General features: G+C 38.8%; 4 protein-coding genes across 4 annotated transcripts; 1 reads left to right on the plus strand and 3 right to left on the minus strand.

The window, feature by feature from the left end:
• Positions 1-1,500: 1,500 nt before the first annotated feature.
• LOC146478516 (uncharacterized) lies at positions 1,501-12,285 on the minus strand. Its single transcript, XM_085112153.1, has 8 exons — positions 10,861-12,285; positions 8,699-9,045; positions 7,796-8,076; positions 7,052-7,228; positions 6,207-6,377; positions 3,243-3,413; positions 2,613-2,661; positions 1,501-1,708 (listed from the first exon to the last, which is right to left on the minus strand). The coding sequence occupies exons 1-7, from the start codon at positions 10,897-10,899 to the stop codon at positions 2,639-2,641; spliced, it is 1,209 nt and encodes a 402-aa protein (XP_084968279.1). The 5' UTR covers positions 10,900-12,285; the 3' UTR covers positions 1,501-1,708; positions 2,613-2,638.
• Positions 12,286-14,939: 2,654 nt separating this feature from the next.
• LOC146478517 (methionine synthase-like) lies at positions 14,940-42,587 on the minus strand. Its single transcript, XM_085112099.1, has 35 exons — positions 42,424-42,587; positions 42,030-42,137; positions 40,556-40,647; positions 40,107-40,196; positions 38,822-38,891; positions 38,248-38,340; positions 37,825-37,931; positions 37,261-37,320; positions 36,499-36,593; positions 35,974-36,074; positions 34,077-34,138; positions 33,727-33,794; positions 33,379-33,458; positions 33,127-33,239; positions 31,781-31,921; positions 30,872-31,057; positions 29,835-30,014; positions 28,939-29,055; positions 28,112-28,252; positions 27,386-27,475; positions 26,783-26,881; positions 25,943-25,996; positions 24,581-24,697; positions 23,904-24,004; positions 23,206-23,394; positions 22,230-22,311; positions 22,000-22,098; positions 21,237-21,309; positions 20,612-20,767; positions 19,721-19,914; positions 18,909-19,042; positions 18,208-18,274; positions 17,326-17,427; positions 16,692-16,895; positions 14,940-15,742 (listed from the first exon to the last, which is right to left on the minus strand). The coding sequence occupies exons 1-35, from the start codon at positions 42,557-42,559 to the stop codon at positions 15,656-15,658; spliced, it is 3,888 nt and encodes a 1,295-aa protein (XP_084968225.1). The 5' UTR covers positions 42,560-42,587; the 3' UTR covers positions 14,940-15,655.
• A 2,959-nt stretch (positions 42,588-45,546) lies between these two features.
• Positions 45,547-49,947, plus strand: LOC146478518 (WASH complex subunit 1-like). Its single transcript, XM_085112111.1, has 3 exons — positions 45,547-46,400; positions 47,744-48,003; positions 48,767-49,947. The coding sequence occupies exons 1-3, from the start codon at positions 45,643-45,645 to the stop codon at positions 49,132-49,134; spliced, it is 1,386 nt and encodes a 461-aa protein (XP_084968237.1). The 5' UTR covers positions 45,547-45,642; the 3' UTR covers positions 49,135-49,947.
• Positions 49,948-58,372: 8,425 nt separating this feature from the next.
• LOC146478519 (uncharacterized) lies at positions 58,373-59,430 on the minus strand. The gene has a single exon (XM_085112134.1). The coding sequence runs from the start codon at positions 59,222-59,224 to the stop codon at positions 58,493-58,495; it is 732 nt and encodes a 243-aa protein (XP_084968260.1). The 5' UTR covers positions 59,225-59,430; the 3' UTR covers positions 58,373-58,492.
• Positions 59,431-61,380: the final 1,950 nt, after the last annotated feature.

The raw sequence follows: 61,380 nt of genomic DNA on the forward strand, positions 1-61,380 counted from the left end.
TGAACGTAATTTGACCATGTTGACCTGTCATTTGAGTAGAGCACTTCGAAAATCTCGCTAAAATTCGCTTGAAATTGAAACACACACTTATCTACCTCACAATATGCCAAGAAGGATGATGTGCAGTCCTTCCTGAGCAACTCATTCTCGGAGAAGTTCATTTATTGAGACACCGGCCTTCGTTGACTTGGAATTCAAATTGGGCGCCATTTTAATAATAAAATAAACCTAGGCTAAAATTTGCCTGACGGGGGAATCCACGTGAAACCTTTGGCTGGCAACAAACTGCACACACCCCTCCCGGGTAAGTGCACTTTTGTACCAGCCAGCTGTGCATGGTGAATGGTGATTACTAATTTTCGTATGGTGATTACTAAGTTTTGCATGGTGATTACTAATCTTCGCATGGTGATTTCCATGTCTCATATATGGATTACCTAATCTCACTTATCACTTACTGAAATCGGTAAATCCGTATAATAAATTTTATTTCTGCAATTTCTCATTCATGCCGAGTAGTTAATATAATTTTAATTTAGTATTTATGAGGTGTTGTAAATTCGTAATTAGTCTTAATTTGATGTGTATTTGTTTTCTTTTCTGCTAATGCAATTTATTAGCGGCGAAATAAATAAATAAACTCGGCAGGTAATTTTAAACTCAACCTTCTTTTGTCATGTTTGGCTCGTCACATGATTTTGTGAAGAAATGTATGAAAAGTTGGCCTGCACAGCGGTTGCGTCACCCGTGATACGTCATATAAACAGGCCTCAAAAGTGACCTATTAGAAAAAGAAATACAATTAAAGGACCCTAGTCAGCCTCCGCCATTTTCGATCCCATCGAAATTATTGATATTGCATGGTGAAGCGAAATCTTATTGCTTAACTGTAAGCTGTGTTCCTGAAAGTATCTTTCATTACCTTTAGTAGTTTCACAGTGATTTCGTTCATTTCGACATGCTCCGAATAAATGTAATAGCCAACTGCTCTCGCATATAAACAAAAACAAAGGTGTGGCTGACGAGGGCCCTATCTCTTGCGCTGTAATTCAGTGCACGTGATAATAGAACACTTACAGTTCTCCAGCTTTACTTGAAATGTTATTTTTCTGTAGGATTTTCACTTAGTAAATATTTTGTGCTACAACCAAGTTTTCAAATCGGGAAATGCCAGAGTCGGTTGCATGGTGAACCGCCAAATTCATTTTCGAACATTAATACTTTTGAGCAAAACATTACTTTCTTTAGTGGACATAAAGTAACTGTATGAAGAAGGCGAGGAAGCCTAAAACGTCAGTTCCTTGTTTATTGAACTGATTATTAAAACGCAGGACATTCATCGTGTTGGACGTTTTTGAAAGTGTTGGAAAAAAGTTCGTGAGTCGTGAGTCAGTCACTCAGTCAATCAACCTGTTTTAAGCACTTTGAACCAAGAAAAAAAAAAAACAAAGGAAAAACAAAGATTCGCCACAATAGCAATATGTTTTTACATTCTTTTATTCTTTCCAGCACCAAAAAGCAAATGATAAAATCGTGAACTTTTAGACTAGGCTTCCACATTTTATCTCTGTGACTAAAAATCCAGCAAGTTTAGATTTATCTTCCCTATTTTAGTTTTCAACTTTATATTGTCCCCAAACTTCGATCAAGCGGTAATACAAGCTAGCTGGTCCCCATTTGTCACCAGGCCCTTCTCAGTACTGCAGACCTGGAACGAAAATAAGTTTGGTTTTATATTAATATACTCCGTGTGAAACCCCTTTTTAGTGTATTAGTAAACGCCAATCGTTGGATTCAATATGTTTGGAAATTGAAAACTATAAACTTGTGGCTTTATTAGCCTAGCGTGGAGTGGCTGATAGCGTGTAAAGTCATGTGAAGTTACTTTCAATTTGAATCCTCTTTTCATCGGCGAAACCGTAAAGTCTGCAAGATAATAGCCGATTAGCTAAAGATCATTCCCCGAAGACCGAGAGCCTGTTACCTAATTGAAAATTTACGTCTTTGTTTGACCTAAAATAAATGAATCTCCCCAATAAATGTCGTTTTCATGTTGAAATTTAAGAAAAATTAGTGCGCCAGGACAAACACCAGGACTATTCTGAAATTTGCTAACTTCATGAAATATTAGTAACAATGTGTTGACATAATCATGTATTGGATCAGTGGTTTAAAAATATACAAGTGTTTAAAATAACATCGATAAAATCGAAGGAACGTCTTCGAATGTTGTCAGTGTTATAAATGTAAGTTTAATTTTAGTTTTAACCTGATGTACATCCTGGTAAGAGCATTCCAGCGGGGTGGGGTCCGTCCCGCCCCGACTAACTACCCCGGCGGTCTTCGAGAATGCCTGGTGCACAAATCCTTTAATTAATAGTCACCAGTCCCTCTGCACTCAGTAGCTGAAATATCTAACAGGTTTGCGCTCAACACCCGATGGTGTAGATTTTATCATTGACTTCTCAGGTCTTTTCAAGCTCGTAACGAACTAGACACAGTTTGACTATTAAATTCTATCTCTTTGTAAATGCAGCAACGTGTTCATACTTACAATGAAAGCTTCACACCAGTACGCTATGAACAAAGAAAAACGCTTATCGTATATTTACCTGATTTTCCCTTGACGTCAACCATTTTATCCTTTCTTTCCTTTCTTTCCTATAATAATAAAAATAAAAAATAATAAACTTGTGGCCCTACATGAATCTAGTTATCAAAATTATAAAAATATAATAGTATAAAAATGCAAAATAAGACTACAAGGATATCAACAAGCAAAACATATACACTGTATGCTAAATAAATCGTATAATATCCCAAACAAATAATTTAGAGAAGACATAGATGAATACTAGAAATGACTTAAACAAAACGTATGCTTCAAAAGTCTGCTTCTTTTGTTGTGCTGGAGAGACGTAAGTGTATGACAGTCACACAATCATCCAACCAACAGCAAAGCAATTCTTAGCAGTTAATGCATTTTATATGTAAGGAAATCGACGTAGGATGACCAGGCTTGGTCACAGCAAAACTTTTAAACTAAAGAACAGGACAAGTCAAAATTTGGAAAATTATACATAAATAGAAACGGTGGGTACCACTAAAAACATCAAGAACAATCACATGTACAATCAAACTGTTTTCAATTTTTGGCCTGAATTCTGCCAAAGTCACAAGTTTGGCGGCGTCATCACAACCGGATCTCTAGTGACAGGGATTACAATGTTTCGAATCCATACCTTTGCACGATTGAACTTTGCATTTCTTTTTCTGGGTGTATTTTCCCTTGCAGTTCATTCCTCCTCCTGAAGGCGGTGGGTTGGTGCATGAACGGGTTCGAAGTTTCTTTCCTTTGCCGCATGTCTTGTTGCACGCGCTGTATTCTGACCACTCACTAAACCCACCATCAACTGTAAAGGTATGAAAAGAAGACGGCAAATCAATGAAAGTGCGGTTCCTTGCTTATTGTTTGCTTTTAAAATAAAATGACTGAATCTGGGGGTGCGTGCCAGTTTTAAAGTCAATAATTTGAGGTCAATCTGGTACCCAGGGTCCTCAGGTCGAGACTCTGGGGAATTTGAAAAAAACTAATTTTCTGATTGGCTGCCTCGTAACGGGTTGGAGACCAACCGCTGGCCAAGGAGCCTGAGGACATGTGGGTACCAGATTGATTTAAGGAAAAAATTGAACGTAACAATTGTAAGGGAATGGTAGGAAATGATACCATCAAAGTTTGATTATGCATCAGTCAATTTCAGCAGTGCCTAACCCCGGGGTATCAGCAGGGCATATTCCAATATTGTCCGTACCCGGGGGTCGGGCATTAGCCTATCCCCGGGCATTTGACGGCCTGGTGATTTCCGCCTCACATTAGCTTCACATTATTGTCGTTTCGTTTCAATGATAAGTTCAATGATAATAATAATAATAATAATAATAATAATAATAATAATAATAATAATAATAATAATAATAATAATAATAATAATAATAAAAAATTTATACCGTGCAGTTTCTATAAAAATATTCAACTGCGCCTTACAATAAATTATATTAAATAAAAAAATAAAATAGAATTTCAAAATTACAATTCTAAAATGCCATAAATAAATAAAATAATTCATCAATAATGCAAATTAATTATAATAACTATAGTGACTAATTTTAAAATGCCCTATTAAATAAAAAAGTTTTAAGTCTAATTTTAAAAGTATCTAAGCTGGAAATAGATCTTATTGTGGTAGGAAGCAGATTCCAAAGTCTAGGGGCAGCACAACTAAACGACCTATCCGCCAGGGTCTTCTTGGTTCTTATTGTCGGGAAAGCTAATAAAGTTGCAGAGTCGTCGTTGCGCCTTAAATTAGGGAACTTAAGCACCAGACGTTTTCTACGGGCCGACGGCAACCGGAACTCAAATTTACTTCCGATTCACGTTTCCCGCCGACATGGTCAGCCGTCGCGACTCGGCGCCGACTTTGTATTGCTTATTTTGACGTCGCTTGTAAAACGTGAGTTTCGCCTTTATGATTTTCGTTCCTTTATATCATTTTGCCCTCAATTTTTTGTACTTATCGATGCTTAAAATATTATTCTATCGTTTTGGCGCTTGTACGGGCGCTTATCAAGTATTTGCAGTCATTTTTTGAACTTTTAAGCCTCTAGCGTGGAGATGGCTATCAAAAAAACAACCTGTAATGGAATCATATGACCACGACATTCTCCTGTTGCGTGAAATGATTGCTAGCGAATTGTTTCAGTTCAAGAAAGGCAGTCCAGACCGTGACAAATTCTGGGAGTCAACCCAGAGAAGATTGAACAGGCTCGATAATCGACTCTGAACTCTGCCAAAAATTCGGTTTCGTTGATGTCTTCAAGATCAAATCTTGCGTGCGAACTGTGCGGAAAATCTGGGTTCTTAGAACGGCAGCTCTTCCACAAGACCAAGAATTCTTCATCAGAAATTATTTTGCCATCATATGCTAGTAACAGCATCTCTCTTGGTTCACGAAAAGACATTTTTCACAGAAGTTTTCGCAAGCTTTCAAGGCAGTTTTCGAAAGGGTTGCCGTCGCAAAAACACCTCTTTGCTTAAGGTTGGATTTTGGCGGGAACGACGGCGCCCTCTTACCCAGGCTGGCTCGTTTGTAGACGTCGCCGTCGCCCCAAAAACGTCCGGTGCTTAAGTTCCCTATTATACCTAGACGGCGGCAAGACAGATATTAAATGACATAAGTAATCAGGCGCCATACCATGCAATGCCTTAAATGTAAGAAGAATTATTTTATATTCGATACGATAACAAACAGGCAGCCAATGTAACTCGTTCACTAAGTTCACCGTCAAAGACAATAAACTCTTTTTAAGTACGTCTGTGGAAAACATAAATTAGATGGTGGATCAGCACGGAACGATCGCTGTCACATTACTGAGAAATGGGCCTTATCCGAGACTTAGTTTGGCTTAAAGAAGCTTTCATGAGTATAAAGGTAAACCCACAAGTGAAGAAATCACGGTGTTTTTTTAAACTGCACCTTGGGGCTTCTGACCAGTTCGTTTATTTTCCCTTCTTTCTTTTTTTTTTTCTTTACCAAAACAATGCTAATTCCCCGGGGTCAGCCCTTGGGGGGAGGGGGGTGAGTAAGCACTCATGGAATTGACCGATGCATAACGACGTGTCTTTTCCGTAGCTGTTCTTCATGTCGATGAAATCTGACTGAAATAAAGACAATGCTTTTCAGGCACTGAAGGGAAATGATCCGCTAAACATTTGCGGGGCATGCAGACACCTTACGGTACTCAATGCTGAGCTTCGGACAGATAATTAATATAAGTTACATTAGGCGTAAAGGTCTCTGATAACCTCTTGCACCATTCATATGCTTGTTCAGTCGTTTCTTGTCTTACAAAACTGCTTCTAACTACTCGTCATTTTCCGCTCTAGTTACAAGAGGCAGTGCGCCTAAATTTTAATTCATAGGTTACCAGATAGTTTCCTCTGAAAAACAACTGTCAAGACACTTATATAAAACTCTCAAAGCTAACAGCTGTATAGTTGCGTTTGTTTGAAGAACAAAAAATTAGCTTTTCTTCGTAAAACTGCAGCCATGTTGTTACAAGCACGAAAAACATCTACCATGTTTAAATTTAAGATTAAAATTCTGCCTACTTTTATTTAAAATTCTGCAATTTTCTAGTTTACCGACCTTTGCACTCGCCAAGAACACATTCTTTGGTTTCCTTGGCGTTCCCAGAACACCCTGCGCCGCCATTTGCTGGAGGGGGATTGGTGCAGCTCCTTGATCGTTCCTGGATACCCTTTCCACAAGTTACACTACACGCGCCCCAGGCTCCAAAGTCACTCCATCCACCGTTTACTGTAATAAAAAAGGAACTACAACCGTTATTTCTAGAGAAGTAAAACTTGATGAAACTGGTACGTTAGTCTGTCAGTCACTCACTCTGCCGATCGCTTAATTGAAAGGTCTTTGTTCTGTCAGTGTCAGTTAGTCTATAAGTGATCGAGTGCGGGCGTCAGTCAGCACTCAGACACACAGCCAATCCAAATCAGTCCATCAGTCAGACTCAGACGGTCAGTCAGTCACTCAGTCAGTGAGTTGGTCATTAAGTGAGTCCGTTAGTCAGTCCGTTAGTCATTCATTCATTCACGTTCATTCATTCATTCATTCATTCATTCATTCATTCATTCATTCATTCATTCATTCATTCATTCATTCATTCATTCATTCATTCATTCAGTTAGTCAGTCAGTCAGTCAGTCAATCAGACGCGTCAGCCAATCAGTCATTCATCTGAGTCGATACGTCGTTCATTCAGTTAGTTAGCCAGTCAGTCATTTAGTCAGTCAGTCAGTCAGTTAGTCAGTCAGTCGGTTAGTCAGTTAATCAGTCAGTCAGTCAATTTGTTAGTCAGTTAGTCTCTCTGATTACTCAGACGGAGGAGAGCAAGTTGGAATGAAAGTAAATTGGTAAAAAACCAAGAAACCAGTTATTGGCTACTTCGGCGGGAAAGAGGAAAGTCTTTTACTGACCTGGACAAGGGCCTTTATTACACTGCTGTGTTTCTTTGTTGGATCCTGAACATTGTGCACCGCCATAAGCCGGAGGAGGATTGGTGCAAGTGCGCTTGCGCTCTTGAATACCAGGACCACAGGACGTGCTGCACTCTCCCCAGGCTCCATATGCACTCCATCCTCCATTTACGGCAGCTGAAGCAGAAGTGTGTCAGTGAACTGGTTACGTATTGTCCTTCCAATTAGACATTATTACATGTAATATAAATACTGAACTTCATTCAAGCCAGAATAAATTTCCAAGTTGTCAAAATAAAGTTATTTCAGAAACTCTCACCGGTTCACTTCAAAAGTTATAATAAGAGTTAAATCTAAGTTCAAGGCCCACCGAGTGCAGTCTCATTTACGAATTGTTTATTATTGTGAAAGAGCACCGTTCCTTTCTTATCCTTTTAACTGCCCTTTTTTACTTATTCACCAGGCTTAAAACACAACATTACATTTTTTTCACGTATACCACTCATCGACATTCCAATGCTAGTAGAAAGCAGGACGTTTGTGATATAAACCTAGTTCAATGGGCTTAGCTCCCACGAGTCTCCTGTAGCTCAGTGGTAGAGCATCCGAACTAGTAATCGTAAGACCACAGGTTCGAATTCAGTTGGGAGAACTCGAATTTTCAGGTTGTTGTTGTTATCTCTTGGAGCTCTCATTTTTTGTCTTTGTTTTTTTAGAAAGTGGGATTGGCGAGAAAATAATTACCGTTTTTCATGCTGCAACATTTGAACTTTTCAATGCAATAAATGAGGTCACAAGTACCCCTCCAAAATCCAGCCATATAATAACCAGCACGGTTGCACTGACTCCAGCCCTTTCTATCGAACGAACTCGTAACATCTTCGTCGTAACAATCCGCATAAGCGTCTGGGTGGTTATTCGGGCAGCAGCACTTTGCTTCTTCAATCTGATGTAAGTATTTCTCACCGCTTATTCTGATGCCGTTCAAGTAGTAGCCAGTCGGACAGAGTGCCCAGACGTTGTTTCTGAAAAAGAAAATTAAAATAAATCGTGCCTGCTACAAGAGTGTCAACGCTGAACTGGACAGTATCTTAGACGCACAGCAAAGCCCTCTCCTGATGTGCACCTATAAAAACAGATTAAATCGTACACACTTTTCTAAGCATTATAACAGAGTCCCCAGACATGCTGGCTTAAAACCAAAATTTAAGATAAACAGGAAACAACAAATTAATTTTTACGAGGCCTTTTTGAAATAGAATAATAAAATCATGCAACAAGGGTCTCAAAACTGAAAACAACCTGTCATAAACAAAGTAACAAACTTGACACAAACAAGTCAATGCTCAGAAATATATTGAAGTGATTAAAAGCTAAGAATATCGCACACTAATCTTTTGGTAAAGGGAAAGCCACTGACAATGTCCTCTCCTCGTGGTCAGGGAATATTTGCTAGACCTTAATTCCATGCCGTTTTGACTGTTTAGTAATGATAGCTTTTAATTAATGCAATACAATATAAAATCTATATAAAAACGATAATTATTTTATGTTGTTCCAAGGGTCATGTAAACATAGTTCATGTGTGTTTATGTTTTCTGTGTTCATGCAAACATGAACGTAGTTTAAGTTATCTGCTTTCCTTACGAATCTAAGGTAGTTCCCCAGTTGTGATTTAGGCAGGTTGACTGACTGGAATAACCGCCCGGTGCATCGCAGCAACTTGCTTCTTCAAGAAGATAGACCCCTTGAATCCCCGGAATCAGACCAAGAAAACCGGTGTTCTTCGCGGGATCGTTTCTCCAAAATCCCTTAATGTACGTGTTGCTTCTGGGGCATGTAGACCATCCAGGTTTGTCCAAACTGCTCCACCAGTTGGCAGTGTCACAGCTTAAGGTTGAGCTTATGTGAAGCGACACCAGCACGCTGATCATTAGTTGAATGGCGACGAAAATCCGCATCTTTAACCTCACAATCGGTGCCAAATTTGATGACTTAAAAATTAAAAAAATAAAATTATATTGTTAAACATTCACTAATAAAAAGTACGACAGGGAATGCAGTACTTTTCCATTAGTTCTAGAATTATTTGAGACCGATTAGAAACGCAGCTCTGCTAGTATTAGAATATTATTATTTGCAGAACTTGTGACATAATTCAGCCGTCCCAGGGGCTGTAAGTTTTAAGATGAGTAAACTATATATCTATCTGTTGCGTTTTCAATTTGAGATAAAAGGATAGGAATTTCTGTATCTACCGTCGATCTAGTTTTGATTATACTTATCTGATCACAGCCCACCAAATTAAGTATCAAAGGCGATAAAACCAGGTTTTACCCACTGAAGAAACTTTCATTGTGTTGAGTAAGGGTTTTAGTTTAGTTTCAGTATATATTTTTGCCATTATTCTTGCACATCGTTACATGATAAATATATATTAAAATATAAAAGATAAGTAAATAACACTAAAATAGAGAGAAACATATGGGGAGGATACCCATAGAGAAACCATTGGGGATTATACACGAGCTATGCGCTCCTCCAAAAAATTACAACTTTGAAATCAGGATTTCAAATCAGGGTTCGTCTAAGTGCGGTTCGACCTTTCAGGCCTGCTGATGAAATCCTAAACTGAGTACAATATGACAATTTAAAACAAAAAGTGCTTTCCTGCATGCTGCTTATTTTCGCTGCCGTTTGAGTCCGTGGCGCGAAGGACATTTTTAAACATGACCGTTCCATTTGATTCTTCAGCTTATTCAACTGAGCATGACCATCTATCTGAAACACCGCTTTGTATCATTGTATTTTATACTTTCTCCCCTCATGGGCGGCCAGTTTTTTTTTATTAGGGGATTTATCCGGCCTAGATTCAAGTCTTAATGGAGACTATGGAAGAACTAACAACTATAAACCAAATAAAATGAGCCTTCGGTTAAGTATGATGTCACTCGTAATTTAATGGAGACTGTTGCGTTTTTTAAGAGAGGTCCCGATAACTTAACGGGTCCAATGAGAATAGTTTTTTTACTCCGTTTTATTTTTATTGATTGGTGTTATTGTCAGTTCCAACTCTCAAATACATCGCGTAAAATTATAGAGATTTTAACATTTAGCTTTCCAATTCAATAAATACTCAATATCTGATATTTTTTTCCAGTTTTGCGAGCCCGGGAAGTCTTCGTAGGTTTCGCGGAATGTGCCGACCCTCACCATTAAAAGACTTTGGATGACCTGCCGATCTGTTTAACAGTTCATCTCATCACCCTTCAGTGAAGTGGCAAGAAAATTGGAAAATTGACCTGTCAAATAATAAGTTCCAGTGCTGGTAGCGTCGCTCTGGTTCCGAAAAACCGCGCCGAAATCAGAGTTTCATGTCTAAGCAGAAGGCCAATTTGTCAATGACTTTCGTGTCGGCACAAAAACTATCCGGCGTACTGTGAGAACAGCTAGCAAAAATGGTTATTGGATACTGTGGTGATTTTTTTCATGGCATTCTTACTTAGCATCAGACAACACAACAGCTATTGTCAATTATTATTATTATTTTTTTTTTGCCCTTGTTGTGAAACTTTAGATTAAATTCTCAACAGCTATCACCAATAATTTTGTTTTCCCTTGTAGTAAAACTCAGTTTAGATCAGCATTCTCCGTTGGGACAGATAAATTGTTTCTTTACCTTTCAAACGAAAAAAAAAACCCAAGTAGAATATGGCATTTATCGCAAATTTCCGAACAACCTTATTCAACTTTTAACGAAGATGACGATAATTCACATCTAGTAACAATAAGTTATCTACAAGACTTACCAACGCTTGACTCTTCCACTTTCGATTGCGTATGACCATGAACTTGAAAAATTACTTTGTATCATTGCATTTTACACCTTTTCCCCTCATGGGCGGCCAGTTTTTCAATTAGAGGATATTTCCGCCTTAGATGCAAGTTTTCTTGGAGACCATTGAAGAACCAAGAACAATAAACCAAATAAAATGCGTCTTCGGTTGAGTATGATGGACACAAGTAAAAAACACTATGTATTGTAAGTATTGTAATGTATTAGTAAGGTATTACAAACGAAGCATCGTATTTTAGGGGATTAATGTATTAACAGTTAGTATTGTATTGTAAGTGATGCTGGGTGTGTTTAAAAAAAATTGTAAGTTTAGTAGTGCATTGTAAGGTAAGAGTACATAGCGGTGTTTTTGCAAATAAAATCTGTTAAAACTGGGTTAGATCTTTTTTCATAGTTCTTTTTGGGATAATTTGAAGTTATCGGCGATGACAATGGTCTCCTTAAATGCATTCATTCATAATTGTATTTTTTTCTTTGTTTGTTTTCAGATAGTTTCCAAAGAGATTGGGAGTATACCACTAACTATGCACCTTAACTTGGTTCATTTTACTCAGCATATTTACAGGAAGTCGAAAACAGCCCAATGATACATACAAGTAAAGAAAAACTGTGCTCGGTCTATTTTCATAGTTTTTTTTTGGATAATTTGTTATCGGCGATGGCAATGGTCTCGTTAAATGCATTTATGAATAAATAGAAAATGTGGTAATTGCTTTTTTAGTTTGCTTCTACAGTTTCCAGAAACAAAGAGTAATTCACATGCAAGTTATGAAGCAAATCTATTTTGTAACTGACCAAAGTGGGTTATGAGGATCTTAGGGAGATGGCCACTTAAAATTTCAGGACGTGGAAACAAATAACCTGCACGATGTCATTGCGGTGAAAAGCGGTGGCACAACCACCACCCTTTTCTCGAAGGTCCCGATAACACCGCTTTGTTTCATTCTATTTGATAATTTTACCCCTCAAGGACGGCCAGTTTTTGGCATTCTTACTTAACACCAGACAAGACAAAAGCTATCGCCCATCATTTTGTTTTTCATTGTAGTAAAACCTTAATAGTTTACAATTCGCCGTCGGGACAGATCAATTGTTACTGTACCTTTCAAACGAAACAAAAGTCAAATAGAATAATTCATTTATCGCACCCTTTGAACAACCAAACTTAACTTGTAACAAAGATTACGATAACACACATCGAGTAAGAAGACGTTATCTACAGGACCTATCAAACTTTGGCCTTTCAACTTGTTCGACTGAGTATGACCCTGTACTTGAAACACCGCTTTGTATCATTCTACTCAGCTGATAACTTTACCTCTCATTAGTGGTCAGTGTTTTAATTAGGAGATATTTCCGCCCTACATTCAAGTTTTCCGTTGGAGACCATGCATCTGTCGGTTGAGTATGTTGCATACAAGTAAAGAAAAACTGTGCTAGCTCTTTTTTCAAAGTCTTCTGTTGAAATTTTGAAGTTATCGGCGATTACAATGGTCTCATTAAACTGCATTTATGCACAAGTAGAAAATGTGACAATTGCTTTTTTAGTTTCTTTTTACTGTTTTCCAAAGAGAGTGGGAGTATACCACTAACTATACGTACATTAACTAGGTTTATTTCACTCGGCACATCAACAAGAAGTCAAAAACGGCCGAATATTTAATGAAAATAAATATAATGAAAGCGACAAAACGCGGTATTAACCTGACTAGGTATCCACAATATTCTGACTGCCAGAGTTTGTGAAACGGTTTAGGAATACTGATTTGATTTATGTCTTGAAAAGTAGCCGACATGAGAAATTGTAATTTCAGACGTCCTCTAACGTTAACCTAAACATAACCTAAACCTTGTCCTGTTCCTAGCGCTAAACATGACGCTGTTGTTTGGTGATTCCGTATCATGGTGTTATCTAACCTCTCGTTTGATATTTTTTCGTTGTTCAACGCCGGCTCAAATGCGGATTTCACGGACTGTTCCTTAGCAAAACACCATTTGTGTCATTTGTAGACTGTCTGTAAGTCAAAAAAGCAACTTCTGAACTTGTTTGAATAGGCCATTTTACAGTTGTGTGCTAAGTGACCTGGCCTTGGATTGTAAGCGAGGCTGGGGGTGACTTTGTCTTGTTACAAACCTCACTGGTTTTCATATGGAGATCATGTTGTTCTTATGCTAACTAGTTGGCATTTACATAGGAAAAGCTGAGGTTTGTATCAAAACAAGGTCACCCCCAGCCTCGCTAACAATCCAAGGCCAGGTCACTCAACACACAACTGTAAAATGGCCTATTCAAACATACATTTTTCGAGCTGAATTTAGGCCCCGAGTACCGCAAAAAGCATCGTTACACACATGAGTCTTTCTTTCATTAAACTGATGCTAATGGAACGCAATTACAAATTTTTACTTATTACGGCTATCCGAAAATTAATAATTTTACAAATCAGTTACGATTATTCGTTACGGCTATGCAAAAATTGCAAAATTAACTGAATTTTTTTACCCTCTGTACGGCCGATTAGTGTTCGATTATCAGTTTCTCCTTCGCTGCCACACCGTTACAAAAAAACGCTTCGGTGCACTGTTTATATGCTGCAAGGAAAGGTACTAACTGATATATTTACTTCGATGCACCGTACATTGTAAAACAACAGGCCCCAGTTGTTCAAAAAGCGGATAACTTTATCCAGCAGATAAGTCATTATCCAGCGGATAAAATGTATTGGTTGGAGTACATTTTATCCGCTAGATTGCGATTTATCCACTGGATAAAGTTATCCGCTCTTTTAGTTAACCGAGGTTTTCATCTCGCTCGTTAAAATGATTTTAAAGGCTCATTTTAAGCTAATGGTAAAGAAAAGTCTAAGGCAAGACTTAGGGACAAAAATCTTTTGTACGAATCCTTATGGATTAGTAAATATACTCGAATCAAAGTTCACGTTAACCCAGGATTAGCTTAATCGGGCTTTAAGCAACTGGGCCCAGATGTATATCCTTCCGTTCTATAATCATGTCTGTATATAGTATCATAGTATCTTCTTTCCGCTTCTGAACTGCAATATAAACTGCGCGCTGGTTTGTCAGTTCAATTGAAAGTGACTTTATAGGTCACTATGCGGCAGATAAAATGTGTGCAAGATTTTCCCGATAGCCTTATAATTTGTGGATAGAATAGAAGCATGTCAAATTCGAGTATGGGATTGCGTGGAAAACTTGCCAAAAGCGTTGGGTTGAGTACATTTGCTCTGCTGGATAGCGACTTACCCATGCAGTTGATAAAGTTATCCGCTCTTGAACAACTGGGTGCTTGACGTCCTTGTTCTGCAACCCACTCCGCCACTCTGTGTAATGTTGAAACTGGTCCGGCGCCATAACTAGCGTACGTTCATAGTTATGCATGGATCTATCGCAATGTTGATGTGAAAGAAAAAGAACTGATAAATTTGCTTCGAAGCACTGCGTTTTGTGAGCCAATTGATGTACATTCCTTCGTTCTCCAATCATGTCTTTATGGTATCTTTCTTCTGCTTCTGAAGTGCTAGTTAAACTACGCGTCGATCGGTTGTGGTTTGTCGGTTAGTTTGCCCTTTATCAGCTTTATCGTGAATGTCATAAGACATAACCGTTATATTAAACTCTTTAGAAAGCCTATTGGACCAGGTTGCCCTAAGAGCGGATAACGTTATCCGGCCAGCGGAAAAGTGGCTATCCAGTGGATAAAATGGCTGCATAGCAAGTTGGATCAAAGTTATCTTTGAACAACTGGGGCAAGACTAGATCTGGACACCCCCCTTCTATTAAGGCGGGGGTACACCCGAATTTGAGTGAAATTTGTTCATTTGATTTATTTTGACAGGTTAACTCTTCACATCAATATTTTCCAGGGTCAAAGCGGTGCCTCAAAGTAAGAGATTCGTTTACTGCCCAGTTTGTAAATAAAATTCTACAAAATGCGGTGATGCGGTATACGCACGGTGTATGCAGGCAGCCGGAATAGTCGTGAAAAACTGAGCAAATGAAATGTAGTACGAATTGGTTTCATGATCTTTAATGGCATTTTGTTCTGTTTCGATGCTTAAGTGAAGTTTTTTTTCCAAATATTTTATTTGTATACCAGGAAAATTCTCGGGAAATTCTCGTCCCGCTTAAATAGATTCCTATACCATTCTAATCCGAGGTCGAATGAACGTTGGTCACTAACTGTAGCAACAACTGCACGATACCGTGTTCAATTCGTCACATTAAGATTGACAAGTTAGTCATCGCAGAAATCAGAGTTTACATTTTAAAAACGATTTTGTTTTACATATCAAAATGGATACATATAAATAAACTATATCTTCCTTCGTCTGTTTGTTGTCTTCCTTCCACGACATGTTTCACCATTCGATCAACCTCGAGTTCCATTTATAAATGTTGTGAACTTTTCCTGGTCATGTCCTGAAAATTGCGTTCAGTGTCACAGGGTGGGTTCTGCTATATGTAAAATATCATTTCTCAAGTCAACATGTAGTGATTTTAAAATGACGCGAGAACTGTACTTCATTTTCTGCACAATGTACATTTTACACAAATCCACATAGGCACGTGTACTGTTATGGTCACGTGCACTTGAAGAACAATCACGTGCAACCAAGAAACATCAGACGATTGTTAGGAATCGGTCGCGCGTATGCTTGAGAATCGAAAGCGATTTTGCGTAAGAGTAGAGCATAAAATATAATTAACAATATTTCCTCTTCATGTGTCTAGTCTCTGTCGTAGGATAGGATTGGCGACAGCCACCTCTCGGTTTCTTCAACTGACATTCCTTTCCGCTCAGCATAATCTTTAACCTGAATGAAAAGAGAAAAGGAAAAATTAACTTTTCAGTCAGGCCCTTAAAATCACAAAAAACGTTGTACAACAGTTCGCAACCGTCTTCAGTTGGAAAACTGTCAGCGAGAAAAAGATGCCACAGAACTACTACTACTACTGTTCTTGCCAACTTTCTCAACAGCCCAGCCTTGCTGAACGTGTGACGGCTGTTTGCCGTTTGCCGTAAACATAATTCTGAATCTCTCCGATGTTTCAGTAAGGACGTTGAAAACGATGCGAAAATCATAGTGTATACAATTTTAACCGGATTAGTGTGGACGGTGCCTGAGATTCTGTGGAAGTTTGTCGCATAAAAACAAGAGTTGGCGAAGTTCGCCGGGGGAAGGCGCCTTGACAAAGAAGAGCATCTTAATTGAAAAACTTCCATAGAACAATCGTAGACTTATAGTGGCGTGGCATCCATCATTCGCCGCAAATTATCGGACTTTTGTAATGGGCACCTTCGTCTTCCGTCAATTCCAGAACCTCCCCCCTTAAGAAACCGTCGTTTACCGAACAAACCTGACTCATACAAAAATAAGCACTTTCCTGTGGCCAAGTAACATAAAGGTGCGTCAGTAGTGTTCTTCTCTTCGTGACGTAACGCTTGTAGACTGTTCACAGTGCTCTATTTGTCCGTGGGATTTTCGAGACTTGTACGCTATCTTGATTTGTAAAGGCGAGCGCAACCTGGGGTGAGTGTTCAAACTATCGAGGACTGTCCTCAGGTTGCGCTCGCCTCTACAAACCAAGATGGCGAGAGTTCGATCAAGGCGTACGAGTCTGGAAAATCCCACGGAAAAATAGAACACTGTGAACAGTCTATAACGCTTGCGAAGAAGGCTATTTCACGCAATGCTGTCACGCAACGTTACCTTCCACTGGAAGAGGGAGTTGGATGACGACCTAAATAGCGTTATGTCATACCTGATCTTCACAGATTTTTCCGACAGAGAAGTAAACGGCTTTAGGATGAGCAAAGAAGATCGCTGACACGGAAGCGGCTGGATCCATGGCAAGAGACTCTGTTAACTTGATTCCGCTGAGTTTCTCGCAATCCATCAATTGCCACATGGTGAGTTTCTCCGTGTGATCGGGTTGACTTGGGTAGCCTGGGGCTGGTCGAATACCCTACAAAAAAAAGAAGAGATTCACTTTTAAAATCGGCCGATATTGAATCTGCGTGACTCAACCAGTTTGTAAAACCGCTTTCAAAAACCTCAAAACAACAAAGTACAACGTCCTGCGAATATCATCTACGGTTTTTGCTTGTTTAAACAGTTTAAAAGCCTTAGCATCGCTTTCACTAAGGCTTATTTGATAGCCGACACAGCCATTTTAAATGCATAGTCCACGACCCAAAAAAGTGGATGGTAGGCCTGTGGCCTGTGGGCGACTCATATGTGGTGAAATTTTCACAGGACTCCGATTTTGAGGATTGAATTTATTTTTTGGTCATTATTCCTGGGCTATCATTGATAGCACAGTGTTGTCTGGATTTTCAAATTTTTACTAAAAACACATGACATATTACCTTTAGTAACGAGATAACTTAAATCACCTGATATTTGATTCTGTGTAAATCTTTAGCGTCAAGTATCTCATCGCTGCAGTAGCCCCACAAGTCCTTGCGCACACGCTCGTGAAGCTGTTCAGCAAAAGCCTGCAACAAAGGAAGATGGCGATGATTTTAACGCTGCAATCCGATGTGCTAAACTACCGACACTTTTCTCGAGGGGTCAATGCAATAGCAATGAAAAAAGTATACAAAGCTTAAAGGGTTCCATCGGGACAATGGATAACTAAACTCTAAGAAGTGGGATTTAGACTCGATACCAAGTTACAAAATAAACACATTTTTCTTTAACTTCTATATTTTGTGGAAAACTGTGAGGAGGACAGCTGGAGTTTGTACGTGAACTTTCCGCGTACTTGCGTGAGAAGTAATTTTGTCCGGTATAGTTTAGCATTTCCAGAATTGTGCGACTGGTCCAAAAAAATCTGCAAAATACACGTACCAATCAGAGCAAACATTGCTGAATTTTCAGGCAATCTCACGCAAAACCTAACTGAAAGCCCATCGTGACTTTGCTTACGCGAGTTTTCCCGCGCTTGGCATTGTTTTACGACATCGTGGTCTGTTTTCCCGCGCTGGGCATCAGTGTACCACGAAGTCGATTTGTGTTTTCCCGCGCTTGGCATTGTTGTATGACACCGTCAATTGCATCGGTTGCAGGTTTTACGGTGCCCAGGACCGGTGTTTCAAGTTTCTCGCGCTTGCCGCCGGTTGCTCGTCTCTGAAAAGTTCCGATTGGCGCGTTGGTGTATTTACATTCGGCGATTGGCTAGATGTACAAACTTGAAAACCGCTACACCTTACAGAACAGAATGAGATAGCCGAGACGGTATCAAGTACAGTAAGAGAATGCCACTAAATACGAACCTCGGCCAAACGATCGGCAAGAGCCTTCACCATTATTACACTGTAGTCATCCATCTCGTCTTCGAATCTGTGAAAGGAAACAAAGCATTTTAAAAGATTTTTGTTTTTTTTTAACTTGCACATCCATCCAAGATTAGGACACTAACCATAACATCGGGCTCCAGTACAGGATGGTGAAAAAGTAAAGTTGAACTTATAAATTTTGAATGTTACAATTCCCACTACTTCCTTTGTTTTTTAAATATCAAGAAAATTTAATCTTTCGTGATCATTTCTTCCATCCTCTCGTTCTGAAGTGTACATTTGAGTAATATCATAAGAGGAAATTAGACGACTGTCGCTATTATTAACAACTAAATAATACATTTTAAACAGGGTTGCTAGAATTACACACGTCATTTTCTAGGCTATGAATTACCGATCGAATTGGAATTTGGAAATGTTGTTTTTTGAGGAGAGGGGAAAACCGGAGTACCCGGAGAAAAACCCCTCGGAGCAATGATTAGAACCAACAACAAACTCAACCCACATATGACGCCGGGTCCAGGAATCGAACCGGGCCACATTGGTGGGAGACTAGTACTATCATCACTTCGCCATCCCTGCTCGTCTATAGATTGGGCTTGAAAGGATTAATACTGCACCAGGACGGCTTTATATCATATTCTAAGACTGGTCATCAACTTTATTTTTGAACATACTTTTTTGCCATATCCTCGGCACCCATCACAGAAACAGCGAAGCCTCCAATGTAGTCTTGGACACCTGTGTCCAGCGGAGCTACAAAGTCTGACAGATTGTAGTAAGGGTCCTCCACACCATGCTCCTTTTCGGCCTGAAAATTTAAAAAAAGGACACAATGCTTTCAGTCAAACATCTCCTTGGGACACAAAGGGACCGGGAGTTCTGGAAAATAGCATTACATTTTACAGACAGGAATTACTATGGAGTAAACCCTAGCGAAGGAAAAATAGAATATTACAATGTATGCTTTTCACATTTTATTTCAGTTATAAAAGGTTGTTTCACTTTCACTTGTTTGCTTTCTTTGGACGCGTTGCATGCCTCCTTTTTTTTTCGCAGTTTTCCCAAGTTCACAATCTATCTCGTCCTCAGGGTCTTCGCGATATACAAAATGGCGGTACAGAGATGATTATGGAACACGCTACAAAAATACTCCACGAATCGCGGAGTACTTTGTCACGTGACTCATTTGATTTTTGTCTCTGCTACACTATTTCTGTAAAAAAAAGAAGTGGAAAACAGCCATATTTAATCCTGTAACAAGTTAGCGAAAGCAAAAAACAAATGTGTCGTCACAAAATACTGCACGATTCGTGGAGTTGTCTTCTCCGTACTGACACTTTGAATATTACGAAGACCGTGGCGAAGAGAGTACACCGATTTAACAAAGCCATAAAACAAAGCATTCTTTAATCGCCTTTAGAAACACATGAAAGTCAGCTCAAGTTTAACAGTTTGCACGTGCTGCGTCCCCACATTTCTTTCATACCTGTTGTCTCAAGCCATAAAACACGGCCTTCGGTGAACCTTTCCGTTCGTTGTCTTCTTCAAACACGTGAATATCGTCATCGACACTGTTGGCAGGAAAGAAAGCGACAACTCCAGTGGCCTGTAGAGATTTCGTCTCCATGATCTCCTTCAGCATGCTTTCAGCGTCACCAAACAATTTCTTAGCTTCGGCGCCTAAGACAAGTGGACGAGTTTACTGGACGTTAGTCCGCGCACTTTTGTACACAGCCAGGATTCACCAAACTACAGAAAGATGGTGGTCTCTGTTTGACTTGTTTAATTATTGTTTAGCTATCTCTTTCACATACCTACCGTACAAAATTTGCATCTCCTTTTCGCTGGATTTGTTCAAGATACTTCGACAGACCATTTTCCATACCTCAATGACAGTTTTCCAACCCTTTTCTATCCTTCAACTCATAAAATCCCTACCCTTTCATATACCTCCAGCCTAGAAAAGTTACCCCTTTTGAGCCTTCCCGTATAGCCCATTATAGGGAGTCCCCCCGGGATGGGGGGGGAGTTGGTCCCTCTGTATTGCTGTGTTTGTTTCCTTAGACAAGAAACTTACTTCAATTTGTCCAGTAGACCCGCACCTTTCAAAAGCTCTATTTTCACTGGACCCCTTATAATCTGCACGTGCGTTGTTTTTTTAGGGCTGGGAGCATTGTTCTGATGTGCGTTCTTTTGTCCTCTCGACCAACCATATGAGACGTTACAAACAGTACAGGTCGCGCCATATTTTCTCCCCTTCCCAAAATGTATCAATGCGTATCAGCAACAAAATGCAGGGGGTAACCCTAATGCATTAAAAATCCTACCCAGAAGAGAAGTAGAATACTACTAGCTGTAAGGGTCCGGTAGTACTCACCAACTGTTTGATCCTGAAAGATCTTAGGGTACCCCCTGTTAGGGTATTTTCCTCTGAGTTGCCACACGTCAAAGAAAGGCTTCCAGTCAATATAGGGAATGAGTTCACTGATTTCGCAGTCATCTATCACTTTAACACCCAAGAACGAAGGGCGAACTGAAAAACAAGACAATTATTTTATACAATGTTTAGTTTTAAGCGTTAACGAACAACCAATACCACAAGAAATTACTGTTCAGTAGCTTTTATTTGAATGGTCATACTTTAGGATTTCACCACAGACTCAAACGTTAGAAGCACCTTGTACAGCATAATAAACAGCACTACAGGAAAGCACTGCTCAGTAGCTTTCATTTGAATGGTCACACTTTAGGATTTCACCACAGACTCAAAAGGTTGAACCACTTTGAACAGCGTTATAAACAGCACCACAGGAAAGTACTGCTCAGTAGCTTTCATTTGAAAAGTCAAACTTTGAGATTTCATTCACAGACCCAATAGGTGGAACTACTTTGAACAGCATAATAAACAGCACCACAGGAAAGTAATACTCAGTAGCTTTCAATTGTGTGTAGCATCTTTGGACATAACAGTGAGACACGATAATAGCAAAACCAGTTCGTACCTGGTTTGAAGTCGACCCAGTCTAAATTCGCTTTCTTCAAACGAGCTTTCTCCAGCGATAGATATTTTCGATCCTATGATCAAACAGAAATACAATCAGAATAAATGTCCAAAACTGAAACTAAAATAATGGAAAAAAAAAAAAAAAGAAAAGAAAACAAACAAAAAGAAGGGGCATGTCAAAGAGTAGTTTTCGCTTCAGTGACAGCCGAAATCACGTTTTCCCTTGGTTTTTAACTGAGCTTTGTAATTAGACAATTAGTTCGACAAAAACAGCAACCACACCTACAACATGCTCTAACCAATCACAGCCTCGGCTCACGCACGTTTTCGCACACTTGGCATGGGTTGCACGTTTTTGCTTCCGAGTTCTAATTGGTTCATTGGGTTATTTGCAAACGCTCTGATTGGCTAGATGTGATAACTTTGATTTTGCTTTAAGCCGGCGACACACCTGGCGATTTTATACGCCGATCGCCGCGATCGGCGAAAAACGCCAGGTGTGTCCGCCTCAATCGGTGGCGACAATCGCTTGCGATTTTCGCTGGCAATCAAATTCGCCGCGATCGGCGTATAAAATCGCCAGGTGTATCGCCGGCTTTACATGCCTCTTTAGAAAGTCAATTTGATAACACCCTTACGAACTAAATTCTCAGCATAACGCGAAAATTTTCCCGAAACAAAGAAAATCGGACAATGGATAAGAAACATTAGAAAAGAATTCCATATTTCTACCAACAACATGAGAGTAGAAATCTCCTTACTTTCAGCGAATCGTAATGTTCATCTCGAATTTCTTCGTACTCTTCTTTTATTTCTTCTACAAAATCTTCCTTGGACGTTCCATCTATTAAGGCAGAGCACTGGAAGAAAACAACAACATATTACTGACAATTAAAGCCTCATTTATAGCCCACACTTCACATGTATCAATTTTTGACGGCACTTCGTGTAACACGACACCAAAAGTAATGGTACTGCTAGTATTTCTTACCACTACAACGCTCTTTGAGGCGTCTAGCACGTGTACAGTGGGTTCGGTGTAACGTGGAGCGATCTTCACAGCTGTGTGTGTCCTGTAATAAAATGCACGAGATTCTTTAAGAACGCAACAACGGATTTTCCTTTAGGCAAAAGACATCAACGTATTTAATGAGCAGACTTCATTTATCAGATTCACAAAACTAAACGATCTGTAAATTTCTAGTTTTGACCACTGCTGGTTTTTGTCAAGCACGATGCTTCCAACATCCTGTTTTCCTCGCTTTGGACATTACACAGATTTAGACTTACGTTTACGGCAAACGGCAAAAATGACCACGTGACCATGTTTATCCTACATTTGCCGCTCGCTGTTTTGAGTTTCCCAGTATAATTGAGTTGCTTTGCGTTAGCATCAAAGGCCACGGCCCAGTTGCTCGAAGCATGGTTAGCGCTAACCCGTTAAATACCATAACAACCTATAGGTTTTAATACCTCTTAACCAATGGTTAGCGCTAACCATGCTTCGAGCAACTAAGCCCAGAATTATACTTCAGTATTGTCATCTATGTACCAATTTTTCAAGAAAACATGTTTTTTCAAGAAAATTAAACGAATGTCACGTTTTCCGTAAACGCAATTCTAATCTCTCTACTGCAAACGCTATGAAAAAGATATTTTCGCTCTCTTCTTTGAGCGTAGTGTCTTAAGAGTTTCTCACGTGAAAATGAATCATCCGAAAAGCCATGACAACCGACACAAATGCCACGTGACAGATCTTCTGTAACTTAGGGAGGGGTGGGGTGGGGTAGACTTACCCACAGGCCAGACTCAGAAATTCCTTTTCCTCGTGGAGCGGACAAAAACAAACAAACAAACGAGAGGCGCGAAAAACCACGCGTTTCGGGCACGTGGATATCGGAAAAGGGGAGGAAAGGGCTTAGAGAAAGTCTGGAAGGTGGGGAGGGTAGGAGGGGGGTCATGCTTACCTTGAAGTTGTAGCACCTCCGATTAGCAGAGGGATTTTAAGGCCCTGTCTTTCCATTTCTCTGGCGACATGGATCATTTCATCCAGTGATGGTGTAATTAATCCTGATAACCCAATAATGTCGGCTCTTTCATTGATTGCTGTCTGGAGGATCTTCTCACATGGAGTCATTACACCAAGATCGATCACTCTACAAACAAATGACAAAGAGAAATTACGAGCTTGTAATAACCCTTGCACGTACCAGCGCCCTGCAAGGCTTACGTTTCAGAGGATTATCCACTCTTAAGCAAGATATGATTTCGGAAAATAAGGTCGTTTGTTTCCCTGGGAGCATAAAATGAAAAGGTTGGACAGCTTCTAAATAATTCACATCAAATATATCATCAGAATAGCCTCTAAATGTCCGTTTCTCGAGAGTTCGGATAATTTCTGGGAAGGGAAACTAAATTTTGTGCTCAAGTTCCTTAACAGAGGGCAACTGATGTTTAAAATCGACTCTTCGCACTATGTTTCCTGCAGATTCTAAATGTTAGAAAACCAACGTGCATGATTTTCTCTGTGCACTTTACTCTCGCTTTTTTTTTTTTTTAAGTTGAGGCGTCTGTCCAAAAGATTGCTTGGGTAGTAAAAGAATAAAAGAAATTTCGTGGAGTATGCATGTGCTGTGACAGCACAGCAGAGGAAAGAATTTTTTACCTGAAGTTATTACAGCCTAAAACAACTCCGACGATGTTTTTTCCGATGTCATGTACGTCTCCTTTGACGGTAGCCAATACTATCGTTCCATTGTAACGGCTCTAAAATGCAAGGTACAGTATATATTCAGTTACTGCAAAAAAAAAAAAATCCAAGGCTGATTTCACGTTAGGGAAATAAATTATTCCAATATTTCGAAAGGCACGGCCTTTCTTAATGTTTATTCCTTATATTGCGCAGTCTAACATGCTAGATATGATCGAATGCGCATTACAAAATCTTAATATACAGTAATGAATGGCTAATCTAAATAATAACAACAATAATAATTTACGATCTCCGGAAAAAAAAAAACAATAAAATTAAAATATGAGTTAATAAGAGAACTAATAAAAAGCTAATTTAAAAAGATGTGTCTTTAGTCAAACTTTAAAAGTATTCAATGATTGGCATTGTCTGATTTCCAAAGGGAGTCAGTTCCATACTTTGGGCGCGACATTTTCAAACGCCCTATCCCCTAGTGTCTTTTTTGTTCTATAGGTATTGTCCATTAGAAGTATGCCCCGGTGTGATCTCAACTGGTACCGCGAGCTATCATTGATTTTTATCAAGTCTAAAAGATACTGTGGTGCGACGCCATAGATACATTCTTCTTCAGAGTTTTAGAGTTGACTCACAGCAAGCGAATCTTCTACAGACTCGGGCATCTGGGCAAGTCTTTCTTCTCGTTCTTTCTCCATGAAAGGAATAAGATGTCCCACAGCCTTCTTCATCACACGAGCGGATTTAATGACCTGTTGGTGACAGTGATACGTTAGGGCGGTCGTTCAAAGTGAAAAAAATCCCACTTACAGGACAAGACAATGAAAACCGTAATGACCACAGAGGATTACACCTTCAGTCTTAGAAGTAAACACTGCCTTGTACAGCATAATAAACAACAGCACCACAGCACCACAGGAAAGTACTGCTCAGTAGCTTTCATTTAAATGGTCACACTTTGGGATTTCATCCACAGACTCAAAACTTAGACCCACCTTGTACAGCATAATAAACAGCACCACAGGAAAGTACTGCTCAGTAGCTTTCATTTGAATGGTCACACTTTAGGATTTCATCCATGGACTTAAAACTTAGACCCACCTTGTACAGCATAACAAACAGCATCACAACATACTTCAACTAGTCTCTGACTTGTATCTGGCATGTTAAAATGAAGGGCAGTCGTGACAAAACGCTTAAGGTGGCCGAACACAGTTTGCGCGCGCTTTACAGATTCTGTTTCTGATGCTATTGAGCGCGCGCTAGGGTTGTGGTAACCAAATACTATCGATCCCTCGGTTTTATACTAAATGGATCACAAAGGTGAGTTTTGCTCTTAAAATAACTCAGTTTTTATCTGCAAATCCTTCTTCATTTATCACCGAACAAAGAAAGTGAGTTCACGAAGAGCTAGGCCTTTTTACAGGCTTTTCTTCTTTGCTGAGAAAACTAATTTAAAGCCACGCATGCGCATTTGACCAAAAAATTGTGACTGGTTTTTTTAATGGAAAAAACCCTTTTTCTAAGGAACCGCTCGTTAGGATTTTGTAAAATTTGACACAACAGTAGTTCCCTAATAGTGTAATTCACCTACAAACAAAACACAAAATCTAACAGAGGGTATCTCCAAAAAACATTAAAGTGCAAAAGCAACATTTACAGGAGATCTCTCTGTTAAAATTACATGAAAGCAGCGTCACTATGTCAGTATTTTGTGAGTTTTTCTGGATACAAAAAATGAAAAAAATCTAATGAGTGCATTTTCTAAAAATTAAGGAAAACCATTATTTTTGGACGGTTAATAGCTTGCTGTGTTGCCATGGCAACGCCACCTTGCTCAACAAGAAGTATCAAAATTTATTCCTTCTTAGTTAATCTTGCACCAGGCTAATTTCGAGTACTCAGAACTACGTCGTTTTCAAATAATGTTTACCAACACCTGTATACTGGAAAACTGTGTTCGGCCACCTTAAACTAATCTGACAAATTAAAATTACCTGTGGCAAAAACATTTTTCCAGCACCAAACAGATCACCAACAATTCCCATACCCTGAGGAGAGACAAATTTTAAAAAACGTTTTCAAGTGTCAAAGAACGCTAATGATAAAATGTGATGTTACAAAACAATTGAAAATTTTAGATGTAAAAAGGAATGTTTGTTTATACTTTGAAACGCCCCCCCCCCCCCCCAAAAAAAAAAGAAGACAAATGGATCAGGCCAATACCAAAAACACATAATCTGGTTTTCATTTCCACTTCTTCATAAAATTTGGATGAATGGCCTTGTTTTGAAGTAATGCTCTACTGTGCTAATACCCAAGATCAAGCAGATTTAAGGACGGTGCTTACTAATAACGAAGTACTTTTGTGCGGTTTATGACTATGCAGGAAAGCAGATCTTAGGAAAGCCTATTGGAATCCAAAACGAAAATTGGGGGTAGCCTCGCATTTTTCAGAGATAACTAAGCTATAATATCTCTAAAAAGCGCCAAAATATGAAGTAATGTATGGGATTTTTTCCTAAATTGAAGCTTAATTATCTCTGAAAAATGCATGGTTACCCCCAATTTTCTTTTGAGATACCAAAAGCGTTTGCTAAGTTCTGCTTTCCCCGCATAGTTTTAAACCGCGCAAAAATATTCCTGTATTAGTAGGCACCACCCATAGGAAACCCGAGTATCTCGAGATGCGCAGAACGTATGCGCAGTAACAATAGTAGGCACGGTCCTTAAAGCCAAACAATAAACTGTAATTTATTGTCATTTTCAGGGAGTTGTGAGGGGGGCAATGCATTTAAAACTTAATAGCAAATCTACAGTACTGCATGAACACCAACCTTCATCAGTGGTCCTTCAATCACGTTCAATGGCCGAGGATATTTCTCTGAACATTGCCGTGCTTCCTCAGTATCTTCTACCACGTATTTGTCAATTCCCTGGACGATCCAACGTTAGAATCAATGATTAATGGTAAGTAAACATGAGCACTGTACAGTATGTTCAAACAGATCGAGTTTGTACTTTATTCTGCATCATAATAAAGCAACAGAATAAGTTACAGTACATTGAAAGAACATTTGGATTGTAAAGTAAAAAAATTGTTTCATTCATAACAAAGAAAGGTGTTTATTTGCAAGTGTCTTTTGGTTATTAAAATACCACACCACTAACTAACAAGTTAACTTAATTTAAAGTTGAAAACAATAGCCTTTAACACAGTTGACAATCACAATCATTGATCAAGTGCATTTGTTAGTTCACTTTATTTGGGTTTCCACCCAGTCATATTCTAGTTTAGCATTAATGTCATAAACCAGATTTATTCTTGAACAACATACATGTTATATCATGTCCAGAGGTTTTACTAGAAGGCAGAACAGAGGTACTAGTACCCATTTTCTCTGAACATTAAGAAAACCAACAAGTTATTCATAATTTACCTTGACCAAAGCATGCTCCAGTCTTTCTTGCACAGTTCCATTTCTCCATTCATCTGTAACAACTTGCTTCTTTGCACCTTTTCCCAGTCCCTTTGAAATTCACAAAAGAATACAATGTTCAGATGAATCACCCTTGTAAATGCAAGACAAAAGATCCTAATTTTCACTTAGCAAAACTTAGTTCACTGAGGAGAATTTGGACCGCAGACAGCTACCAACTTACAGTTACAGCAGCTTACTGTACATGTAAAGGAATTGCAAACTAAAATAGGCAATTTTTTTAATACATGTACTTTCACCAAAGCATTAAGGTGTTTATTCCAATTTAATAACCCTATAAACAACAGGCAACCAAAAACAAATTGAAAAAAAGGAAGCTCGTGCACTCTGTGGGAAAATGCTTAAAATCTGGTAAAAACAAACATACATGTAGGTAACGATGGTCCAAAATATACAGAGTTTACATCAACTGATCATGAGGATTACATTCATTTGATGCGATTCAAAAACTTGGAAGTCAAACTGCATCACTGCACAACTGCATCGTCGGCATTATATCCATCCTCTACCAAAATTATGACAATATCTGGCTTAGTGCCACTTCTTTTGCAGTTACTGGAGCGGGGGACTGTACTTTAACTCCCAATTTTTATATACCTCATTTGAAAAGGAGGATCAAGGATTGTGAAGTCACCAGAAAATGTCGCTGGTTTGAGTGCGGCATACCTGAGCGTACTGGAGTAGTTTCTCTGTGCAGTTGGGATCCCTGTTCCAGAGCAAATCTTCGCACAACTGAAGGAGTTTAGGTTCAATGTCATCATACACAGGAAGGTTCCCAGCATTTACTATGGCCATATCTAAACCAGCCTGAAAACAAAATAAGTGTTTATGTCAATTGGAATGCTCTAAATCTCTGAAAATAAAACATGTACATTCTGTAAAATGTTCAAAACAACAAGAAAAACAAGAACTCAAGATTTTGGTGACTATAAACTCTGTTAGTCCAAGCATACTGGAAAATGAATAACAGTTGACATTTCTGTAAATGCATTTGACGCAGAAAGAACGCACTCCTAATGCAGATTGGAGTCTGCTCAAGATTGTATGTATGTGATTGAATGAATGGATCCTAGGACACGTATCTGGCATCCCCCACAGATTTTGCAGGCGCGAATGACATTATCACCAACTTTGCAAAGGAGAGAGAGCCTGGTGACATCGAATGCACTCCCTAATCCCTAATGACATTGTATTACTAGTTATAGTACTTTTTGTGGTTTCCACTGGCATCCAGCAGCTGGAAAGGACAAGGCTGTTATTGAGAATAATTATTGAGCATATCAAAAATATGCATGTATAAAACATAATATTTTATATATGTTTATTTCCTGTACAGCTTTCTGTTCAAATGACTGAGAGGTACATGTTAGTTCACTCTTTGAACTAAGATATAATTTATTAATTTCTTGCCATTGCACAATAACAGCATGGAAGCTGAACACTCACAAAATTACATGACGTTTTATAACAAAACAAAAAGCAGCTGAATTTACCTTGATGGCATGGTAGAGGAAGACACTGTGCATCGCTTCTCTTATCGTGTCCATTCCCCTGAATGAGAACGAAAAGTTGGACAGACCACCACTGACCCGCGCACCGGGAAGAGTTTGCTAAAAACAACAACAGAGAAAACAATCAACATTATACACCAGTCATTCAGTGTATACATGTATTTCAGTTCACAACTGGTGCATAGAAGAGATCTAGAACAGACGAACCTCTTTATTACGGAAACCAAGAGGACAGGAATAAGTGTCTGTATTATAGGTGTCTGTTTTATGGAAGTAGGTTTTATATGGATTTTGGTCTTTCAGGGTCCAAGTAAACTGTCCGTAATAGAGACATGTCTGTAAAATAGAGGTGTCCGTAAGGAGAGGTTCCACTGCATTATGGACTCATTTTTTTTTTTTTCAGTTTGCAACTTTGTCAATGTCAAGGCACAACAACTTGTGACTAGTACTTGGCTTTACCCACTTTTTTAAAATTATATCACTGTTCCCCAGTTGGAGTACCCAATATTTTTACTCAGTTGTTATTATGCTTTTTCTCGAATCAATCAGTTACATCAAGTACATTCCTGAACAAAAGTTTTAATTGACAGTGCCAAAACGAAATATTTATTTATTGATAAAAATGTTCCTTGCAGAGTGGATGCTACACACAATGTAACAAATAGGACAAAAAATCACTTTTAATTTGTCCATAAGTTAGAGTTTTTAAAGAAGACACTCTCACTTAATCTGTAGAACAGCACATATACACTGTATGTGGTATGCCATAAATATGACAAAAAAGGGCTGCAAATCTTTACACTCTGATGATACTACAATCCAGATAGATCTGTGCTCCTGATCCATACAAGGTACTGTAAAACACTCATTATTCTAACCTTGATGGCTCGTGTTGCCTCAATGAAGTACTTTCCATAGTTGTTGTGCTCTTCCATTCCTGTGGCGACTGTGAGAATGTTTGGGTCGAATATGATATCGTTGGGGTTGAAATCTACCTTGGTTACCAGCAGATTGTATGAACGAGTGCAGATCTTTATCTTGTCCTCTAATTCTGCAGCCTAGAGGGAAATGACCACATTTAACCCTTTGTCAAATTAAGTCAACATTGAGAAACATGTTCAATGTTCTAACACTTTTTCAAACATCAAACAACGATCTTCATAACATTTAACATATATCTATGCAAAAATTTTGTTGTTTGCAAATGTGTGGTAAATTCAGACACTAGACCAGCAATGTTCAAGTTCCATGTTGTAAAACTTTCTTAAACATCAAACAAAGAACTTTGTAACCGATAATATTCATCTATCCATCAGCAAAAATTTGTTAGCAGTTTGCAAATGTGTGGTAAATTCAGATACCCGACCAGCTCTCGCATGGCAGGTGAAACAAAAGCCGCAAAAGGTGTGTGCACTCACAGGCTATCTCTTGACAGCCTCAAATGAGCAGTTTAATGTAATGCATGTATTGGGACACAAAACAAACTGCTAAGGGTAGGGTGGGCAGGGTAACAGATGAAGCGATCGAACTAGAACGGCAGTAAACGAACGTACAATGTAATGCGACGCCTAGCACGTGCTGGCTACATTAAAGTATATTCATAATATTAACCTCACTAATAATGTAATTATAACACAATGTAATAATAATTATTATTACATTGTATTCTATGATGGCCAAGGTGTTGTCTGGCCCCTAATAATATATTCCTGCAAATCAATAACCATGTACGACTTGTTGGGGTTGACACATGTCTCATCTCACCAGTCCTACATTTGCAAACTGACTACACTTCAAACAAGGTGGTTGGTTCATCAAAGAGAAAATCTGTGTTGAAACCAGTGAGCATTGGCCTCAGGAAACAAACCTGCAGTGTACTAATAAAAAAATTGGCTTGGATGATTTCATGTGTTACCTGTCCTTCTTCATCAAAAGCCATAACTACTACAGCCGCTCCATAACGTTTAATTATCTTGGCTTTTTCTAGAAAGTCAGCCTCGCCATTTTTTAAACTGATGCTGTTCACAATGCATTTTCCTTGGGTACACTTCAGTCCAGCTTCTATGACAGCAAAGTTGGACGAATCAATACAAAGAGGCACCTATGAGTTAAAACAAAAAAGCAATTACCATTAACAAACTTGAGGGGAATTCCAAATGCTATGAGCTAGCAAGCATACAGTAAACATCATCAAATCCTTAAAATAACAGAATTAAAAAGAAAGCCCATCAACAACTTGCTGACAAGTCACTGACAGGTATAAATCGGCAAGTCACCAAAAGTTAACTAACCGTCAGCCAACACTTCTAATATTAATTTTTCAGATTATGTTAAACTGTTGGCCTGTTGGCCAACTGTCACCCATTTGTTGTTTCTGGGTCGTTTGTTGGGTGTTTGCCAGCTGACAAGTGTACTGGGCACTGCTGTTCTTTGACAATTTTACTGAATTTGGAATTCAAAGACATCTCCTCCCTCCTTGCTCAATGTCTACTTTTGGAAAAGAGCTTTCAGGCAGAAAACTAGATGTACTTCCTGACATTTTTAACCACCATTTTTCTTGTCAAAGTTGCATTGGATGCATTCGTGATTACAATAAGGAACAAATTTGCACTTGGACTAGTCATAAATTTTTTCGTTAACTACTGGAATTTTTCCACACAAGAATAAACATTTTCCCAAGTTTTACAATATGCAAATGAAATTTCAACTAGTGTAGGTTGACCTCTTTCAACTCACTTTTGAGCCAACAAACAGTTGCCTTGTGGCACACCTCCAAGGCAAGGAAGTTTAAAAACTGTAACAACTATCATGTACAGTTACACACCTTGGCAATTTCAGGTTCTGCGGAAATCAGGTTCACAAACTTGCCCATGGCTGCAACTCCATCCAACATGCCTTCATCCATGTTGATATCAAGAACTTGTGCACCATTTTCCACTTGAAGTTTGGCAACAGCTAAAGCTTCCTGTGCAAAAGTTAGAAATAATGTAAACTCACTGTACATATAATAAAACAGTATCAATTCCTGCTCAGCACACGTCTGCAAGTACAAACAGGATTTTAACAGCTCCCTAAGAAACTATAGCACAAAATTGAAGTACGAAACTCACAATTTCCTTTACACACTTTAAAACACATGTATTGTAGAAGAACAGAAGTGCACTGTAACACAGCAAACAATTATTACGCGGGATGCCCTGAGGGGGCATACCGTGTCTAAAAGTGGGACGCTTTCTTTTTCTTCATGGTAGCCACAAATCGGCACATTAATTTATTCATTAAACTCTGCCCTCTCCTACTAGGGATGTATTGCTCTGATTGTCTTCAACAGAAGCAGGCCAATCAAAATCCATTCTTGTCGCTTATATCGCGAGAGAGGGGACCCACTCACCCCTACCTGTGTGACCTCAACGCATCATTTGATATCTTTATTAAAAATGGATTAAATTTTTGGCGCCATACTGTTAACATGTTGTGGACTCAAGTGTGCCGTTTTCAAACGGAAATTTCACCATTTTGAAGCGGTAAGTCGAAAGAATAACTTCTAAGAAGCACTCGACATCTAAAACGGTGGAAATTGGAGAGTTCCTGGCGAAGGAATCGTGCTTTGTTTGACAGTCCCGAGCCACGATGGGAGACAGAAAAGAGGTCATTGAGAAGCTTACGTTATCGTAATGGATTTTCCAAAATTTCCGGTGAGATCCTCAGTACCGTAACACAAGGGAAACAACGTAACGCGATCTTCGCAACTCAAAATATTCCATTAGCAATGATAGTTTTATCAATCGGCAATGCATACAGTTGGAATAAATGAATCAACCCCAGCATCTCGCGTGTATGCCAGTATAGGCATCTTGTCTCTTTTTTAGTTCAATTCTGCTTTTGGCAACACATACAGCTGTAGCATTTAACACTTCGATTGATGTCTGTGCTCAAATTGATTACACTAGTAGACAAATTGGATTTCCAGCACCAACTTGTGACATCTAGCTGGAATGCCGACAGTCTGGTTGTCCAAGGTCAATGTCTGTGGTGAGTGCCAAACTCAACTTTATGGTGTCAACAAACTGATATACATGCATACTCTTGGGAATGCATTATTTGTGAAAATTTCCTCTTTCTTGTGTCTGTTTTGACTCCAAATGTCAAGCCTGTACATCGTTTGTTTACCTCAAATTTCCCTTCCTTGATAAGCCTGCAAAATCTCCTGGATCCAGCCACGTTGCATCGCTCACCAATGTTCACAAACAAAGTGTCGGGTGTGATCCTCCCTGGCTCAAGACCTGAAATATATTAATATATAATTTTCAGAATAACCATGAAACACTTGAGACTCAACTGAAAAATGTTCTATCCATTGAAAATTGATGAGCATACAAAAATATTAATCAAGGCTAACATAGTGTACAAAGAAAAACAAACCTGACAGATTCATTGCATTGGCATACTGGTCTTCAGGTATTGGCCGTGGCTTGTAAGGTCTGACAGCATCGGCAATAGCCCTGAAACAGAGGAAATGTAGCCATAACTATAATCAACTCTTGGATATCAGGCACAAATACAATGTACATATCCAGACTGAATTTATCCATACCCCCCACCCTTACATAGCCTCGAACTTTGCTGTATATTTACTAGCTTCCATTACAGGTATTGGTTTCATTAAATCCTGAAATTTTAACTGTCAGAGCAGCAATGGGCCTAATGATTGGACACAGAAAGCACAAAAGACAACCACTCTAAGAGGAACTGACAGAGGAACTGACGTACTTGATGTGAGCTGGAGTTGTCCCACAGCAGCCACCAACAAGATTCACCAGCCCATCCTTGGCAAAGTTCTGCAACATGTGAAAATCATCAAGCTGTAAGACTACCACTCAGTGATGAACAAAAAACGACACAGGTCTTAATTAGGGTATGGTGGATGCAAATCTTCAATTACTGGCTTTAACGATTCAGCAATGAATGAAATGCTGCTATATCCTATAAATACCTAGAATGTATCACCTACATGTACATGTTGTAAACCTGAGTATTTGCGAGCTTTCTTTAATTTGCAATAGTCTGTCATTCATCAATTCTTTCATTAAAATAATAGGTTTTCTAGAGTGAATTTTTACCTTCAACTGTTCTGCTGTCATTTCTGGGGTTTCATCGTAACCTCCAAAAGTGTTTGGAAGACCTGAAAACAATATTTTTATGAAGAAATTGTTAAAAATCCGTGAAGCTGCCCAGTAGTAGTCTTTGTGGTATATATTACAGCGGTTACCAATTACACGCGACCTATCACCTTCAAAAGACTGATAAAGTTGTGTTTTGGTGGACGTCAATCAAAGAAAAACCTTTGAAATTATTTTCAATTCTGACAATATTTCAAGGTAACCCGGCAAGAAACTAAGAATTTTTGCCTCGCTAAGAGAAGGTAAATTTTATTTAAATTGATTTCCCAGCTAGATCAAGCGAAAATAAAAGGTATTTTTTAATTAAAAATTTTAATGTTCACTGCACGTGATAATTTGCTCACTTGTACGCATCACTGATTTTGCAAAATTATTACGTGCAGCGATTTCAAATGTTTCACAAAAAATATGGCTTCATCTAAACAATGCCCATTCTTTTAGATAAACTGGCTTGGAAATCAACTTTCATAAAGATTACCATCTGCCAGCGGATAAAACTGTCAATTTCTTGGTTCTGTTGCCTTGAATTGTTGTCAGAATTCAAAATAATTTCAACCGCTCTTCTTTGATTGACGTCCACCAAAACGCAACTTTATCGGAGTCTCTTGAAGGCGATAGGTCGCATATTATTGGTAACCACAGTAAGATCCTCTACTGAAATGTGTATCACTCTATGAGAAAAGAATAGTTTAAATACATCACTCAACTGACAGGGAAAAGGCAAACTGCACCCATGTGATGAAAACAGGCTACATCCCTTCCCTCATTGCAACAACATATTAAGAAGCATCCATTTCCAGGTAGCAAGGTTAAGTGATACAGTCGAACCTCCACTAACGGCCACCTCTCCACAACGGCCACCTTTTTTTGTCCCGGCGGACAGTCCTTACATTACCTCTTGTTTAAACCTCTCTACAACGGCCACCTCTCTACAACGGCAACGGCCACTAAAGTGCGTCCCCAAGCGCCAAAAAAACCTCTCGACAACGGCCAGTACAACTCTTTTTTTTTAAAAACCTTTTTTTATAAGTTGATGCAGTAATCGACATTTGTCTTCGGAACATTACATTTCTGTATCCATTTTAATGATATAAGTATTTTGATTGTGTTCCGTTTATATGCCGCAGTAAGCATAAATTGTCTACGATAATATAGCGAATGTTGCGAACCTTGTTTGTTTCGTCTTGTTAACATTTTGATTCGAAACATTATTTACGTTTTATTGTGTATTTTATCTGTATATATTATTTAAGATTGGATTGCCATTATAGGCTACAGTAAGCATGAACTTGGCACAATAAACATGTTGTACTTCCCGAAAAAAAAGGTGTCATATTACGCCCCTACCTCCCCATAACGGCCACCTCTCCACAACGGCCACTTTCTTCTGTCCCCAAGGTGGCCGTTGTGGAGAGGTTCAACTGTAATTCACATGTAGGAATACATTATTTACCAATCAGAAAAGTAGCTAACCACCCTTCTCTAGATGGGAACAATATTGGTACAAATGGATAGATGGATCTCGACAATGCACATCATGTTCAGTGTGCCTCTTCCCTGAATGGGATAGGGGACACTAATAGTACCAGCACGTCTCCTAAAGGGAACAAATTTACAAACTGATTTAGATCCTCCTCTGGTAGGAACATTGTAACATGTACAAAACAACATAGTTACACACTCTGTCCCTGATAGTATTAGGGAAGCATGTACCCACCCCTGAAGAAAGCAGTACAGATGTGATTTCCTCATTATTGCCTCTTCATTATAAATCCAATAAATCCCTCAATCCACAACAAAAGCAATCTTACAATGTTTTAACCCTTCTAATCTTTACCTGCATTAGGGTAACAGAGCACGTAAGTTGTTGTACAGAGCCCCACAGCTTCGATGAATGGCCGCATTTCGTTGGCTCCTAAAGCACAGTTTAGCCCAATGCTATTTAAGATAGAATCAAAATGCAGGATATCAAGAAGATGTTTGAAACCAAACGCTGTTTTTGTAGTTACAATCAAACTATGACCATAAAATTCTGAACACAAGCCCTGGGCTTAACTTAGCTTAAAGTCAGAGGCTTGTTGTAGATGTTTCTTCTGGAGAGGAAGGTGGATAATTAAAAGGGAATTTTGCATTTCAAAATTGATTGAATGTGTTTGGCAACTCTTTTATCCAAAATTTTGAAATACTAGGTGGCAAATGGAACAACATTTCCAAATTTCCATACAAATAGGACAAGCTCCAACATACAGGCTTGTCCAAATTTTCCAAAAAAATGTTCCACAAATTTATTTTCCATTAGATGATACATGTCTGGAATTTCCAGAATTGTTGGTTGGACAAAAAGTCCCCCATATAAACCTACCTGAAGGGTTTTGAATGGGAAACACTGATAACAAAAGCATCTGTCGTTTGACCAGAGAGAGTTCGGCCACTCTTGTCAACAATAGTACCAGATATCTGTGATAGACAAAATACATCACACCATTATCTTGTTTTCCATACCAAAACGTGGTTTTCTGTTTCTTCTTGCTGAGCTAAAAGTGTACAGCTACAAACTTGAGTATTTATTTATTTATTAATTTATTTATTAATTTATACTTGTTGTATAATTCAAAACTACCACATATTTGAAAAGAAACTATAAACTCTTAAATAAAAAAACTAAAATACTAAATTACAATAAATTAATATTTAATATTGTGTTGTTGCAGAAAATCTCCATACCCCACCATGAAGGGAATTGGAAATTCCAGTGGTGTGGAGCTGGGGGGGGGGGGGGGAGGGGGGGTTAAAAGGCCCAGGAAATTCCGCAGCGGAGAAGGGGTTAGAAATAATGCTTAGATTAGTATTTTAGAGGGTCAACTCACATTCATATAGGATACATTACTTCTTAACAAAAAGTATATTAACATAACTGAAAAGCAACTACAGTAAACTTTCAGACAAAACCAAAATTACTACATGTAGTAAATAACAATACGGTACATTTCATACTCAACATTGGTGATGTTAGGTGTGGTTGCCCAACTCCCCTTCCCCCTCCCCCTCAACCCCTGCAATAAATTACAAAGAATCTTATGACAAATTGTTTTTATTGTTGAATTTGTAAGATGGCATTACTTACAAATATTGGAACAGGTTTATACTCTGTTTCAAAGAGTTGGTCAATTGCAAACAAAGCTGCCTGGAACATGAAAAAAGAAAGCAAAGTTGAGTTAGGAATTCAGACTGATAAAAGTGCAGACCTAGAACACAGCATTAACTAAAATTAATATTTATTTACTACTAGTAACTGTATACCTTTATAGCAATAGTTAATAAGATTGTATTGTAAGTGATGCAAGTAATGCCAGTCTACCTGTTAAGTAACCGAATTGTTTAGCTTTTGTTTTGTAATCTGAAGACACTTACTAAGAACATTATAAATGTATACCTTTAAGCAATAATTTAATAAGATTGTATTGTAAGTTGTGCAAGTAAGCATTGTACTGTAAGCTGTGTAAGTACCGTGGTGTAAGTATCGTAGGTAGAGTAGGTACCGTACTCTGTTACTCAGTGATTCTTTGTTTTAAGCTTGATTTTATATTATGTATTTGTATTTATATTTCACATTTGTATCTTGTTATGCTGTATTATGTCTAAGTTCAATAAAATTAATAATGAAAAAAAAAGAAACAACATTTCTCACTTTTGCATTTGCAGTGTCAAATATTGTCTCCACCATGAGGACATCACAACCACCATCTAAAAGCCCTCTTGCTTGTTCAGCATATGCCTCCACCAGCTGATCAAATGCTGTAAAACAAGAAACAGTAATCCTAAACTGATATCCTCTTGATAAACGTGTGACTGTCATCATCATCATCATCATCATCATCATCATCATCATCATCATCATCATCATCATCATCATCATCATCATCACCATCATCATCACCATTATCATTATCACCATTATCATTATCGTTATCGTTTCTCACTTCCCAGTATCACTTTTACCATTGATAACTATTTGAAAAGGTCTTGCACTCAGTTTGGTTCCATGGGTGTCTATCTTGGAATAGGTTGCCCATACGCTATGGACAATTTGTTAAATGTATTTAAGTCTTACTGATATTCCGGTATCCTGGGTTCTCCACACTTGGTGAAATTGACAGTGTTCTGTTTGTAGGCCCCATGGCACCTGCTACATACCGCTTCACACCTAATAGTCAAAAAAACCAGTCATTTAATAAACAGCAATTGCATACGACCTTTTAATTAAGTTGTTTTGCAATAACTCGAAACTAAGATAAATTAAATCAAGGATGTTCTCAGGAATTTTCCCTTAACCAAAATACCTAGTAACAGCTTTTGATAAGGAAAATGTTCAATGTAGGGTTTACTGATAAATAGAGTATTGCATGTTGCACTCTGGTCACTAGTAAAAGTTTATTTATTTATTAATTTCTGATGGCTTTTCATTTGACTGGATACTAAAATTGAGAAACCTGTTGTACCCAGAAAGGGCATTTTGACAAGCCAGGCTTGATAACACACGAGCCATTAGAAAGTTCTCAAAAATCAAAAATCAATAACAAATTAAACACTTTTTCACGTCAACAGTGTTTAGCACAGTTTTGTAAAACTTGCTTGTACTCCATCTTGTTTGAGTTATGTTAGTAGCTGTAAATTCCATTGTTTACCTGTGGCTTCTCCAACTTCCATAGCAGCTTTTTTGGCAATTTCAGCAGAGCTCTTGTTTAATCTGTAAACCTAGTTTAAGAAGAAGAAGAATAAACTGTGAGAAAACTTCTTGCATCCAATTCACTACTGGGAGTAACCTTGTGAAATGCATATTATGAATTTCAGGTAGGGAACTGGTCATACCAAGTTTCTTCAAAGAGGACCCACCTTGTCTGGCGTTGGGGGGTTACCAAAGACACCACCTATCTCATGAACATTATCGACAAAATTTTATGGGTTTTAAAATTTGAGTTGACACAGAAATATTCAGCTAGCAAGAGTCAGCATTGCTAGACAATACAAGGAAAGTGAGGTTTGAATCTCATTGTCATTTTTTACTGCTGGATAGAGGGGCGGCTATGCAATTAAGACACCATGTTTTCAGGTTGAGAAAAGGGGAAAGGGGGTGCAGCCAGAGACCACCATCTATTTTGTGGTTTGGTGGGCCCTGTTCACGTACAGTAGTTTTGGCCACTTTTCCAAGTTTTCACCTGTCAGGGATTTCACAGGGTTTTCACATGTTGTAGTTCCAGAAAAAAAATCCATACCCACCCCAAGGAAGGTTCATTGGAAATTCCTTGGGGAGTGGGTCTCAGAGACCAAAATTTTAGAAACAAAGTAAGGAGCTAAACTCGAATTTCTGGGGGAGGTGGGTGCAAAACAAAAGTCCAGTGGGAGTCCATTTTCTCTAGGTATTTCATAGGAATACGTGTGAAATACCATGTGAAAAAGAAGTATAACATCAGTGACAGGTGAAATAGCCCTTCCTGTGAAAATCAATGTGAAAATTGTTAGTATGTGAAATATTACACTGCCAAGACAAACATGGAGGCAACATAACTGATTTAAATGTATGTAGTAAGGGTTTGTTCTTATTACGTGGGCCATCCTTGACTGCTATTTTTCAATTAAATGACATTAGATCGCAGGAATGGTGATTCACAGGCAGACATGAGCGGAGAGCATACAGTTTGTTGAAGCTTAATATATTAAGTTTCTTTTGAGCCAATAAAAGAAACACCAAGTTGGCTATATGTAATCATCATATATCTAACAACTGACTTCGTATGAGTGGAATGATGGTTTTATTGAAAATAATCAAGAAATATTGCTAGAGCAGAAGACAATTTCATGGCCACTACACTTCAGGCATGTTACAATGTATAATGGCTCATATCCTATGGCTACTTAGCTAATCAAAACACTGGACAGGCATTATCCAAAAATTGTTTTCTCCTTACTCACCAAGTGCTCAGTACCATAATCGGCTTGTGCAATACTGGTGCCACTGAATGTATTTGTTTCAATAAAATCTGATCCAGCTTCCAGGTAACCCTGCAATAAAAATTGTAAAAACATGGATAATGTGGAAAATATCGATTTCAAAAACTCATTAATAATTCATAAGCCCATTGACTTATCAAATGGTCGATAAAACATCACGTGCAGTGGTTTTATATCCGATAGAACCTTCTCCTTATTAGTATGCGGTGTTTAATGTTTTTCTCATATGCTAATTTCCAACATTCACAAAAGCATCATTCTTATGAAATCTCTTGACACATGCTTTTCCAGGGATGTTTTTGAAGCTGTTCAAAAAACTCGCAGCACGTGTTTTATGCGCTGCTGCTCATGTTTTAAACATTATATAAAGCTATTAACAAAGGACATTAAACCATGTTCTCATATCCTACCTTGTGAATTTCTTCAATAATATGTGGTTTTGTTAAACTTAGGAAATCGTTGTTTCCTTTCAAATTGTGTGAATGATTTTTAAATTCCTCGCCTGCAATAAAAGATCAATGGACATAGTCGTTATGAATAATTTATTATAGAGCAGTTTTTGGTCAATTGTCTTAAAACCAAAACAAAAGTAAGTACTTTGGTCAATCACAACAGACATAAGCAGCAAAATGGATCAATCAGAATTCAAAGCAAATACACGTTACTGGTGTCAAGAGCAGGAAAACACGTACATTAAGACATAATGAAACAAAATGTTGTTTAGACTGTGTTGCGCACTTGGTGGATAAAAATAGTGTTAATTTGTATTCTAGCGCAAAATATAAAATAAAATAAAATAAAATAAAATACCAGATGATTTGAGGCTGCTGCCTCTTCATCAGTGGTATGTTGCAACTGAATAAAACGCGTGCATCATACGAAACAAATTTAATAAATAAATTTAAATTGATTCAAATTGATACGTGATGTAACTTGCGCGCGCCGATTTGAGAGTCTTAAATAAAGTTTAAGTCAGTATTGAGGACAAATGGATGCAAAGTTGCAAATGCATGCGTCATACGAAACAAATTTAAATTAAAATTAATTTAAATTTGCATTAAGACATGATTGGTTTAGGTTTGGCTGAGTTCCCACTGGTTGAGAAAATGGTGTAAACTTTGCCAACCACTCACAGCGCACAGCAAAGCAAAACCAAAGTAAGTGCAAAATTACTTTTGACACTCAATTGAAAGCCACTCCAAAGAATTATGTGGAGTGTAGAATAAACATCGTAACAATAATAAACAATGCTTAAAATTAATTTTGCAACATGTTACACATGTAAAAGTGATGAAATGCAATAAACATGATATTTAAAAATTGTAACAGAATGCATTGACCGTTGTCGCCTCTGGTGTGACATTTAAATTAACATATAAAAAGAACACTTGATCGTTGTGAACTCTCGTGTTCAGTGTGTATTATGTAATTCATTCTTTGCACATCGTGTATTTATAACAAGCTCAATTTTATTCACAAATTTTCGTCCCAGATTGTAGACCATTATATATTTTTTCAATTCAGTGCAGACTCATTACGATTTTGTGGCAAAGCATTACAGCAAAGAACGAACAACGATGTTTTGTAGTAAAACGTGAAGTGGTTTTACTGAATTTTAAACACACGCACAGTGGCGTGACATAAACAGATGACTGAAAAGTTCCGAGAGACTCAAAAAAACAAAAATTAGGAACATATTCAGGCAGTTAAATAAACGCGTTTGAAAAACAATTGCAAGACTGTACAAAATTTGGTTAGTTTTTAAAATATGGACCCGGGTATATCGAGAAAAACGCGAGTTGCGAAACCTCTGTCATGTCAGTGCGTTACACAACATACGAAAGCACACAACTACGTTAGATTAGAATACAGTTTGGAATATACCTCTAAAGTCTTCTTCTTCTAAATGATAACTTTGAATCATTGTTCCCATTCCACCATCGAGAATCATTATTCTTTTCTTTAACGTTGCTTCAAGCTCTGCAGCCAGATCTAGCATATAAAAAAGAATGTCATTTTAAAATTAAAAGCAACGCAAACATTCGCTATAAACCCAAAAAGCACGGCAGAGGAAAAACCTTCCGTGTCAATTTATTTAGTCTTAGAACTTTTTGAAAGGTCTCTAGATGAAATCACAACGACAAATTTTCAACCTAATTTTCTTTAACAGAACATTCCTAGCTATGATCGAGTGATTATCCCCTTTCCAAAGTGTCCATATTCTCCCGTATGATCATGACAGAATAAAATTGGCACAGAACTGCAATTGATGCCTTACCTGTGTTATCTATTACAGGATCGTTTGCTTTTACTGTTGGAGCCATCTTGGAAGAAGAAATAGCTTTGTTTATGAGATTGAAAGGAAAGCTTGAAATTCTGGAAGTGATTTTCCCGGCGAACTTTGTCACATGCATACAACAGCTAACCTCCCGCCATTATAAATTGAAGAGAATCACAGGAGTCTGGAAACTAAAATTGTGCAATGTACACAGTATTTCCTTACGAACTATTTGATTGGTTTATTTCCAATGAAAGCGCAATGTGTATCGTGATTCAACCAATTACAGAGCGTGTTATAAAAAGTGGTCGCGTGCTTGGAAATTTACAACACACAATCCGTACTGCGTTCTAATATATCCAGCGGTCAGAGAAGAGTGTGACGCAATCTTGTTCCAGTCTCCAACGTTCAAAAAATCCAAAACATAACCAATATGGTGGACGACACGAAGGCAAAATACGTTGTTCAATGATTTTACTCGATATAATTTTATTTCATGGAGGACGAATTACAGAAATACCGGGCTAAGAAAGCTAAAGAATATAAAGGGGGCTCATGGAGTGCGTGGAGGCCTTCGTTTTCTCATCTTGGGACAAGAATATTGAGCAATTTTAACGAAGAGCCCAATGAACAAGTTTTATTTCGGTTCATACTATTCTTAAAACTGCTTTTGTGGATATTGCTGTGGGGTTTCTTCATTCAAATTGAGTTTGGAACTGTGTTTTTTTTCGTGTCGTTGTTTTACTGGGTCTATGTGAGCATGCAATCGGGAACGAGAAAACCTTGGGAACCAAGTGCTTATTCTGTGTTCAATGAAAACTGTGAGGCCATTGATGGAACTCTGAATGCAGAACAGTTTGAGCGAGAATTAAAGTTTGGAGCAGGGGCGGTTTCAGGAAAATGAGATTTGACCCGTACTCATGTCATAATGAAGCGGTTTAAAGTGGATGTGGTAATCTGGACAGATTTGCTTGGACCTATTTCATTCCTTTTTATCTTCTCTCCAGACCAGACAATTTGCCCATATATGTGTCTCTGACTAGTCAAGTGTACAAACGTACTGCGGAATTGCAGATGGATACAACACGTGGAAGCAGAAGCAAAGACAGAAGTAACTAAGCACCAGCTGGTTGTTTAAAGGAAGGGAGTGTTCTTAGAGTTCAATCGACTCCTTCAAAAAAATGTAGCTGCCCAAGAAGAACCTGAAGTTCCTCCACACAACATTAACCCTATCTGGACTGGTTCTCTGGGGCTGGGAGGGGGGGTGGGGGGCAGGGGGGATCTGACCATTCCTCCATAACTCTGCACTGAAGTATCAGATATGACAATGATACTTAGATGGTCAGTAGTACATCCAGAAGTGTTTCCTTTGAGGTGTGTAATGGGAAGTGGTGACATGACATTATGAAGGAATTATGTCATGGCTAGCCATCTGGGATTTTGTTATTTTCAAAAAACTTTAGATACCAGCAAAATTACCAAACGGTGATCAAACCAACAGAAGAATGCACAATGATCACAGGTATAAAAGTTACCATATCAAAGTTAAGATTATTTTCATTAAAATGAGGAAAATTCCAGTTTCTGAATTCTCTGCTAGCAGAGGTCTCTGAGCGCGATTAGAGACCTTTTGCTCACAGGGAAATTTCTGAAAAACCTGCCAGTCAGAATATGGTTGTCATGGCAATGTCAAATACCATTAGCATAATCTTCCACATTAAATTATTCCCAAATAAATCCATAGTAAGTAGACTAACTAAAATCAAATAAACTTAATTTCATGATATTTGCATGTGTATTAAAAGCAAAATTATAAATGTTGAGAACTTATATGACCCTAAATTACATACATGTAAATAAATATTTTAGTGTAAATTATATAAAATAAATAAAAATAAAACACCAACAGATTGCTTGCTTCTTTTATGAGCCCTGATTATCCAGCTTCAGTTTTTCGCCAAAATGTCCCACCCTGGACTTTTGCCAAAACCTGCAGTTTAGTGCGTTGTTCAAGTAATTTTGATGAACACTCATGTTAACTTTCAAATTTGTAAAACAAAAAAGGTTAGGAAAAATGCAATTGAAGTTCTGGCTCCAGTTGTTTAAAGGCCGGATAACTTTATCCTGTGGATAAGTCACTATCCGACAGTTTCAATCTGTGCAAAGATTTCAGTATTTCCTCAATTGTACAAGCCAATATGCACACTCTAACCATAATTAAGTTTGGGAGTGTACGAAAACCTTGGACAACGTTTAACGAAGTATATTTTTGACCCTGAATAGTACCTTATCCAGCGGATAAAGTTATCCGGCCTTTGAACAACTGGGGCCTGGTGCATAACCAACCTCTAGTGAGTTCAGATTTTTTTTTGTTTTTGTTGTAGTTCAGATTCACCAGAGGTTTTGTATGTGGCCTTGAATTCAAGGCCACATACAAAACCTCCGGTGAATCTGAACTAAAGTGATCTGAAATGCACTATAGGTTGGTTATGCTGCAAGTCCTTCAATTAGAAAACTGAGTTAAAAAGGAGCAGGAAAAGAAATAGTTGAACAAGACACCTGTAGTTGTCCCAAAAGCACATCACTGATTAGCCTACAAAAAGAATTTCTATTTTTATCCACACCTTCCCAGCTAAGGATGGTCAGAATTCCATGCCTCCAAGTTTTGTCAAAACTCTTGGAGGGAAAACAACTCGGGGTTTGATTTTTGGGCGGTGCCTTTGAAAAATTAATCGGATGGGTCCAATTTGGACAGCTTTTTTGAACAAAAAAAATCCTATACCCCCCTTAGAAAAAATGAGCCATCTTTGGGGTGCTGCTATAAAATGGAATGTCCCAAAGGCCCTGGTTAGTCTGTTTCTCTCAGATGACTGAACTTACAAGGGCTTCATAAAAATTGATTTTCTTTCAGGAGCCCAACTGATGGTCCAAGATGCTTTCAAATCCATTGTTTATTAATTAGTTGTTATTTCATGTGCAAACATAAAGAGTTTGCATGTAAATGCAATAAAAATTTAATGTTTATGCTGAGGAGCGTGCACATGAACACGCGAGTTATGCATTCCTGGGCTTTCTATAATTGGGGGGAGGGGAGGGTAAGAGAGGGTCTGCATGGCACTCTTCCCAGACTTCCTCGTCTACAACTCGTGACCAAAGATGGCGGATAACAAGTAGTTTGTGGTTTTTATCATTTCCTCGTCAGTAAAAGAAGTCACCGCCATGCCAGTGCAAACGTACAACGTACCGTTAGTTTTGCCCAGTCTTCGAAGAGAGGAATCGATCAACCAAATAGTTGACTCATTGGAATATTTGGAGAAAGTATCCAAGGACATTTTTACTAGGATCAGCAAACGAGTTGCGGAAAATAAGGAACGGCTTGCAGCAATAAATCATAGAGCGGACTTGGCACAAGCTCGGATTGATAAAATAAAAGGAATAAAAAAGGCGACGAGAGTGTTTTCAAGCGCAAAATACCCAGCTCCAGAGAAGCTGCAGCCTTACGAGACGTTGTATTCCTATGAGAATGGACTAGCCGAGTTGAAACGTCAAACGTACAGCCTGAACACGAAGTTCATTCCAGTTGATGAGCGCACCTTGAAGGACAAACTGCAGTTCTATAATGTTCACCTTAATGTAAAGAAGAAGCAGGATGAGATGAAGGGCGAAGGGCTGGGATCGCTTCCAAAGAACCTTGAATCTGTGAGTTCTCTGTTGCTTTTCAATACCACTGAAAATCCTTATAAGAAGTACGTGATGCTGGACCCACTTGCTGGGGCAGTGACCAAGACTAGGAGTAACATTGAGGAAGATGAGGAAGACATTGGTGCTGCACCAATATCCATCACCCAGGGAGAAGCACTGGACCGGTTGACTGCACAAAACTATTTTTACGTGCCTAATTTGGGTGATGTTCCAGAGATCGACGTGCCAGTTTATTTGCCAGATCTACCAGGGATAGCAGATGATCTGTCTTACAAGTAAGATTGTAGCATTATTGTCATGTGGTACATTGTTTACACCACAGTGTAGTATATTGGTTGTCGTTCGTCTTGTTTTGTTGCGTGACGAGGTTGACTGTCCAGAATTGTCAATATTGGGGTTAGTTTATAGAGAAACTGTGGTGCTGCATTTGGGGTGGGGGGGGGGGGGGGGAGAAATATTATTTTGGTTTTCTTAACTAAACTGATAGGTTATTTGGCCAACATACAGAGATTCATGAGCTGACGTTTAGGGTGCTTGCTTTTGAATCACTATACAATGGCCAAATTACCCTATCAACTTATTTGATAAAACAAAATAGTTTTGTCCAGAATTTTGACGGAAGTCGCTAATGTAACATGTCAACCTCATCACCTGATGGAGACTGGTAATAATTCACCAGAAGAAACATTGCAATCTACATCTTTTGTGACCTCATGAAGTTTGGCATTTTATTATTATTATTATTATTTTATTATTTTTTTATATCATAAACAATTTTTTTATCGTCTTTTTTCAGCAATCCTCAAAATTACTGTATGTGCAAATCAGATCAAAATGAGTGTATCTACAATGAGAAATCTCTATTTCAGCAGGACCTTTAAGAACCTTTTTGCAGTGGAACGAAGAAAACCACCAACAGTAGAGTTATTTCTGCAATGTTTAAAATGTTGGGAAAGAAAACCAATCAGATATGAGATGATTCATGAGAAATCTGCAATCTGTAACATTAATTATTTTTGTGGTCTGTGGTTTCTTTTCTGTGGTTTGATCTCACATCTCACTGGTTGTGGAACAAGCCCAGGGGGGGTACTCGGGTATATTAGTGACGGGGACGTGCGAAGACCTTTTTTGGGTTTGAAATTTTCCGCTTGGGACTTTTTTGGGTTTGAAATTTTCTGGTGGATTTTTTTGTCCTTAGGCAGTCTGCCTAAAGTTTTGTGACCGATGCATGAGGAATGAATAAAGTCGGACGCATGAAATATCTCGCATTCTCTTGGTGTTTTGTACTTTTATTGTTTTTGATGCTTAAAAAATTTGGACTTTTTTTGGGTTACGTTTTTGGCTGCTGGACTTTTTTTGGGTTTTCCTTAGCGTGACGGGACTTTTTTTGGGTTTCAAAATTTGGCCTCATTCGCACCTCCCCGTAACTAATATACCTGAGTACCCCCCCTGGGGGAACAAGAAACATTGCAGAAATAAATCTATTTTACTGTGATAGGTTTTCACCTGCACAGTCCTCAAAAGGTTTTAGCAGCTGTTCAATTTTCCTAATCCTAACCCTTTCTGAAGGTACTGAATCACTGCAAATGGCATAACTCAGTTTGTTTTTACTCTACAGTGCTGACCTTGGTCCTTCAATAGCACCATCCCTCCCTGGTTCCAACATACCAGACTTGCCAGATGTCATGGAAGAAGTGCCAAGTACAGAAAAGGCACCTCCTCCACCCCCGCCATCATCTGGCCCAGCTCCCCCACCACCTCCCCCTCCTCCTGGACCTGGTGTTCCACCTCCACCACCACCTCCTCCACCACCCCCTCCTCCAGGTCCTGAAGCACCACCTCCCCCACCCCCACCCCCACCAGGAGAGGGACCTCCAGGTGAGTTGAATTGTAACAACTTGTCTACTTGTTTTTGCTATTGTGTATTCCTGATTGAAATAAAAGTATTGACTACCCTTGGTGTGTTGTAATTTTGGACCTTTATTGACTAAGATATATGTGGATGTGAGGGCAGACTGTAGACTGCAGGCTGTATGAATGTAGACTGTACAGGTTTTGTTTTATGCAATGAGCTGATGACAAGCCTACAATACAATATTTGTTTTGTCAAACAGATCTACATCTTGCCTATTATTATCATGTGTGACACATCAAAATTTAAATATGTCGCATGGTTTTGAAACATCTTTTGAAACCTTATGACAATATTATTGTAGGCACCCGAAGAAGGTATGCATGCTTCTGAGGCACAGACAATGTGGAATTACAGGAGTTGTATGTGGACCTGACAGTTTTCTCTGCTACAGTATTGGTTCTTTTTTTTTCTTTTTCTTTTGTATTAGTATCCTAGAATTTTATTATACTTAATATTTATTTGGTATTTACTGTGTCTCCAATTAGCAGGTATGCTAAAGTACTTTGACACAAATAAAGTTATTGTTGTTGTTGTTTTTGCATGATGTCAGCTGTGTATGCTAGAGAACTCACATTTGACAGTTATTTTGCCTGAACATTTGCATTCAGATAGCCTTTCTGTATAGAGTGTAATTCCCTTGAAAGTAATATAAGTGGCAAACATAACACCATTTAAATCAGACTTTATACAGGAACTGTTACAGGTAATTGTTTTTTTCTCCTGTAGTGAAGCCAAATGATGTCCCAGCAGAAGTTGCATCGGATGGCCGTGCCTCTTTGATGGAGTCCATCCGCAAAGCAGGTGGGAAGAGCAACGCTAAATTACGTAATGTCAAAGAAAGGAAGCTGAAGAAAAAAGCAGAGAAAGAACAGCCTACTGGAGGTGGCGGCGACCTTATGGGTGATCTTTTTGCTAAGCTGTCCATGCGTCGTAAGGGTATTTCAGGATCGAAAGGGGACTCTGGAGGTTCCTCTGAAGTACCCTCAGGTGGAGGATCAGCAATGGACAGGATCTCGGCCATGATTCCTGCTCCACCAAAGGCCGAGCGCTCGGAGTCAGTGCATTCAGGAGGCAGTGATGACTGGGAGCCATAGGTCTTTAGTGATCAAACCCTATCATGCCGTTAGCACTCAAGATAAAAGCATTTCACAAAATCATTACATTAAAATATACATTACCATGAGAAAGTGCTGTTTGATAGATTTGATGTGATTGGTCATATATTAGGATTGAAATTAGGTGTAGCAGACTAAAAAAGTAGAACCATATGAACTGATTTATGATTTGACACTGGGAGTCTGTACACCCCATGTCCTCCATGGGACGTGAGGAAATATGATGATGATGATGATGATGATGATGACTGAAAGGATGGATTGATTTCATTATTTCAAATGTTAGACTGCGAATTATAAATGATGAAACAGATAAATCTCTCTGTGAAATTTTGAAATAGTGCATGAAAAATTGATACACTTGTTGCACTTATTTACACTTATTGCCAAGGACAATATGACAAAAGTGGCGAAAATTCAAAGCATATTGTGTCAATGATTTAAAGACTAAAAATAACAGTAAGCACCCAGCTGCTTTGTTGAAGGAAAAATCGACCGACAGTGGAGTTCTTGCTTATCTTGAACTTCTTGGCTGGTTTCCAGGGAATTTTTTTTTTTTGTTTTTACTATTTGAACCTCTAGTTATTTCTAAAACCCCCATTTAAGTTGGAACAATATTTGTGCCAACCCCAATAGAATTTTTCCACAACTTTTCTCTTGACACCTCGAACTGAATACAATGTTGAATAAACAAGAAAAGGCTTCCATCATTTTCTGTCTACCAGCTGTTATGATGAGCAACTACTGTAAAGATCGATATATAAAATAATAAAAAAAAGTGCAGTAAAAAGTGACTGGTTTACATTTTTTGCCGTGTGGTAATCCAAAGAGGAAAAGTGCGCTTTTACTTTCTATTTCTAGCAGTACTGTGTAGGCTGAATATAAAAATGTAAATATAATTTATTTACCCACGAGGTACCAAAGAGCTCTCGGAGCTCGTTCAAAGGTGTCCGTGCATTCCAGGTCGAATTGAAATTTGGAAATGTTGGTTTTTGTATAAACATTAATGTTGACAACTTCTGTTTGAAAGGGGCCTCCATGCTGTTCGGATTATTGGATGAGTCTTGCAACAGACAACGATAGCATGCATGCAATTTACCACGCCTTTAGCCTTAGGGACAATGCTACTAAAAGAGTTTAAACGGCCGCAAGTGTTTTCTTTATGACTACACGTCATGAGTTTCATGCAGTTGTTCTAAGTTGTGATTTGAAACTACCCCAACGAAGTTAACAAACATCTGTCTTGAATGTAGTTTGGCTTGGCGTGGTTAAGACATATTTTTTTAGTTCACTAGCTACAACAACAAACAACAATAACTTTATTTATGTCAAAGTACTTTTTACAATAACTGTCCAAATTCTCGCGCGCTGATTGGCTCGTAGCTATTGTCTATAAGAGTACAGACAATAACAATGACGTCAGATGTAACGCGCGCGCTTTCTCAACGAAAAAATAGTCAATTCCACTCGTACTTTTTCCATGTTATTGTAAACAACAAATCGACGACAGTTTTCTATGGTCTATACTCTTATAAACCATAAAATGACGCCATAAAATGTCCAAAACTTGGCAGTGAAACCACTCGCCTGCGGCTCGTGGTTTCACTTGAGTTTTGAACATTTTTTGACGTCATTTTATGGTCTATAAGAGTATAGACCATAGAAAACTGCCGTCGATTTGTTAATTAGCATACCCGTTACCTGCTAATTGGTGACACAGTAAATACCAAATGAATATCAAGTATAATAAAATTCTAGGATACTAATACAAAAAAAAAAAAGAACCAATACTATTCTATTAAAAATACCCCTTGTCTCTACGAACTGCAGAGAAAACAGTCGGCTCCACATTCGTTGCTGATTAAGTTCGAGAGATCCAATTGTCTTACTAATTTCTTACACTGACTCAGAGTGCTTGCACTTCTTGTGCCCCGAGGTAGGCGGCGCCATAGTGTCGGTCCAAGATACCTAATGAAATGCTTTCCGTACGTTACAGTATTAAAGCGTGGTATGACGAATTCTGAGTTCCTAAGGCTGTATTGGGTGGTTTGTAGATTAAAAAGATCAGTTGTTCAAAGGCCGGATAACTTTATCCAGTGGATAAGTCACTATCCGACAGTTTCAATCTGTGCAAAGATTTCAGTATTTCCTCGTGCACAAGCAAATATGCACACTCTAACCACTGCTTAGTTGGGGAATGTACGAAAACCGTGGACAACATTTAACGTGAAGTATATTTTAGACGCTGAAGAGTGCCTTATCCAGCGGATAAAGTTATCCGGCCTTTGAACAACTGGGGCCTGATATGTATGTGGGGCAGATGCCATGTTGAACTTCAAACATACAGGAAATTACTTCAGTAGAACTGGTACGGAAATTAGCAAGCTACGGTAGTTTTGTTCAGTTGTACTCTAAACAGATCACACAGCAACTTGGCCTCTCCATAGTTAATTGAGGGACTGGTTAGGAAACATGAACCTTGCCATGAAAACAATGGCGCTGCAATCCTTTGTTTTAACGTTCACACTCCAGTTGAATATCTTAACATTAACAAAAACGTTTCGATTGGTCAGTTGCTCCAACACATTCCAAATTCTATTGTTGTTTGTGCACAGTCAAGGCCAAAAATGCCAACAAAAAATATATAACAAAGATGTTTGTCATGTTTCATAACCATTGCATGCCTAACTATGGCCTCTCTGAAGACAAGGGCAAACTTGCCATACAAATAAGGCAAGTTCTCAATCGGCGTAATATCGCAGACGATTTCGTTTTTTCCATTTGAGGTAAATTTAATTTTGAAGTGACCTAGAGGTGCGTTCTCTCATTTCGCTCGTACCTATAAGCAGAGGAAAAACTGAGGAAGGATAGCTCATTAACAGCATCTACACCTCCGCGACGCTGTTCCAGGCCAACTGGGTGAACGCCTTGCTAAGTTCCCGGTAAGTTATCAGCTACTTAATTCTAGCAATTTGAAATTTTACTATCGAACAGTGGACATCTAGAACAACCATTGAAAACTTTGGAAACTATTTCTTCTTAGATCGAAATCAGTTGCATAATGTTATGAAGGGCTTTTTAAACCGAGCATTATACTTTAAGAAGAAAGGCCGTGCCTTTCGAAATATTGGAAAATAAATTTCCCTAACCGTTAAATCAGCCTTGGTCTATTTTGAATTATTCGTTCCACAATTTGTTGCTGATTAGACTCTTTACTGACAAGTCTTACTATAGGATCCAGTACTTTTATTTTGTCGCGGTGTCTCTTACAAACACAGTAACTGCAGCTTATCACAGGATGTTACTAAAATAGGGAGTGGGAAATTGAAATGGGAAATTGAAAATGGGAATTTTTTTTACATTAATTGTTTATAATGCGGAAAACATATTTTTCAGCGGCGATTATCGCTATCCACACTTTTTTTAAACGTCCTGCGCCAAAATAACAGGAAAGGGATAAATTAATTGATGATAACGGGTAAAGTTACCCTGTCTTGTTTCGTCATTTCTCTCTCCGTCTGAGCGCGCCTGGGACGGCCTGTTCGCAGACTACTGAAGCAAATGTCTAGCTAGGGCGTTTGAATAGGTCGTTTCAGCATTTTCGGAAGTGTTAAAAAATGTCGAAAGCTTGTTGAGAGCGAGCCAGTTGAATCAATTTTAACTTGGTTTAAACTTTCATTCAACAGCGATTCAGCCGTTTCCTTTGTTCTTGAAAGTGTTGAATGCCACTGAAGCCGTTTGCACTCTCCGTTCATCTAACATTTGCTCAACATCCGTTCAGGTTTTGTTGAACGAATGTTGGTCAATGTCGAAACCGTTTAAAAGGGCCTTAAGTAGACCGCTATTTGTGTTGGAAAATTGTTTTAATGTTTATCGGAGAGTAAAGCTGAGGTTCTGAACTTGTATTTAGCAATTTATTATATGATATATTGAATTTGTCATTAATTAAAAATCCAAGATTGGTTAGATGGCCCGAATTGCTGGGTATATGAAAGTGGTAGAGGCATCAAAGGATTAAAATTGTTGTTCGAGGAGTCGAAAAAGAAAGCTTTGGAAATAAATTAAACATTTTAGAACATTTTAATACACAAATAGGTTATATATTAAGCAAACAAAGTTTCGACCTCTTGAGGATGTAATTGTCAAATAGACGATCTTATAAAAATATGCACATAAACGAAGTACGTGACAAGGAAAGGGACAATAAAAAAAAACATCATTTATGTTATGCAAATATGTAAAGATAATCTGTTTAAACAGGAACTGACCTTGACACTCTTGAACATGACAATGACGTCCTGAAGATGTTGAACGTTTTTTCCTTATATCACTCGTTTTTTTATTAAAATGTTTCCCTCGAGCAGTTTAGTTATCTTAACTTTTAAATGTTAGCAAACAATTTAAGCAAACCAAGCAACAGTCGTAATGGTCTTGCAACTGTACCCCAGTAGAATCACCTATCAGATCTGATCTGTTCTAAACAGTACCGAGTCAATTCCCGAAGTACATCAGTGTCCGTGATGGACACTGATATTTTCTTAGCCAGGCAATGATGTCCATAGTCAGTTAATGGTTGAATGAAGATGTTTCAGCTACAAATTAAAAAAAGAAATTGGACCCTCTAGGTACTGTTTTCACTGAGACTGAAGGTGGGAGCCCCATCCCCTGGGGTCGAGTTATGCTTTTAAAATGACTCCATATCCTTTTGATCCTCCATTATTCGTAACGGGATGTAGCGAGATGTCTGCAAGTCAGTAGTTGACTTTCAATTGGAAACTACAGCTACAGATCAATTTTAGACTGGGGAACTGAGTTCCGCGCGAGTGATGGACACACTCGTTTGACTAGAACAGTTGTATATTCGTTATCAGCAAGGTGTGACATGGTACATGATGTGCAGCATGCAGCACTTATTGAGGGTAATGGTAATTATTGGTAATGGTAATGTATTTGTATACCGCACATATCACATATTATAAAGGGCCGTTTACACTGACGAAATGGTACGGTACCCAAAATTTTGCTGTTTGGGGTCCATAGGGGCCCATGGACCCAAAACAGCACCGATTTTTCTTTACAAAAACAGTGTGGGTACCGTACCACTTTTCAACGGGTCCGTACCATTTTTTACCTGTCGTCTAAACGGCACTTAAGACTCATGGTGGTTTACAATTCTTCTGTGGGGGTGAGGATCGGACGTCAGGATGGAAAAACGCCACTGGCAGCCGCTATCAGTTCATATTTTGATCTCACCCACCCACCAAACCCACATATGAATGTGAAAGACAGATGAAATAAGGGATAGAGGTTGACAAACACACCGGGGACTACGTCCCCTACTCTTTGCGAAAGATTATCAGGAACAAGTGTTGTGAGACGGGACCTACGGTTTATCGTCCTTATCCGAGAAGACTAGAAGTCTAACCGTTTGCAGATGTTATCACAAAGGCAGCGCTTTCTCTTCAGTTATTTAAAGACACCGAGTGTTCGTCCGGCCGGGGTTTGAACCCACGGCCTTCCGAGCACCAGTTCGGTGCTCTCCCAACTGAGCTGAAAGGTTGGAGGAATTGGACTAAATTGACCTTTCTCTAAATGATGATAATTTGACATACAGAATGATGAATTAGCTACTAATGAACTTTGAAAAAGTGTTTCAGTTCATACAGAACAATGGTAATGCTGGATCACCTACAAAGGTTCGCCTTTCAGCATTTTAAGAACCAGGTGCGGAGCTAAGCCTTCTTGGGATAGTGTGAATTTTGAAGTCTCTAGTAACATTATTGCTACTAAAAAAAAATTTCCAAAACATTTTTGCTCTCAGTATCGACTTTTTTGTCTTCAAGAGCTGAAAATTCGCTTTTCAGTGAGCAAGATGAAAACTCGGTTAACCTTAAATTGCAGACTAGCGTTAACGGTCTTAAATCAAAGAGCCAGGCCCGGACGTTTCTTAGCTGGTGGTAACCAATTCAGTGTAATTTTGATTTAAATGGTTTTAAGACCCCCCCCCCCCCCCCCCCCCCCACACACACACACACCCATTCCCTGCTATTTGAACTTTGGAGGATTGGCTTGTTCAAATTCCTGCCTTCTTGAGCCTAAAAGCCATCAAAAATGCTCTGTGGCCAAGTGCTCCAAGCCTCTCCTAAAGGACAAAATTTCAACTTTAATCAGTCACTTATGGTCCTGCTTTGGAGACAGCAATATACTAAATACATCTTCAAAAGCTATTTTAAAACCTGTCTTGAGTGAACCATTGAGTGCTTACAACTCACAAAGATGAAACCCTGACCTTGAAAAACTCCCAAACTCCCAGTGCTGCATGGAAAACACATGCACAAAATTCCACTATAGGTAGAAGTAAACCCAGTTCAAATTCCCCACTATCTGGATAGGGTACATTGTCAAATTCCCAGGGTGGGGGAGCCTGATAAATTATTGATTGCCAATAACTCTATGCCCCGTTTCATTCAAAGCCCTCCAAATGCTGCATAACATTAACTGGCTAGTGACAGCAGTTAAGCTCCAGTTGATATCAGAAGTTGTTTGTCGGGTCTGATCAACAACAAAACCTGTCAGCTGCAAACTATATTTGCATGTAAATTCAAGGGGTTTAACATAAAAAAATATTTTGCTAGCATATATTTTTGACATTTTTTCAGCTATTAAAAGATATGTCAGCAAAACATTTTCTCTTTCTGCACAGCTGTTTTTCATGTTTTGTAAAAGCAGTAAAAGAAGCCGTATTATGTAATGACTTGCACTGTTTTTCACTGAAGAAATACTTTATTTTCTGATTCAATCCTTCAAACTTCCTCTTATTTCTCAGTGAAACAGTTAACCAAATAGCATATTCAAGGGGTTCGGCCTTATGCACCCACTGGCGCCCAGAAATTTGACGATGATGATGATGATATTCACGGGTTCCCTAGCCCTTTCCAAAATACCAGGCACAGGAGTAAATTCACAGTGGTTTGCCACCTTAGTACTGTTCAGCAAAACCAAATAAGGAGAAATTTGATGCTTAAAATTATAGGGTTGCCATTCATCAGCATAAAAAAAAAATCCCGACTTTTAATTCACCAATCACAACCAATTTTCACTGACAAATACAAATCCTTTAGAAACAAAGCCAGCAAAGAAGCGTTAGAAATAAATTCCTTCATAAAGATAATTTGAAATTACATTACCTTTGCCAACAAGGAAACTCTTTGGCAAACCTTGTGGCAAGACAAAAATAAAATGTCCTGAGTTTTCTTAATGCAAAATTCCATCACCTAACTTTTCCTCAACCTTGAACCGCAAAATGTTTTTCCAATTTTTCCCCAACTGTGGAAACAGGTGATTGCTATTAACTTGAAAAAATGAAATAAATAGGAAGCTAGACCCAGTCAGGGCAAGGTGCAAAAACAAACAGCATTGAAACAATGCCAAAAAAGAAAATTAAGAGATGAAAAACAATTCCACCAGGGTGAAAATAAAAACCATTGGAATGTAAGAGATATTCTAAGAACGGGACAGAATATTCCAGGCTTGATAATTTTCACAGCAACTTGTTCAATGGCAATAAGATTTTTTTGTGTGTGTGTGTGTGTGTGTGTGGGGGGGGGGGGGGGGGGGGCAACGGCATCAGATCTCTGTTCTCAAGTTCCCAAGACAAGAACAGTACAAGTATTTGCTAACAACTGATTAAGGGCTTGTAAAAGTGCACAACTGTTTTTGTGGTCCACACAGAGGGTATGCACCAACCCTCTTGAATCAGTTGTTTTAAAAAATTAACAGGTAACTCAAAAGGAATTAAGTGCAAAGCCGAAGCCATGGATCCTTGCTCTCATTTTCACACTCCCACAGGGCACAATTCCATAACAATACAAAAACTGCAAGCACTAAATGCAGTCTACTCCTACTAGTAGAGATCCTCAAGTTTCCAATAAACCAGGTGTTTATGGATACTCCGGATATTTAGCATTCTCAAGTCAACTAACAAAGTTTGTTTCGAACAAAACCTGCTCGCATAATAATATTATTGGCTAGTACAATCAACCCTCTCTTTGTGCTAACCCCACCGGCCGAAACACCGGGAAGAGACATGAAGCTCACTCAGACTAATCGCTAGACAAGTAATCATAACATAATGCGCTTATCAATGTTGGTTAAGCTGCTGGGAGAAGGCTGGCAATTTGGCAAGGGATTTCATTGCAATTATCTGCCTGTTTAAGTGGACTTTCTAAATACCTTTTGCGAGTCCTGTGACAGTCCTGGAATGTTTTTGAAAAGCAAATCTCAGTCCAAATATCCTGCCTCTCCCCCCCTCCCATAGCAGCCTAACATTATATTGAGATGCATAGCGCGCTTTGTCTTTACCAGCGAGAAATCGATAAATTATTGGAATTCTCCAAACGTCTGCGTTAAAAGTGTAGTGAAATACCAGCTACAATATAGCTACAGCAGCTAAGTTGCCAGGATTTTAGAATTCATTTAGAGAATGGCAATTTTAAGACTAAATATTCATAGGAAAACACTTGAAGGTAGCCGAGTTTTGATCATAAGCTTAATGTAAATCGTGCCAAACATGAACAAAATAAACAAAAACTTAACTCGGGACACAGAAATCTCAATTGTTATTGAATTGTAAAGCGCGATTCTAGGAAAATAATTGCAGTATTTATATCCCTCTAAACAATGCGCCACTTCCAATAACTAGACACTGTCTCGACAGTTAACCAATCTTCATTATTTCTCACGTCGCAGTTCTGTACGTTCCAGCTCGTTTCAAGCAACGACAAAATTGAACTGAAATGATATTCTGTAGACACGATGAAAGGAATTTTGCTTAAATCGTCAAGTGCTTCTTTCGTTCTGATTTGTATTGAACGGCCGATGAGTTAGTGAACTCAAAAGGATTTTGCTTTTTGTTTCCAATGAGAAATAAGAATTATAAAGTTCGACGTTCTATAGACTGCCTTTCTCATGCAAATATGCCGACTTATCAAATACAATACCGAGCTTGGAAAACTACATGCTTCTAGTTTAAAGCTTCAGGGATTATCAATTAAAGAACACAGAGGTCGAAATTTGCTAACAAATGCCGTTTGGGCGAGAGAAATGTCCTCAAAATTACTTCCGAAAAGACATTTACCAATACGGAAAATATTACTTAAACATTCACACCGTACATTACCCGCAACATCGCTCGATCGAAGTCAACGGCACACATCCATTGTTGATCAATCTGTATTTATTCGGCTGTGATGTTACACCAACAATCATAAATTGCAGAGATCTACATTTTTTACGTCCACAATCAGTTAAAACACAGTTCCAATCGTTAGGATCTAATCTAACGAGAGGCGACAAGACCATGATGAGTCGGTATTCCATGCGACAGAAGAGCAGCATTAACTACTGGATCTTTATACGCACCGGTGGTAGAGAACAGGCTACGGAGAACGTTGAGCTCTTTAGTGAGAAAATCGACCTTGGATTGCAGGCGTGAATTCTCCTCTTGCAGCTCATCAACTTTCTGTTGGGTCTCCACAAATTTCTGCTTGCTCTTGAAGCGGCTCTTGCGGACCGCAATGTTGTTACGTTCCCGTTTCAAGCGATATTCATCGCTTCCCTTCTCGGCCATCGCTTTCTTGGAAGATGAAGAGCCTCGGCGAGATTTTGGTGCCTTCAGTTGCGAGGAGATGGAAGGGAGCCTGGTCGACTTCTGCTCAGGGTCTTTCGCCAGACTAGTTGATTTGTACGTCACAGCCGGTTTTGGGGGGTTAGCTTTGGATTCTACCTTTACAGGAACGTATCCTTGCTCTACTTCGGGTAAATATGGTTCCACTACTTCTCTACGCTTGCTACTTTTGTTGGGGGCTAAATACTTGGTTAGATCTTCGGGACTGGTACTCAGGGTGGCAGGATCCAGGTAAGAGGCAAAATCGATCGAGATGTCGTTCAGATACGTGCAGCTCTCGTCCAGATCAGAAGCAGAGCTCAGATCAACGTCTTCGAACAGCTCAGAACAGGGAGAATTCGCTGCTGACCATTCGCCTGACTCATAGAGATCGAGCACATCCATAGGAGAACATGTTGAGTAAACGCATGTCTCCGGCTCTTGCTTCAGGTCCAGTCCGTCAAAGATGGGGAGGGGAAAATCTAGTTCCTTTAAGGGAGGTATTTTGGCGACTTGTCCGGTAAAATTCTTTAAAAAATGGTCGGGTTTTTACACCCTAACGTTTTCGACGACGCTTCCGAATCGTTGCGGTTGGGAAGAGGGGCGAAGGTAGGCAAGCGCAGCATTTTAGGGCGGCCTTTATCCAAATTTAGACATAATAGCAATCGCTGGCGTCTGATTGGTCAATGCAGCACAAAAGTTGCTATTGGTGACCCCCAGTGACCCGCATCTCATTTCAAGCGGGGGTGCATTGACGTTTCTCATGTGACTGTGAGGTCAGCAATATTCAACAGATTGCGAAAGAAAATCGCTTTAATTAAGGAAGCGGAAAACATTCTTCTGCTCGCTTTCGTTTTAGCTTCCCATTTTCCATTCCTTTTGCAGCTGTATTTGGTTGTGGACTATGAGGGGGGCGTTCCCGATGCTGCCTGGACAATAGCCAGACAGACAATCTTTTGTTCACCGACCGTTTTTCTCTCAGACGCGACGCTAAGATCCGCAAAGACATCACGGGTGATGGAACAAACATTTTCCAGGAAATTAAAGAATGGGGGGTTGGGGCATCGTATAGCTTTTGCCGTTTTGGTATAAAATAGCGCATGTTCAAGTTGCCTAGTTTCCCTTGCTGCTGTGTTTAGAACTGTTTCAGTTAAAACAGGCCTGGAAAAGGCAACGCCGGGACCCCACCGATTTAATCCCCTGGGACTTGCTAAAAAAAATGCCGTGCGCCATACTGATAAAACTGTCGCGAATCTCTCAGAAGCTGAAAACCTGCCACAGTTACAAGTGCGTGAATGTTTCTCTGTCTGTTTCTCTGTCGATAGCATGGTCGAGCGGTTAGGGCGCCGTTCTAGAAATCCGGAAGTCTTGGGCATTCAGTTCCTCTGGCCACTAGCTGGAGTTGTTTCTCGGTCACGCACACAGTTCCGGCCGCGCTTGTAAACTGGGGGCCAGCTCGTCTATATCCTGCCAGTTGGTATTTTTAACCATGCGGTGAGGTTCAAGTTTAATTATCCCAATAACACTTGTGCTATAAACATCGTATACAGTTATATCAACACTTTTTGAAATCAGAAGGAGAAGAAATTGGACACTTTAAAAACCAAAAATCCAGCCAGGGAAAAACGGCGGACAATGGGCTCCTGATAAAGTACACTCTTTTTTATAAGAGCGTGGGGCTGAGGCTGAACGTTATTATTTTTGGCAATTTGAGCCTGAAAAGTTCTTAAGATGTTCTTGGATATCTGTTATTAGTATTTCAATAAATCTATGAAGACGTGACCAAGACACCTATAGTCTGGGTTAATTGGACAATATAGACTGAACCGTTTACCTGTATTATTTTATCCGTATTTATACTGTTCGTTTTAAAAACATTTGGTTGGAATAAAAATGTTCTTAACTGGCTCTCAGCCTGGCTAATGTTCTTAGTATGTTCTTAAATTAGTTAATCTCAGCATCAACGTTCTTATAAAAAAGGTTCTTATAAAAAAAAAAAGAGTGTAGTCGGATACAAAACAATGCAAACGAAGCAACTGGATAAGTCTGTCGGCGGAGGGAGGGAATACCCATATAAAAGTGACGGGGGTAATCGTCGGAAAAAAACATCCCGAAATTTTTGAAAAGAATCCCTAAAATGTGCTAGAGTCTGTTTTGTGGGCGTGGTCCGAACAATTTTTTTTTACCCCTAAGGTACCAACTCTAGAAAAAAAAAAATGCGCTAACTGAAACTTTGACAATTTTTAATAGCAATTAAAACTATTCCTTCGAATGCCTTCCACTTGCCGTGAAGATTTACCTCCTCTCATATTTTTCGGCTCAATACCCTAAAAGGTACTACCATACCTCTGATGGAAGTCACAGTTTAGATTTTAGCACCCCGAGGGGTACCAAACCACGAATTTTAACCACTAAAACGGTACGACAATCACCCTGTCACTCTCCCTGGGTCAGCATGTTGCTCGTTTGTGTTTGCTTCTATCCGCCGAGGATAGAACTAGAAAAACTCAGATTTTATTATTTGGTCTGGTCACTGTTCCAAAACATGAAGCACAACTGGG

This window comes from Pavona decussata, unplaced genomic scaffold (assembly GCF_977016875.1).
Source record: "Pavona decussata unplaced genomic scaffold, jaPavDecu1.1 SCAFFOLD_64, whole genome shotgun sequence".
Lineage (NCBI taxonomy): Eukaryota > Metazoa > Cnidaria > Anthozoa > Scleractinia > Agariciidae > Pavona > Pavona decussata.

Excerpts from the sequence above, each read along its gene's own strand:
- LOC146478516 (XM_085112153.1), bottom strand. The coding sequence starts at position 10,899 with ATGGTCATACGCAATCGAAAGTGGAAGAGTCAAGCGTTG. Across the intron at positions 6,378-7,051 it reads TAATAAAGGCCCTTGTCCAG|TAAACGGTGGATGGAGTGAC; the intron begins GTCAGTAAAAGA and ends TTTTTATTACAG. Across the intron at positions 2,662-3,242 it reads CAAAGTTCAATCGTGCAAAG|GAAAGAAAGGAAAGAAAGGA; the intron begins GTATGGATTCGA and ends TTATTATTATAG.
- LOC146478517 (XM_085112099.1), bottom strand. The coding sequence starts at position 42,559 with ATGCATGTGACAAAGTTCGCCGGGAAAATCACTTCCAGAATTTCAAGC. Across the intron at positions 38,892-40,106 it reads ATTATGGTACTGAGCACTTG|GTTTACAGATTAAACAAGAG; the intron begins GTGAGTAAGGAG and ends TTCTTAAACTAG. Across the intron at positions 30,015-30,871 it reads CTTTTGATGAAGAAGGACAG|GCTGCAGAATTAGAGGACAA; the intron begins GTAACACATGAA and ends ATTTCCCTCTAG.
- LOC146478518 (XM_085112111.1), top strand. The coding sequence starts at position 45,643 with ATGCCAGTGCAAACGTACAACGTACCGTTAGTTTTGCCCAGTCTTCGA. Across the intron at positions 46,401-47,743 it reads GCAGATGATCTGTCTTACAA|TGCTGACCTTGGTCCTTCAA; the intron begins GTAAGATTGTAG and ends TTTACTCTACAG. Across the intron at positions 48,004-48,766 it reads ACCAGGAGAGGGACCTCCAG|TGAAGCCAAATGATGTCCCA; the intron begins GTGAGTTGAATT and ends TTTCTCCTGTAG.
- LOC146478519 (XM_085112134.1), bottom strand. The coding sequence starts at position 59,224 with ATGGATGTGCTCGATCTCTATGAGTCAGGCGAATGGTCAGCAGCGAAT.